This window comes from Rhipicephalus microplus, unplaced genomic scaffold (genome assembly GCF_043290135.1).
Source record: "Rhipicephalus microplus isolate Deutch F79 unplaced genomic scaffold, USDA_Rmic scaffold_37, whole genome shotgun sequence".
Classification (NCBI taxonomy): domain Eukaryota; kingdom Metazoa; phylum Arthropoda; class Arachnida; order Ixodida; family Ixodidae; genus Rhipicephalus; species Rhipicephalus microplus.
Window position 1 is genome coordinate 1,145,506 of NW_027464610.1, and position 72,089 is coordinate 1,217,594.

At 39.9% G+C, this 72,089-nt stretch overlaps 1 protein-coding gene across 1 annotated transcript; it reads left to right on the top strand.

The window, feature by feature from the left end:
- Positions 1–17,816: 17,816 nt before the first annotated feature.
- On the top strand, positions 17,817–22,315 carry LOC142786888 (uncharacterized). Its single transcript, XM_075884583.1, has one exon. It carries the CDS (start codon positions 18,100–18,102, stop codon positions 19,267–19,269), a length of 1,170 nt encoding a protein of 389 aa, XP_075740698.1. The 5' UTR covers positions 17,817–18,099; the 3' UTR covers positions 19,270–22,315.
- The last annotated feature ends 49,774 nt before the right edge of the window (positions 22,316–72,089 follow it).

Sequence of the window (72,089 nt, forward strand, 5' to 3'; positions counted from 1 at the left end):
AACACTATCTCGTTAGATGACGTCGTTTTTGGTGGTTTCACGACGCTACCTAGCTTAAACTAACATAACTCAACCTAACATAACCTTCGCACTTCTATCGTTAGAAAACGTTTTACTCGCTACTTTACATTGCTTTCTACAACATTACGACGGTTTCAAGCGCTTTCACATTAGATATCGCAGTTCCCAACTTGTAAAGGTGAAAAACACTGCATCTCACTAAGTGACATTGTTTATTGCGGTTTTACGACGGTTCATACCTTAACCTAACGTAACCTAACCTAACCTAACCCAACCTAACCTAACATAACCTAACCTAACCTAACCAAACCTAACCTAACGTAACCTTACCTAACCTAACCTAACCTAACGACGTTTGCAAGTGCTTTCACATTAGATATCGCAGTTCCCAACTTGTAATGGTGAAAAACACTGCATCTCACTAAGCTACATTGTTTAATGCGGTTTTACGACGGTTCATATCTTAACCTAACCTAACATTCGTACTTGTATTGAAAAACGCTCTATTACACTGTTTCGTTCACAATTACAATATTTGCATAACCTCACAGTTTTTCACCAACTTATTGCAGTACAGAACGCTGTATCTCGCTAAATGACATCGTTCTTTAAGGTTTCACGATGCTTGCATGCGCTTTAACGAGAATATCACAACATAGCAGTTTCGCACTTGTAACGGTACAACACGCAGTATTTGGCTTGTTCATGCCGTTTCGTGTGCTTTCACAACATTTCACCTATCGCAGTTTCGTACTCGCAATAAAACAACACTATCTCGTTAGATGACGTTGTTTTTGGTAGTTTCACGACGCTACCTAGCTTAAACTAACATAACTCAACCTAACATGACCTTCGCACTTCTATCGTTAGAAAACGTTTTACTCGCTACTTTACATTGCTTTCTACAACATTACGACGGTTTCAAGCGCTTTCACATTAGATATCACAGTTCCCAACTTGTAAAGGTGAAAAACACTGCATCTCACTAAGTGACATTGTTTAATGCGGTTTTACGACGGTTCATACCTTAACCTAACCTAACCTAACCTAACCTAACCTTACCTAACCTAACCTGACCTAACCCAACCCAACTTAACCTAACCTAACCTAACCTAAACTAACCTAACCCAACCTAACCTAACCTAACCCAACCTAACCCAACCCAACCCAACCTAACCTAAGCTAACCTAACCTAACCTAACCAAACCTAACCTAACTTAACCTAACCTAACGTAACCTAACCTAACCTATTCTAACGTAACCTAACCTTACCTGACCTAACCTAACCTAACGTAACCTAACCTAACCTAACATAACCTAACGTAACCTAACCTAACCTAACCTAACGTAACCTAACCTAACCTAACCCAACCTAACCCAACCCAACCCAACCCAACAACACCCAACCCAACCTAACCTAACCTAACCTAACCTTACCTATTCTAACCAAATTATCCTTACCTAACCTAACCTAACCTAACGTAACGTAACCTAACCTAACCTACCCTAACCTAACGTAACCTAACCTAACATAACCTAACCTAACCTAACCTAACCTAACCCAACCTAACCTAACCTAACCTAACCTAACCCAACTCAAACCAACCTAACCTAATCTAACCTAACCTAACCTAACCTAACCTAACCAAACCTAACCTAACCTAACCTAACCTAACCTAACCTAACGACGGTTGCAAGCGCTTTCACACTAAATATCGCAGTTCCCCACTTTTAATGGTGAAAAACACTGCATCTCAGTAATTGACATTGTTTAATGTGGTTTTACGACGGTTCATATCTTAACCTAAGCTAACATTCGCACTTGTATCTAAAAACGCTCTATTACACTGTTTTGTTCACAATTATGATATTTGCATAACCTCACAGTTTTTCACCAACTTATTGCAGTACAGAACGCTGTATCTCGCTAAATGACATTGTTCTTTAAGGTTTCACGATGCTTGCATGCGATTTAACGAGAATATCACAATATAGCAGTTTCGCACTTGTAACGGTAGAATACGCAGTATTTGTGTTGTTCATGCCGTTTTGTGTGCTTTCACAACATTTCACCTATCGCAGTTTAATACTCGCTATAAAACAACACTATCTCGTTAGATGACGTCGTTTTTGGTAGTTTCACGACGCTACCTAGCTTAAACTAACCTAACCTAACCTAACCTTAGCACTTCTATCGTTAGAAAACGTTTTACTCGCCACTTTACAATGTTTTCTACAAGATTACGACGGTTTCATGCGCTTTCACATTAGATATCGTAGTTCCCGACTTGTAATGTTGAAAACACTACATCTCACTAAGTGACATTGTTTAATGCGGTTTTACGACGGTTGATATGTCAACCTAACCTAACATTCGCACTTGTATCTAAAGACGCTCAATTACACTGTTTCGTTCACAATTACGATATTTGCTTGACCTCACAGTTTCTCACCAACTTATTACAGTACAGAACGCTGTATCTCGCTAAATGACATCGTTCTTTAAGGTTTCACGATACTTGCATGCGCTTTACCGAGAATGTCACAACATAGCACTTTCGCACTTGTAACGGTACAACACGCAGTATTTGGCTTGTTCATGCCGTTTTGTGTGCTTTCACAACATTTTACCTATCGCAGTTTCGTACTCGCAATAAAACAACACTATCTCGTTAGATGACGTCGTTTTTGGTGGTTTCACGACGCTACCTAGCTTAAACTAACATAACTCAACCTAACATAACCTTCGCACTTCTATCGTTAGAAAACGTTTTACTCGCTACTTTACATTGCTTTCTACAACACTACGACGGTTTCAAGCGCTTTCACATTAGATATCGCAGTTACCGACTTGTAATGGTGAAAAACACTGCATCTCACTAAGTGACATTGTTTATTGCGGTTTTACGACGGTTCATACCTTAACCTAACGTAACCTAACCTAACCTAACCCAACCTAACCTAACATAACCAAACCTAACCTAACCTAACCAAACCTAACCTAACGTACCCTAACCTAACCTAACCTAACCTAACGACGTTTGCAAGTGCTTTCACATTAGATATCGCAGTTCCCAACTTGTAATGGTGAAAAACACTGCATCTGACTAAGTGACATTGTTTAATGCGGTTTTACGACGGTTCATATCTTAACCTAACCTAACATTCGCACTTGTATTAAAAAACGCTCTATTACACTGTTTCGTTCACAATTAGGATATTTGCATAACCTCACAGTTTTTCACCAACTTATTGCAGTACAGAACGCTGTATCTCGCTAAATGACATCGTTCTTTAAGGTTTCACGATGCTCTCATGCGCTTTAACGAGAATATCACAACATAGCAGTTTCGCACTTGTAACGGTACAACACGCAGTATTTGGCTTGTTCATGCCGTTTTGTGTGCTTTCACAACATTTCACCTATCGCAGTTTCGTACTCGCAATAAAACAACACTATCTCGTTAGATGACGTTGTTTTTGGTAGTTTCACGACGCTACCTAGCTTAAACTAACATAACTCAACCTAACATGACCTTCGCACTTCTATCGTTAGAAAACGTTTTACTCGCTACTTTACATTGCTTTCTACAACATTACGACGGTTTCAAGCGCTTTCACATTAGATATCACAGTTCCCAACTTGTAAAGGTGAAAAACACTGCATCTCACTAAGTGACATTGTTTAATGCGGTTTTACGACGGTTCATACCTTAACCTAACCTAACCTAACCTAACCTAACCTTACCTAACCTAACCTAACCCAACCCAACTTAACCTAACCTAACCTAACCTAACCTAAACTAACCTAACCCAACCTAACCTAACCTAACCCAACCTAACCCAACCCAACCCAACCTAACCTAACCTAAGCTAACCTAACCTAACCTAACCAAACCTAACCTAACCTAACTTAACCTAACCTAACGTAACCTAACCTAACCTATTCTAACGTAACCTAACCTTACCTGACCTAACCTAACCTAACGTAACCTAACCTAACCTAACATAACCTAACGTAACCTAACCTAACCTAACGTAACCTAACCTAACCTAACCCAACCTAACCCAACCCAACCCAACAACACCCAACACAACCCAACCTAACCTAACCTAACCTAACCTAACCCAACTCAACCCAACCTAACCTAATCTAACCTAACCTAATCTAACCTAACCTAACCAAACCTAACCTAACCTAACCTAACCTAACCTAACCTAACGACAGTTGCAAGCGCTTTCACAATAAATATCGCAGTTCCCCACTTTTAATGGTGAAAAACACTGCATCTCAGTAATTGACATTGTTTAATGCGGTTTTACGACGGTTCATATCTTAACCTAACCTAACATTCGCACTTGTATCTAAAAACGCTCTATTACACTGTTTTGTTCACAATTACGATATTTGCATAACCTCACAGTTTTTCACCAACTTATTGCAGTACAGAACGCTGTATCTCGCTAAATGACATTGTTCTTTAGGGTTTCACGATGCTTGCATGCGATTTAACGAGAATATCACAATATAGCAGTTTCGCACTTGTAACGGTAGAACACGCAGTATTTGGCTTGTTCATGCAGTTTTGTGTGCTTTCACAACATTTCACCTATCGCAGTTTAATACTCGCTATAAAACAACACTATCTCGTTAGATGACGTCGTTTTTGGTAGTTTCACGACGCTACCTAGCTTAAACTAACCTAACCTAACCTAACCTTCGCACTTCTATCGTTAGAAAACGTTTTACTCGCCACTTTACAATGTTTTCTACAAGATTACGACGGTTTCATGCGCTTTCACATTAGATATCGTAGTTCCCGACTTGTAATGTTGAAAAACACTACATCTCACTAAGTGACATTGTTTAATGCGGTTTTACGACGGTTGATATGTCAACCTAACCTAACATTCGCACTTGTATCTAAAGACGCTCAATTACACTGTTTCGTTCACAATTACGATATTTGCTTGACCTCACAGTTTCTCACCAACTTATTACAGTACAGAACGCTGTATCTCGCTAAATGACATCGTTCTTTAAGGTTTCACGATACTTGCATGCGCTTTACCGAGAATGTCACAACAAAGCACTTTCGCTCTTGTAACGGTACAACACGCAGTATTTGGCTTGTTCATGCCGTTTTGTGTGCTTTCACATTTTACCTATCGCAGTTTCGTACTCGCAATAAAACAACACTATCTCGTTAGATGACGTCGTTTTTGGTGGTTTCACGACGCTACCTAGCTTAAACTAACATAACTCAACCTAACATAACCTTCGCACTTCTATCGTTAGAAAACGTTTTACTCGCTACTTTACATTGCTTTCTACAACATTACGACGGTTTCAAGCGCTTTCACATTAGATATCGCAGTTCCCAACTTGTAAAGGTGAAAAACACTGCATCTCACTAAGTGACATTGTTTATTGCGGTTTTACGACGGTTCATACCTTAACCTAACGTAACCTAACCTAACCTAACCCAACCTAACCTAACATAACCTAACCTAACCTTACCTAACCAAACCTAACCTAACGTAACCTAACCTAACCTACCGTAACCTAACCTAACGTAACGACGTTTGCAGGTGCTTTCACATTAGATATCGCAGTTCCGAACTTGTAATGGTGAAAAACACTGCATCTCACTAAGTGACATTGTTTAATGCGGTTTTACGACGGTTCATATCTTAACCTAACCTAACATTCGTACTTGTATTGAAAAACGCTCTATGACACTGTTTCGTTCACAATTACGATATTTGCATAACCTCACAGTTTTTCACCAACTTATTGCAGTACAGAACGCTGTATCTCACTAAATGACATCGTTCTTTAAGGTTTCACGATGCTTGCATGCGCTTTAACGAGAATATCACAATATAGCAGTTTCGCACTTGTAACGGTAGAACACGCAGTATTTGGCTTGTTCATGCCGTTTTGTTTGCATTCACAACATTTTACCTATCGCAGTTTAATACTCGCAATAAAACAACACTATCTCGTTAGATGACGTCGTTTTTGGTAGTTTCACGACGCTACCTAGCTTAAACTAACCTAACCTAACCTAACCTTCGCACTTCTATCGTTAGAAAACGTTTACTCGCAACTTTACAATGTTTTCTACAAGATTGCGACTGTTTCATGCGCTTTCACATTAGATATCGTAGTTCCCGACTTGTAATGTTGAAAAACACTACATCTCACTAAGTGACATTGTTTAATGCGGTTTTACGACGGTTGATATGTCAACCTAACCTAACATTCGCACTTGTATCTAAAGACGCTCAATTACACTGTTTCGTTCACAATTACGATATTTGCTTGACCTCACAGTTACTCACCAACTTATTACAGTACAGAACGCTGTATCTCGCTAAATGACATCGTTCTTTAAGGTTTCACGATACTTGCATGCGCTTTACCGAGAATGTCACAACATAGCAGTTTCGCACTTGTAACGGTACAACACGCAGTATTTGGCTTGTTCATGCCGTTTTGAGTGCTTTCACAACATTTTACCTGTCGCAGTTTCGTACTCGCATTAAAACAACACTATCTCGTTAGATGACGTCGTTTTTGGTGGTTTCACGACGCTACCTAGCTTAAACTAACATAACTCAAACTAACCGAACCTTCGCACTTCTATCGTTAGAAAACGTTTTATTCGCTACTTTACAATGTTTTCTACAAGATTACGACGGTTTCATGCGCTTTCACATTAGATATCGCAGTTCCCGACTTGTAATGGTGAAAAACACAGCATCTCAATAAGTGACATTGTTTAACGCGGTTTTAGCGCGGTTCATATCTTAACCTAACCTAACCTTACCTAAACCAACCTAACCTAACCTAACCTAACCAAACCTTACCTAACATACCCTAACCTAACCTAACCTAACCTAACCTAACCAAACCTAACCTAACCTAACCTAACGTAACCTAACCTAACCTAACCTAACCTAACCTAACCTAACCTAACCTAACGACGTTTGCAAGCGCTTTCACATTAGATATCGCAGTTCCCGACTTGTAATGGTGAAAAACACTGCATCTCACTAAGTGACATTGATTAATGCGGTTTTACGACGGTTCATATCTTAACCTAACCTAACATTCGCACTTGTAATAAAAAACGTTCTATTACACTGTTTCGTTCACAATTAGGATATTTGCATAACCTCACAGTTTTTCACCAACTTATTGCAGTACAGAACGCTGTATCTCGCTAAATGACATTGTTCTTTAAGGTTTCACGATGCTTGCATGCGCTTTAACGAGAATATCACAATATAGCAGTTTCGCACTTGTAACGGTAGAACACGCAGTATTTGGCTTGTTCATGCCGTTTTGTGTGCTTTCACAACATTTCACCTATCGCAGTTTAATACTCGCTATAAAACAACACTATCTCGTTAGATGACGTCGTTTTTGGTAGTTTCACGACGCTACCTAGCTTAAACTAACCTAACCTAACCTAACCTTCGCACTTCTATCGTTAGAAAACGTTTTACTCGCCACTTTACAATGTTTTCTACAAGATTACGACGGTTTCCTGCGCTTTCACATTAGATATCGTAGTTCCCGACTTGTAATGTTGAAAAACACTACATCTCACTAAGTGACATTGTTTAATGCGGTTTTACGACGGTTGATATGTCAACCTAACCTAACATTCGCACTTGTATCTAAAGACGCTCAATTACACTGTTTCGTTCACAATTACGATATTTGCTTGACCTCACAGTTTCTCACCAACTTATTACAGTACAGAACGCTGTATCTCGCTAAATGACATCGTTCTTTAAGGTTTCACGATACTTGCATGCGCTTTACCGAGAATGTCACAACATAGCAGTTTCGCACTTGTAACGGTACAACACGCAGTATTTGGCTTGTTCATGCCGTTTTGTGTGCTTTCACAACATTTTACCTATCGCAGTTTCGTACTCGCAATAAAACAACACTATCTCGTTAGATGACGTCGTTTTTGGTGGTTTCACGACGCTACCTAGCTTAAACTAACATAACTCAACCTAACATAACCTTCGCACTTCTATCGTTAGAAAACGTTTTACTCGCTACTTTACATTGCTTTCTACAACATTACGACGGTTTCAAGCGCTTTCACATTAGATATCGCAGTTCCCAACTTGTAAAGGTGAAAAACACTGCATCTCACTAAGTGACATTGTTTATTGCGGTTTTACGACGGTTCATACCTTAACCTAACGTAACCTAACCTAACCTAACCCAACCTAACCTAACATAACCTAACCTAACCTAACCTAACCAAACCTAACCTAACGTAACCTAACCTAACCTAACCTAACCTAACCTAACCTAACCTAACGACTTTTGCAAGCGCTTTCACATTAGATATCGCAGTTCCCAACTTGTAATGGTGAAAAACACTGCATCTCACTAAGTGACATTGTTTAATGCGGTTTTACGACGGTTCATATCTTAACCTAACCTAACATTCGTACTTGTATTGAAAAACGCTCTATTACACTGTTTCGTTCACAATTACGATATTTGCATAACCTCACAGTTTTTCACCAACTTATTGCAGTACAGAACGCTGTATCTCGCTAAATGACATTGTTCTTTAAGGTTTCACGATGCTTGCATGCGCTTTAACGAGAATATCACAATATAGCAGTTTCGCACTTGTAACGGTAGAACACGCAGTATTTGGCTTGTTCATGCCGTTTTGTGTGCATTCACAACATTTCACCTATCGCAGTTTAATACTCGCAATAAAACAACACTATCTCGTTAGATGACGTCGTTTTTGGTAGTTTCACCACGCTACCTAGCCTAAACTAACCTAACCTAACCTAACCTTCGCACTTCTATCGTTAGAAAACGTTTTACTCGCAATTTTACAATGTTTTCTACAAGATTACGACGGTTTCATGCGCTTTCGCATTAGATATCGTAGTTCCCGACTTGTAATGTTGAAAAACACTACATCTCACTAAGTGACATTGTTTAATGCGGTTTTACGACGGTTGATATCTCAACCTAACCTAACATTCGCACTTGTATCTAAATACGCTCAATTACACTGTTTCGTTCACAATTACGATATTTGCTTGACCTCACAGTTTCTCACCAACTTATTACAGTACAGAACGCTGTATCTCGCTAGATGACATCGTTTTTTAAGGTTTCACGATACTTGCATGCGCTTTAACGAGAATATCACAATAAAGCAGTTTCGCACTTGTAACGGCACAAGACGCAGTATCTCGCTAGTTCATGCCATTTTGTGTGCTTTCCCAATATTTCACCTATCGCAGTTTCGTACTCGCAATAAAACAACACTATCTCGTTAGATGACATCGTTTTTGGTGGTTTCACGACGCTACCTAGCTCAAACTAACCAAACCTTCGCACTTCTATCGTTAGAAAACGTTTTATTCGCTAGTTTACAATGTTTTCTACAAGATTACGACTGTTTCATGCGCTTTCACATTAGATATCGTAGTTCCCGACTTGTAATGTTGAAAAACACTACATCTCACTAAGTGACATTGTTTAATGCGGTTTTACGACGGTTGATATGTCAACCTAACCTAACATTCGCACTTGTATCTAAAGACGCTCAATTACACTGTTTCGTTCACAATTACGATATTTGCTTGACCTCACAGTTCCTCACCAACTTATTACAGTACAGAACGCTGTATCTCGCTAAATGACATCGTTCTTTAAGGTTTCACGATACTTGCATGCGCTTTACCGAGAATGTCACAACATAGCAGTTTCGCACTTGTAACGGTACAACACGCAGTATTTGGCTTGTTCATGCCGTTTTGAGTGCTTTCACAACATTTTACCTGTCGCAGTTTCGTACTCGCATTAAAACAACACTATCTCGTTAGATGACGTCGTTTTTGGTGGTTTCACGACGCTACCTAGCTTAAACTAACATAACTCAAACTAACCGAACCTTCGCACTTCTATCGTTAGAAAACGTTTTATTCGCTACTTTACAATGTTTTCTACAAGATTACGACGGTTTCATGCGCTTTCTTATTAGATATCGCAGTTCCCGACTTGTAATGGTGAAAAACACAGCATCTCAATAAGTGACATTGTTTAACGCGGTTTTAGCGCGGTTCATATCTTAACCTAACCTAACCTTACCTAAACCAACCTAACCTAACCTAACCTAACCAAACCTTACCTAACGTACCCTAACCTAACCTAACCTAACCTAACCTAACCAAACCTAACCTAACCTAACCTAACGTAACCTAACCTAACCTAACCTAACCTAACCTAACGACGTTTGCAAGCGCTTTCACATTAGATATCGCAGTTCCCGACTTGTCATGGTGAAAAACACTGCATCTCACTAAGTGACATTGATTAATGCGGTTTTACGACGGTTCATATCTTAACCTAACCTAACATTCGCACTTGTATTAAAAAACGCTCTATTACACTGTTTCGTTCACAATTAGGATATTTGCATAACCTCACAGTTTTTCACCAACTTATTGCAGTACAGAACGCTGTATCTCGCTAAATGACATTGTTCTTTAAGGTTTCACGATGCTTGCATGCGCTTTAACGAGAATATCACAATATAGCAGTTTCGCACTTGTAACGGTAGAACACGCAGTATTTGGCTTGTTCATGCCGTTTTGTGTGCTTTCACAACATTTCACCTATCGCAGTTTAATACTCGCTATAAAACAACACTATCTCGTTAGATGACGTCGTTTTTGGTAGTTTCACGACGCTACCTAGCTTAAACTAACCTAACCTAACCTAACCTAACCTAACCTTCGCACTTCTATCGTTAGAAAACGTTTTACTCGCCACTTTACAATGTTTTCTACAAGATTACGACGGTTTCATGCGCTTTCACATTAGATATCGTAGTTCCCGACTTGTAATGTTGAAAAACACTACATCTCACTAAGTGACATTGTTTAATGCGGTTTTACGACGGTTGATATGTCAACCTAACCTAACATTCGCACTTGTATCTAAAGACGCTCAATTACACTGTTTCGTTCACAATTACGATATTTGCTTGACCTCACAGTTTCTCACCAACTTATTACAGTACAGAACGCTGTATCTCGCCAAATGACATCGTTCTTTAAGGTTTCACGATACTTGCATGCGCTTTACCGAGAATGTCACAACATAGCAGTTTCGCACTTGTAACGGTACAACACGCAGTATTTGGCTTGTTCATGCCGTTTTGTGTGCTTTCGCAACATTTTACCTATCGCAGTTTCGTACTCGCAATAAAACAACACTATCTCGTTAGATGACGTCGTTTTTGGTGGTTTCACGACGCTACCTAGCTTAAACTAACATAACTCAACCTAACATAACCTTCGCACTTCTATCGTTAGAAAACGTTTTACTCGCTACATTACATTGCTTTCTACAACATTACGACGGTTTCAAGCGCTTTCACATTAGATATCGCAGTTCCCAACTTGTAAAGGTGAAAAACACTGCATCTCACTAAGTGACATTGTTTATTGCGGTTTTACGACGGTTCATACCTTAACCTAACGTAACCTAACCTAACCCAACCTAACCTAACATAACCTAACCTCACCTAACCTAACCAAACCTAACCTAACGTAACCTAACCTAACCTAACCTAACCTAACCTAACGACGTTTGCAAGCGCTTTCACATTAGATATCGCAGTTCCCAACTTGTAATGGTGAAAAACACTGCATCTCACTAAGTGACATTGTTTAATGCGGTTTTACGACGGTTCATATGTTAACCTAACCTAACATTCGTACTTGTATTGAAAAACGCTCTATTACACTGTTTCGTTCACAATTACGATATTTGCATAACCTCACAGTTTTTCACCAACTTATTGCAGTACAGAACGCTGTATCTCGCTAAATGACATTGTTCTTTAAGGTTTCACGATGCTTGCATGCGCTTTAACGAGAATATCACAATATAGCAGTTTCGCACTTGTAACGGTAGAACACGCAGTATTTGGCTTGTTCATGCCGTTTTGTGTGCATTCACAACATTTCACCTATCGCAGTTTAATACTCGCAATAAAACAACACTATCTCGTTAGATGACGTCGTTTTTGGTAGTTTCACGACGCTACCTAGCCTAAACTAACCTAACCTAACCTAACCTTCGCACTTCTATGGTTAGAAAACGTTTTACTCGCAATTTTACAATGTTTTCTACAAGATTACGACGGTTTCATGCGCTTTCGCATTAGATATCGTAGTTCCCGACTTGTAATGTTGAAAAACACTACATCTCACTAAGTGACATTGTTTAATGCGGTTTTACGACGGTTGATATCTCAACCTAACCTAACATTCGCACTTGTATCTAAATACGCTCAATTACACTGTTTCGTTCACAATTACGATATTTGCTCGACCTCACAGTTTCTCACCAACTTATTACAGTACAGAACGCTGTATCTCGCTAGATGACATCGTTCTTTAAGGTTTCACGATACTTGCATGCGCTTTAACGAGAATATCACAATAAAGCAGTTTCGCACTTGTAACGGCACAAGACGCAGTATCTCGCTAGTTCATGCCCTTTTGTGTGCTTTCCCAATATTTCACCTATCGCAGTTTCGTACTCGCAATAAAACAACACTATCTCGTTAGATGACATCGTTTTTGGTGGTTTCACGACGCTACCTAGCTCAAACTAACCAAACCTTCGCACTTCTATCGTTAGAAAACGTTTTATTCGCTACTTTACAATGTTTTCTACAAGATTACGACGGTTTCATGCGCTTTCACATTAGTTTTCGCAGTTCCCGACTTGTAATGGTGGAAAACACAGCATCTCACTAAGTGACATTGTTTAATGCGGTTTTAGCGCGGTTCATATCTTAACCTAACCTAACCTTACCTAACCCAACCTAACCTAACCTAACCTAACCAAACCTTACCTAACATACCCTAACCTAACCTAACCTAACCAAACCTAACCTAACCTAACCTAACCTAACCTAACCTAACCTAACGACGTTTGCAAGCGCTTTCACATTAGATATCGCAGTTCCCGACTTGTAATGGTGAAAACACTGCATCTCACTAAGTGACATTGTTTAATGCGGTTTTACGGCGGTTCATACCTTAACCTAACCTAACCTAACCTAACCTAACCTTACCTAACCTAACCTAACCTAACCCAACCCAACTTAATCTAACCTAACCTAACCTAAACTAACCTAACCCAACCTAACCTAACCTAACCTAACCTAACCCAACCTAACCCAACCCATCCCAACCTAACCTAACCTAAGCTAACCTAACCAAACCTAACCTAACCTAACTTAACCTAACCTAACGTAACCTAACCTAACCTATTCTAACGTAACCTAACCTTACCTGACCTAACCTAACCTAACGTAACCTAACCTAACCTAACATAACCTAACGTAACCTAACCTAACCTAACCTAACCTAACCTAACCTAACCCAACCTAACCCAACCCAACCCAACAACACCCAACCCAACCTAACCTAACCTAACCTAACCTTACCTAACCTAACCAAATTATCCTTACCTAACCTAACCTAACCTAACCTAACCTAACCTAACGTAACCTAACCTAACGTAACCTAACCTAACCTAACCTAACCTAACCCAACCTAACCTAACCTAACCTAACCTAACCCAACTCAACCCAACCTAACCTAATCTAACCTAACCTAACCTAACCTAACCTAACCTAACCTAACCAAACCTAACCTAACCTAACCTAACCTAACCTAACCTAACCTAACGACGGTTGCAAGCGCTTTCACATTAAATATCGCAGTACACCACTTTTAATGGTGAAAAACACTGCATCTCAGTAATTGACATTGTTTAATGCGGTTTTACGACGGTTCATATCTTAACCTAACCTAACATTCGCACTTGTATCTAAAAACGCTCTATTACACTGTTTTGTTCACAATTACGATATTTGCATAACCTCACAGTTTTTCACCAACTTATTGCAGTACAGAACGCTGTATCTCGCTAAATGACATTGTTCTTTAAGGTTTCACGATGCTTGCATGCGATTTAACGAGAATATCACAATATAGCAGTTTCGCACTTGTAACGGTAGAACACGCAGTATTTGGCTTGTTCATGCCGTTTTGTGTGCTTTCACAACATTTCACCTATCGCAGTTTAATACTCGCTATAAAACAACACTATGTCGTTAGATGACGTCGTTTTTGGTAGTTTCACGACGCTACCTAGCTTAAACTAACCTAACCTAACCTAACCTTCGCACTTCTATCGTTAGAAAACGTTTTACTCGCCACTTTACAATGTTTTCTACAAGATTACGACGGTTTCATGCGCTTTCACATTAGATATCGTAGTTCCCGACTTGTAATGTTGAAAAACACTACATCTCACTAAGTGACATTGTTTAATGCGGTTTTACGACGGTTGATATGTCAACCTAACCTAACATTCGCACTTGTATCTAAAGACGCTCAATTACACTGTTTCGTTCACAATTACGATATTTGCTTGACCTCACAGTTTCTCACCAACTTATTACAGTACAGAACGCTGTATCTCGCTAAATGACATCGTTCTTTAAGGTTTCACGATACTTGCCTGCGCTTTACCGAGAATGTCACAACATAGCACTTTCGCACTTGTAACGGTACAACACGCAGTATTTGGCTTGTTCATGCCGTTTTGTGTGCTTTCACAACATTTTACCTATCGCAGTTTCGTACTCGCAATAAAACAACACTATCTCGTTAGACGACGTCGTTTTTGGTGGTTTCACGACGCTACCTAGCTTAAACTAACATAACTCAACCTAACATAACCTTCGCACTTCTATCGTTAGAAAACGTTTTACTCGATACTTTACATTGCTTTCTACAACAATACGACGGTTTCAAGCGCTTTCACATTAGATATCGCAGTTCCCAACTTGTAAAGGTGAAAAACACTGCATCTCACTAAGTGACATTTTTATTGCGGTTTTACGACGGTTCATACCTTAACCTAACGTAACCTAACCTAACCTAACCCAACCTAACCTAACATAACCTAACATAACCTAACCTAACCAAACCTAACCTAACGTAACCTAACCTAACCTAACCTAACGACGTTTGCAAGTGCTTTCACATTAGATATCGCAGTTCCCAACTTGTAATGGTGAAAAACACTGCATCTCACTAAGTGACATTGTTTAATGCGGTTTTACGACGGTTCATATCTTAAGCTAACCTAACATTCGCACTTGTATTAAAAAACGCTCTATTACACTGTTTCGTTCACAATTAGGATATTTGCATAACCTCACAGTTTTTCACCAACCTATTGCAGTACAGAACGCTGTATCTCGCTAAATGACATCGTTCTTTAAGGTTTCACGATGCTTGCATGCGCTTTAACGAGAATATCACAACATAGCAGTTTCGCACTTGTAACGGTACAACACGCAGTATTTGGCTTGTTCATGCCGTTTTGTGTGCTTTCACAACATTTCACCTATCGCAGTTTCGTACTCGCAATAAAACAACACTATCTCGTTAGATGACGTTGTTTTTGGTAGTTTCACGACGCTACCTAGCTTAAACTAACATAACTCAACCTAACATGACCTTCGCACTTCTATCGTTAGAAAACGTTTTACTCGCTACTTTACATTGCTTTCTACAACATTACGACGGTTTCAAGCGCTTTCACATTAGATATCCCAGTTCCCAACTTGTAAAGGGGAAAAACACTGCATCTCACTAAGTGACATTGTTTAATGCGGTTTTACGACGGTTCATACCTTAACCTAACCTTACCTAACCTAACCTTACCTAACCTAACCTAACCTAACCCAACCCAACTTAACCTAACCTAACCTAACCTAAACTAACCTAACCCAACCTAACCTAACCTAACCTAACCCAACCTAACCCAACCCAACCCAACCTAACCTAACCTAAGCTAACCTAACCTAACCTAACCAAACCTAACCTAACCTTACTTAACCTAACCTAACGTAACCTAACCTAACCTATTCTAACGTAACCTAACCTTACCTGACCTAACCTAACCTAACGTAACCTAACCTAACCTAACATAACCTAACGTAACCTAACCTAACCTAACCTAACGTAACCTAACCTAACCTAACCCAACCTAACCCAACCCAACCCAACCCAACAACACCCAACCCAACCTAACCTAACCTAACCTAACCTTACCTAACCTAACCAAATTATCCTTACCTAACCTAACCTAACCTAACGTAACCTAACCTAACCTAACCTAACGTAACCTAACCTAACCTAACCCAACTCAACCCAACCTAACCTAATCTAACCTAACCTAACCTAACCTAACCAAACCTAACCTAACCTAACCTAACCTAACCTAACGACGATTGCAAGCGCTTTCACAATAAATATTGCAGTTCCCCACTTTTAATGGTGAAAAACACTGCATCTCAGTAATTGACATTGTTTAATGCGGTTTTACGACGGTTCATAACTTAACCTAACCTAACATTCGCACTTGTATCTAAAAACGCTCTATTACACTGTTTTGTTCACAATTACGATATTTGCATAACCTCACAGTTTTTCACCAACTTATTGCAGTACAGAACGCTGTATCTCGCTAAATGACATTGTTCTTTAAGGTTTCACGATGCTTGCATGCGATTTAACGAGAATATCACAATATAGCAGTTTCGCACTTGTAACGGTAGAACACGCAGTATTTGGCTTGTTCATGCCGTTTTGTGTGCTTTCACAACATTTCACCTATCGCAGTTTAATACTCGCTATAAAACAACACTATCTCGTTAGATGACGTCGTTTTTGGTAGTTTCACGACGCTACCTAGCTTAAACTAACCTAACCTAACCTAACCTTCGCACTTCTATCGTTAGAAAACGTTTTACTCGCCACTTTACAATGTTTTCTACAAGATTACGACGGTTTCATGCGCTTTCACATTAGATATCGTAGTTCCCGACTTGTAATGTTGAAAAACACTACATCTCACTAAGTGACATTGTTTAATGCGGTTTTACGACGGTTGATATGTCAACCTAACCTAACATTCGCACTTGTATCTAAAGACGCTCAATTACACTGTTTCGTTCACAATTACGATATTTGCTTGACCTCACAGTTTCTCACCAACTTATTACAGTACAGAACGCTGTATCTCGCTAAATGACATCGTTCTTTAAGGTTTCACGATACTTGCATGCGCTTTACCGAGAATGTCACAACATAGCACTTTCGCACTTGTAACGGTACAACACGCAGTATTTGGCTTGTTCATGCCGTTTTGTGTGCTTTCACAACATTTTACTTATCGCAGTTTCGTACTCGCAATAAAACAACACAATCTCGTTAGATGACGTCGTTTTTGGTGGTTTCACGACGCTACCTAGCTTAAACTAACATAACTCAACCTAACATAACCTTCGCACTTCTATCGTTAGAAAACGTTTTACTCGCTACTTTACATTGCTTTCTACAACATTACGACGGTTTCAAGCGCTTTCCCATTAGATATTGCAGTTCCCAACTTGTAAAGGTGAAAAACACTGCATCTCACTAAGTGACATTGTTTATTGCGGTTTTACGACGGTTCATACCTTAACCTAACGTAACCTAACCTAACCTAACCCAACCTAACCTAACATAACCTAACCTAACCTAACCTAACCTAACCTAGGTGGGCTTGGTGTCTGTGCCACTGCACGGATCACTAATCAATTCGCTCCCGCTATGCAGATGGTCCGTTACGTCATCGCTCATCTGCTGCTACCTGCGCTTGCGCATGCGGTAGCGCCGGCGGAACATGGCTTCAGCTGTCCTGGAAGCGACGAAGGCAGCGCATGCCCTCTGCCTATCGTCAAATGCCTGGCTCGACCAGAAGAGGGACTCTGGGCAGCTGAGCTCAACCAAGCCTGGACGGTTGCATCATCATCGACATCCACGAGCCCGACACCTATAAAAGAACAAGGACCTTCAACGGAGCGCTGTGGGCTTGGTGTCTGTGCCACTGCACGGATCACTAATCAATTCGCTCCCGCTATGCAGATGGTCCGTTACGTCATCGCTCATCTGCTGCTACCTGCGCTTGCGCATGCGGTAGCGCCGGCGGAACATGGCTTCAGCTGTCCTGGAAGCGACGAAGGCAGCGCATGCCCTCTGCCTATCGTCAAATGCCTGGCTCGACCAGAAGAGGGACTCTGGGCAGCTGAGCTCAACCAAGCCTGGACGGTTGCATCATCATCGACATCCACGAGCCCGACACCTATAAAAGAACAAGGACCTTCAACGGAGCGCTGTGGGCTTGGTGTCTGTGCCACTGCACGGATCACTAATCAATTCGCTCCCGCTATGCAGGTTGGTGAGCCCTACGTTGTCTTTTCGAAAAGATCTGGTAATTACTTTCTGGTACAGCTGCCAAGCCCGCATTGCTGTATGGTTATTATTGCCGAGTGTGTCCATGTAATTCGTGCACTACTAATTCTAGCTGGAGATGTTGAAACTAACCCTGGCCCTTCAAATATCTCTGAGAACCTTCTTGCTGAATTGCGTAAGCTGTCTACAGGTCAAACACAACTAATTGCAGAAGTACAGGGCTTGAAGTCTCAGCTCGGTAACACCGATAAAACAATTGGCGAACTGAACAAAAGATTATCAGACCTTGAAAGTCATTATCAGTCTCTGGTACCACTTCGAAAAGAAATAGAAGTCCTGCGCGTTAACACGGAGCAGACCTCCTGCAGAATCTTTGCACTAGAAGCCCGTATTGATGACGCTGAAAATCGCTCAAGGCGAAACAACCTAATATTTTACGGTATCCCGGACCCTTCCGCATCTGAAACATTTTCTGAATCGGAGCGGCTGGTAATGAATCTTTGCCGGGACAACCTACAGGTTCACTTAGAACCAAGAGATATCGAACGCGCGCATCGTCTCGGTCGACATTCACCTGAACGCTCCCGGCCCATAATCGTGAAGATTGCTCTGCACAAGACAAAAACTGCAATATTATCGAATGGTCGCAAGCTTAAGGGGACAAGTTACGGCATAGGTGAAGACTTCTCACGCTCAGTCCAAAATGCTAGAAAACAACTAATTGCTTTTGCGAGAAGTAACAACAAGCCATTTTCAATGCACTTCAAAACACTGCACATGAATCAGAAGCGCTACATTTTCGACGCCGAATCAAACACCGTCAAAGAACTATCGTAGCAATCAAGCCACCGGGAAAAAAAAACGACCGCTGTTGCGGTTACTAGCAAAACTCTTTCACTTTCTGTTATTTACACTAACATTCGCAGTTTCCTACCCAAACGGGAACTTATATCTAGCACTGTATCATCCTCTGAAAGCAATGTGCTATTACTTACCGAAACGTGGTTAACTGATGACATCCGTGATGACGAAGTTCTGTCAGAATTACCAAACTTCCAGTTGTACAGGAATAACCGCGCATCTACTCGTGGTGGCGGTGTACTCATTGCTGTTCACGAGCAATTATCTTGCTCAGTCGTACATATTAAAACAGAGCTAGAAATGCTCTGGGTACTTATTAAGGCACATCCTCAGTCCGTTGTACTGGGCGTTTGCTACCGACCACCCCGTGCTAGTTCCAATTTTAGCAACCAACTTAATCAGGCCATGTGCCAGCTCACGTCTGCTCATCCAAACGCGCACGTACTTTTATTCGGTGATTTTAATTTCCCACAAATAGAATGGCGCACCAGCAATGTGCATTCATCTACGGGTGTAGGTGAAGCTAATGCGTTTCTTGATATTTGCCTAAACTTCAACATGACCCAACTAGTCACAGAGCCAACACGTGTATCGCAAGATACAGCCAGTGTCCTGGATCTGATACTAACCAACAATCCTGAAAGCCTGTCACGCATTCACTATCTACCCGAAATCAGTGACCATAAGACAATTCACGCCACTTTTTCTTTTCAACCGCTTAAACGAGAAACCTACAAAAAAACGATCCATCTATATGACAGAGGGGATTACGAAACAATAAACGAAGCTCTTAGCGCATTCTTCCACACTTTCCAAGCAACTTTACATCAACACACAGTAGATACGAATTGGACCCGCTTCATCGGTAAACTGACGGAGCTAACCGATAAATTCATACCTAAAGTCAGCTTCACAAGCACCTGCAACAAACCCTGGTTTACTAAAAATCTAAAACGCCTTGAAAATAAAAAGAAACGTTTATTCCGATCTGCCAAACGTGCAGGTCAACCGAGTGTATGGGATAGGTACTATGAGGCTGACCGCAATTATCTTTTAGCCCTGCGCAAAGCAAAAAACTTCTTCTATAACACAGACCTACCCAAGCTACTGCAGACTAATCCCAGACAGTTCTGGAAAACACTTAAGGCTGACAAACCGCGTGACACTGTACTAACCCCTGAATCTGGTGAAGCTATTACTGACGGGGAATGTGCGAATCTATTCAACGCTTCTTTTGCTACAGTTTTTACTGATGAACCAAGCATACACTCCCGCATACCTTCACTTGGCTTTAATTGTAATCATGACATGCCAGCAATCAATTTCTGCGCAAATGGAATATTGTCTATAATAGAAAAAATGAAATTGTCATCCTCTGCGGGCATGGATGGTATCAATTCCAAAATTCTAAAAAATGTTAAAGAGAGTGCTTCGCTCTTTCTTGCTCTAATATTTTCCCAGTCCCTTTCCTCAGGAATCATCCCATGTGACTGGAAGATAGGGAAGGTCGTTCCGGTCTTCAAATCAGGCGATAGAAACTCTCCACTTAACTATCGCCCCATCTCCCTAACAAGCGTCCCCTGCAAGATCATGGAGCATGTCATCTACTCCCACATAATGAATTTTCTCGACAGCAATAATTTTTTTCACCCTTCACAACACGGCTTCCGCAAGGGGTTGTCGTGTGAAACACAGCTGGCAGCCTTCTTGCATGACATTCATACTAACCTCGACGTTAACGTACAAACTGATGCCGTTTTTCTTGATTATGCTAAAGCATTCGATAAGGTGCCTCATCAACGATTGTTCGCTAAACTTTCCCAACTAAATTTACATCCCACCGTCATAAAATGGATAATAGAGTTCCTTACTAATCGATCACAACGCGTCGCTGTAAATAACCACCTGTCTACTGCCATCCCAGTAACATCAGGTGTCCCTCAAGGCTCCGTCCTTGGCCCGCTACTATTTTTAATCTATATTAACGACTTACCTTTGCATGTAACCAGTAATATACGTATGTTCGCAGATGACTGCGTTGTCTACCGCACAATACTAAACACCTCTGACCAGTTAACCTTAGAGAACGATCTTACTAACGTTTCGAAATGGTGTACCACTTGGTTAATGACACTAAACGTAAATAAATGCAAAACTATGTCATTTACGCGTAGCAATAATCCGCTCATGTTTCCGTACACAATCAACAGCTTACCCCTAGAACTGACTAACTCTTATAAATACCTAGGTGTCACCGTGACTAGCGATCTGATCTGGCGTACGCATGTCCAAAACATCATTTCATCGTCTAACAAAACCTTAGGCTTTTTAAAACGTCACCTCAAAAGTGCTCCAATGCAAGTAAGATTACTTGCCTACACATCACTAGTGCGACCGAAATTGGAATACGCATCCGCCATCTGGGACCCGCACCAAGCATACCTCATCTGCGCTCTAGAATCAGTTCAAAACCGTGCAGCTCGCTTCATTCATTCTTCGTATTCATACGACATCAGCGTCACATCACTAAAATTACTATCCAATCTTCCATCGCTCGCTCTTCGTCGGCGCATTTCTTCTCTCTGTCTTTACCATAAATTTTTTCACAGTTCAATCCTGCATCAACCATCTTACATCAAACCCGCAACACGCATATCAGCCAGGACAAGCCACACGCAGCAGGTTTCATTAATGCGCGCTCGAACATCAACATTTCTCGCGTCATTTTTTTCCCGCACAGCAAAAGACTGGAACGACCTCCCTTTTTCCATTGTCGACATAATATGTCCATCTTCTTTTGCACAACATGTCACTGACCATCTTCTAACAAATAACCTTTAAGTGCTTTTTTGAATTACATGTTGGTTACGTGTGTTATTTATTGTACATGCATATTTCCTTGTAATATGAAGAAATGTATATAGTTGAAACCCATGTATTGATTACGTTTGTTAAATATTATTCCCACCCCTTATGTAATACCCCCATTGGGGGTCTTTAAGGAAAATAAACTGACTGACTGACTGACTAACCTAACGACGTTTGCAAGTGCTTTCACATTAGATATCGCAGTTCCCAACTTGTAATGGTGAAAAACACTGCATCTCACTAAGTGACATTGTTTAATGCGGTTTTACGACGGTTCATATCTTAACCTAACCTAACATTCGTACTTGTATTGAAAAACGCTCTATTACACTGTTTCGTTCACAATTACGATATTTGCATAACCTCACAGTTTTTCACCAACTTATTGCAGTACAGAACGCTGTATCTCGCTAAATGACATCGTTCTTTAAGGTTTCACGATGCTTGCATGCGCTTCAACGAGAATATCACAATTTAGCAGTTTCGCACTTGTAACGGTAGAACACGCAGTATTTGGCTTGTTCATGCCGTTTTGTGTGCATTCACAACATTTTACCTATCGCAGTTTAATACTCGCAATAAAACAACACTATCTCGTTAGATGACGTCGTTTTTGGTAGTTTCACGACGCTACCTAGCTTAAACTAACCTAACCTAACCTAACCTTCGCACTTCTATCGTTAGAAAACGTTTTACTCGCAACTTTACAATGTTTTCTACAAGATTACGACGGTTTCATGCGCTTTCACATTAGATATCGTAGTTCCCGACTTGCAATGTTGAAAAACACTACATCTCACTAAGTGACATTGTTTAATGCGGTTTTACGACGATTGATATGTCAACCTAACCTAACATTCGCACTTGTATCTAAAGACGCTCAATTACACTGTTTCGTTCACAATTACGATATTTGCTTGACCTCACAGTTTCTCACCAACTTATTACAGTACAGAACGCTGTATCTCGCTAAATGACATCGTTCTTTAAGGTGTCACGATACTTGCATGCGCTTTACCGAGAATGTCACAACATAGCAGTTTCGCACTTGTAACGGTACAACATGCAGTATTTGGCTTGTTCATGCCGTTTTGAGTGCTTTCACAACATTTTACCTGTCGCAGTTTCGTACTCGCATTAAAACAACACTATCTCGTTAGATGACGTCGTTTTTGGTGGTTTCACGACGCTACCTAGCTTAAACTAACATAACTCAAACTAACCGAACCTTCGCACTTCTATCGTTAGAAAACGTTTTATTCGCTACTTTACAATGTTTTCTACAAGATTACGACGATTTCATGCGCTTTCACATTAGATATCGCAGTTCCCGACTTGTAATGGTGAAAAACACAGCATCTCACTAAGTGACATTGTTTAACGCGGTTTTAGCGCGGTTCATATCTTAAGCTAACCTAACCTTACCTAAACCAACCTAACCTAACCTAACCTAACCAAACCTTACCTAACATACCCTAACCTAACCTAACCTAACCTAACCTAACCAAACCTAACCTAACCTAACCTAATGTAACCTAACCTAAACTAACCTAACCTAACCTAACCTAACCTAACGACGTTTGCAAGCGCTTTCACATTAGATATCGCAGTTCCCGACTTGTAATGGTGAAAAACACTGCATCTCACTAAGTGACATTGATTAATGCGGTTTTACGACGGTTCATATCTTAACCTAACCTAACATTCGCACTTGTATCTAAAGACGCTCAATTACACTGTTTCGTTCACAATTACGATATTTGCTTGACCTCACAGTTTCTCACCAACTTATTACAGTACAGAACGCTGTATCTCGCTAAATGACATCGTTCTTTAAGGTTTCACGATACTTGCATGCGCTTTACCGAGAATGTCACAACATAGCAGTTTCGCACTTGTAACGGTACAACACGCAGTATTTGGCTTGTTCATGCCGTTTTGTGTGCTTTCACGTTTTACCTATCGCAGTTTCGTACTCGCAATAAAACAACACTATCTCGTTAGATGACGTCGTTTTTGGTGGTTTCACGACGCTACCTAGCTTAAACTAACATAACTCAACCTAACATAACCTTCGCACTTCTATCGTTACAAAACGTTTTACTCGCTACTTTACATTGCTTTCTACAACATTACGACGGTTTCAAGCGCTTTCACATTAGATATCGCAGTTCCCAACTTGTAAAGGTGAAAAACACTGCATCTCACTAAGTGACATTGTTTATTGCGGTTTTACGACGGTTCATACCTTAACCTAACGTAACCTAACCTAACCTAACCCAACCTAACCCAACCTAACCTAACATAACCTAACCTAACCTAACCTAACCTAACCAAACCTAACCTAACGTAACCTAACCTAACCTAACCTAACGACGTTTGCAAGTGCTTTCACATTAGATATCGCAGTTCCCAACTTGTAATGGTGAAAAACACTGCATCTCACTAAGTGACATTGTTTAATGCGGTTTTACGACGGTTCATATCTTAACCTAACCTAACATTCGCACTTGTATTAAAAAACGCTCTATTACACTGTTTCGTTCACAATTAGGATATTTGCATAACCTCACAGTTTTTCACCAACCTATTGCAGTACAGAACGCTGTATCTCGCTAAATGACATCGTTCTTTAAGGTTTCACGATGCTTGCATGCGCTTTAACGAGAATATCACAACATAGCAGTTTCGCACTTGTAACGGTACAACACGCAGTATTTGGCTTGTTCATGCCGTTTTGTGTGCTTTCACAACATTTCACCTATCGCAGTTTCGTACTCGCAATAAAACAACACTATCTCGTTAGATGACGTTGTTTTTGGTAGTTTCACGACGCTACCTAGCTTAAACTAACATAACTCAACCTAACATGACCTTCGCACTTCTATCGTTAGAAAACGTTTTACTCGCTACTTTACATTGCTTTCTACAACATTACGACGGTTTCAAGCGCTTTCACATTAGATATCCCAGTTCCCAACTTGTAAAGGGGAAAAACACTGCATCTCACTAAGTGACATTGTTTAATGCGGTTTTACGACGGTTCATACCTTAACCTAACCTAACCTAACCTAACCTTACCTAACCTAACCTAACCTAACCCAACCCAACTTAACCTAACCTAACCTAACCTAAACTAACCTAACCCAACCTAACCTAACCTAACCTAACCTAACCCAACCTAACCCAACCCAACCCAACCTAACCTAACCTAAGCTAACCTAACCTAACCTAACCAAACCTAACCTAACCTTACTTAACCTAACCTAACGTAACCTAACCTAACCTATTCTAACGTAACCTAACCTTACCTGACCTAACCTAACCTAACGTAACCTAACCTAACCTAACATAACCTAACGTAACCTAACCTAACCTAACCTAACGTAACCTAACCTAACCTAACCCAACCTAACCCAACCCAACCCAACCCAACAACACCCAACCCAACCTAACCTAACCTAACCTAACCTTACCTAACCTAACCAAATTATCCTTACCTAACCTAACCTAACCTAACGTAACCTAACCTAACCTAACCTAACGTAACCTAACCTAACGTAACCTAACCTAACCTAACCTAACCTAACCCAACCTAACCTAACCTAACCTAACCTAACCCAACTCAACCCAACCTAACCTAATCTAACCTAACCTAACCTAACCTAACCTAACCAAACCTAACCTAACCTAACCTAACCTAACCTAACGACGATTGCAAGCGCTTTCACAATAAATATTGCAGTTCCCCACTTTTAATGGTGAAAAACACTGCATCTCAGTAATTGACATTGTTTAATGCGGTTTTACGACGGTTCATAACTTAACCTAACCTAACATTCGCACTTGTATCTAAAAACGCTCTATTACACTGTTTTGTTCACAATTACGATATTTGCATAACCTCACAGTTTTTCACCAACTTATTGCAGTACAGAACGCTGTATCTCGCTAAATGACATTGTTCTTTAAGGTTTCACGATGCTTGCATGCGATTTAACGAGAATATCACAATATAGCAGTTTCGCACTTGTAACGGTAGAACACGCAGTATTTGGCTTGTTCATGCCGTTTTGTGTGCTTTCACAACATTTCACCTATCGCAGTTTAATACTCGCTATAAAACAACACTATCTCGTTAGATGACGTCGTTTTTGGTAGTTTCACGACGCTACCTAGCTTAAACTAACCTAACCTAACCTAACCTTCGCACTTCTATCGTTAGAAAACGTTTTACTCGCCACTTTACAATGTTTTCTACAAGATTACGACGGTTTCATGCGCTTTCACATTAGATATCGTAGTTCCCGACTTGTAATGTTGAAAAACACTACATCTCACTAAGTGACATTGTTTAATGCGGTTTTACGACGGTTGATATGTCAACCTAACCTAACATTCGCACTTGTATCTAAAGACGCTCAATTACACTGTTTCGTTCACAATTACGATATTTGCTTGACCTCACAGTTTCTCACCAACTTATTACAGTACAGAACGCTGTATCTCGCTAAATGACATCGTTCTTTAAGGTTTCACGATACTTGCATGCGCTTTACCGAGAATGTCACAACATAGCACTTTCGCACTTGTAACGGTACAACACGCAGTATTTGGCTTGTTCATGCCGTTTTGTGTGCTTTCACAACATTTTACTTATCGCAGTTTCGTACTCGCAATAAAACAACACAATCTCGTTAGATGACGTCGTTTTTGGTGGTTTCACGACGCTACCTAGCTTAAACTAACATAACTCAACCTAACATAACCTTCGCACTTCTATCGTTAGAAAACGTTTTACTCGCTACTTTACATTGCTTTCTACAACATTACGACGGTTTCAAGCGCTTTCCCATTAGATATTGCAGTTCCCAACTTGTAAAGGTGAAAAACACTGCATCTCACTAAGTGACATTGTTTATTGCGGTTTTACGACGGTTCATACCTTAACCTAACGTAACCTAACCTAACCTAACCCAACCTAACCTAACATAACCTAACCTAACCTAACCTAACCAAACCTAACCTAACGTAACCTAACCTAACCTAACCTAACCTAACCTAACGACGTTTGCAAGTGCTTTCACATTAGATATCGCAGTTCCCAACTTGTAATGGTGAAAAACACTGCATCTCACTAAGTGACATTGTTTAATGCGGTTTTACGACGGTTCATATCTTAACCTAACCTAACATTCGTACTTGTATTGAAAAACGCTCTATTACACTGTTTCGTTCACAATTACGATATTTGCATAACCTCACAGTTTTTCACCAACTTATTGCAGTACAGAACGCTGTATCTCGCTAAATGACATCGTTCTTTAAGGTTTCACGATGCTTGCATGCGCTTCAACGAGAATATCACAATTTAGCAGTTTCGCACTTGTAACGCTAGAACACGCAGTATTTGGCTTGTTCATGCCGTTTTGTGTGCATTCACAACATTTTACCTATCGCAGTTTAATACTCGCAATAAAACAACACTATCTCGTTAGATGACGTCGTTTTTGGTAGTTTCACGACGCTACCTAGCTTAAACTAACCTAACCTAACCTAACCTTCGCACTTCTATCGTTAGAAAACGTTTTACTCGCAACTTTACAATGTTTTCTACAAGATTACGACGGTTTCATGCGCTTTCACATTAGATATCGTAGTTCCCGACTTGCAATGTTGAAAAACACTACATCTCACTAAGTGACATTGTTTAATGCGGTTTTACGACGATTGATATGTCAACCTAACCTAACATTCGCACTTGTATCTAAAGACGCTCAATTACACTGTTTCGTTCACAATTACGATATTTGCTTGACCTCACAGTTTCTCACCAACTTATTACAGTACAGAACGCTGTATCTCGCTAAATGACATCGTTCTTTAAGGTGTCACGATACTTGCGTGCGCTTTACCGAGAATGTCACAACATAGCAGTTTCGCACTTGTAACGGTACAACATGCAGTATTTGGCTTGTTCATGCCGTTTTGAGTGCTTTCACAACATTTTACCTGTCGCAGTTTCGTACTCGCATTAAAACAACACTATCTCGTTAGATGACGTCGTTTTTGGTGGTTTCACGACGCTACCTAGCTTAAACTAACATAACTCAAACTAACCGAACCTTCGCACTTCTATCGTTAGAAAACGTTTTATTCGCTACTTTACAATGTTTTCTACAAGATTGCGACGGTTTCATGCGCTTTCACATTAGATATCGCAGTTCCCGACTTGTAATGGTGAAAAACACAGCATCTCACTAAGTGACATTGTTTAACGCGGTTTTAGCGCGGTTCATATCTTAAGCTAACCTAACCTTACCTAAACCAACCTAACCTAACCTAACCTAACCAAACCTTACCTAACATACCCTAACCTAACCTAACCTAACCTAACCAAACCTAACCTAATGTAACCTAACCTAAACTAACCTAACCTAACCTAACCTAACGACGTTTGCAAGCGCTTTCACATTAGATATCGCAGTTCCCGACTTGTAATGGTGAAAAACACTGCATCTCACTAAGTGACATTGATTAATGCGGTTTTACGACGGTTCATATCTTAACCTAACCTAACATTCGCACTTGTATCTAAAGACGCTCAATTACACTGTTTCGTTCACAATTACGATATTTGCTTGACCTCACAGTTTCTCACCAACTTATTACAGTACAGAACGCTGTATCTCGCTAAATGACATCGTTCTTTAAGGTTTCACGATACTTGCATGCGCTTTACCGAGAATGTCACAACATAGCAGTTTCGCACTTGTAACGGTACAACACGCAGTATTTGGCTTGTTCATGCCGTTTTGTGTGCTTTCACATTTTACCTATCGCAGTTTCGTACTCGCAATAAAACAACACTATCTCGTTAGATGACGTCGTTTTTGGTGGTTTCACGACGCTACCTAGCTTAAACTAACATAACTCAACCTAACATAACCTTCGCACTTCTATCGTTACAAAACGTTTTACTCGCTACTTTACATTGCTTTCTACAACATTACGACGGTTTCAAGCGCTTTCACATTAGATATCGCAGTTCCCAACTTGTAAAGGTGAAAAACACTGCATCTCACTAAGTGACATTGTTTATTGCGGTTTTACGACGGTTCATACCTTAACCTAACGTAACCTAACCTAACCTAACCCAACCTAACCCAACCTAACCTAACATAACCTAACCTAACCTAACCTAACCAAACCTAACCTAACGTAACCTAACCTAACCTAACCTAACGACGTTTGCAAGTGCTTTCACATTAGATATCGCAGTTCCCAACTTGTAATGGTGAAAAACACTGCATCTCACTAAGTGACATTGTTTAATGCGGTTTTACGACGGTTCATATCTTAACCTAACCTAACATTCGTACTTGTATTGAAAAACGCTCTATTACACTGTTTCGTTCACAATTACGATATTTGCATAACCTCACAGTTTTTCACCAACTTATTGCAGTACAGAACGCTGTATCTCCCTAATTGACATCGTTCTTTAAGGTTTCACGATGCTTGCATGCGCTTTAACGAGAATATCACAATATAGCAGTTTCGCACTTGTAACGGTAGAACACGCAGTATTTGACTTGTTCATGCCGTTTTGTGTGCATTCACAACATTTTACCTATCGCAGTTTAATACTCGCAATAAAACAACACTATCACGTTAGATGACGTCGTTTTGGGTAGTTTCACGACGCTACCTAGCTTAAACTAACCTAACCTAACCTAAACTTCGCACTTCTATCGTTAGAAAACGTGTACTCGCAACTTTACAATGTTTTCTGCAAGATTACGACGGTTTCATGCGCTTTCACATTAGATATCGTAGTTCCCGACTTGTAATGTTGAAAAACACTACATCTCACTAAGTGACATTGTTTAATGCGGTTTTACGACGGTTGATATGTCAACCTAACCTAACATTCGCACTTGTATCTAAAGACGCTCAATTACACTGTTTCGTTCACAATTACGATATTTGCTTGATCTCACAGTTTCTCACCAACTTATTACAGTACAGAACGCTGTATCTCGCTAAATGACATCGTTCTTTAAGGTTTCACGATACTTGCATGCGCTTTACCGAGAATGTCACAACATAGCAGTTTCGCACTTGTAACGGTACAACACGCAGTATTTGGCTTGTTCATGCCGTTTTGAGTGCTTTCACAACATTTTACCTGTCGCAGTTTCGTACTCGCATTAAAACAACACTATCTCGTTAGATGACGTCGTTTTTGGTGGTTTCACGACGCTACCTAGCTTAAACTAACATAACTCAAACTAACCGAACCTTCGCACTTCTATCGTTAGAAAACGTTTTATTCGCTACTTTACAATGTTTTCTACAAGATTACGACGGTTTCATGCGCTTTCACATTAGATATCGCAGTTCCCGACTTGTAATGGTGAAAAACACAGCATCTCACTAAGTGACATTGTTTAACGCGGTTTTAGCGCGGTTCATATCTTAACCTAACCTAACCTTACCTAAACCAACCTAACCTAACCTAACCTAACCAAACCTTACCTAACATACCCTAACCTAACCTAACCTAACCTAACCTAACGTAACCTAACCTAACCTAACCTAACCTAACCTAACCTAACCTAACCTAACGACGTTTGCGAGCGCTTTCACATTAGATATCGCAGTTCCCGACTTGTAATGGTGAAAAACACTGCATCTCTCTAAGTGACATTGATTAATGCGGTTTTACGACGGTTCATAAATTAACCTAACCTAACATTCACACTTGTATCTAAAGACGCTCAATTACACTGTTTCGTTCACAATTACGATATTTGCTTGACCTCACAGTTTCTCACCAACTTATTACAGTACAGAACGCTGTATCTCGCTAAATGACATCGTTCTTTAAGGTTTCACGATACTTGCATGCGCTTTACCGAGAATGTCACAACATAGCAGTTTCGCACTTGTAACGGTACAACACGCAGTATTTGGCTTGTTCATGCCGTTTTGTGTGCTTTCACATTTTACCTATCGCAGTTTCGTACTCGCAATAAAACAACACTATCTCGTTAGATGACGTCGTTTTTGGTGGTTTCACGACGCTACCTAGCTTAAACTAACATAACTCAACCTAACATAACCTTCGCACTTCTATCGTTAGAAAACGTTTTACTCGCTACTTTACATTGCTTTCTACAACATTACGACAGTTTCAAGCGCTTTCACATTAGATATCGCAGTTCCCAACTTGTAAAGGTGAAAAACACTGCATCTCACTAAGTGACATTGTTTATTGCGGTTTTACGACGGTTCATACCTTAACCTAACGTAACCTAACCTAACCTAACCCAACCTACCCTAACATAACCTAACCTAACCTAACCTAACCAAGCCTAACCTAACGTAACCTAACCTAACCTAACCTAACCTAACGACGTTTGCAAGTGCTTTCACATTAGATATCGCAGTTCCCAACTTGTAATGGTGAAAAACACTGCATCTCACTAAGTGACATTGTTTAATGCGGTTTTACGACGGTTCATATCTTAACCTAACCTAACATTCGTACTTGTATTGAAAAACGCTCTATTACACTGTTTCGTTCACAATTACGATATTTGCATAACCTCACAGTTTTTCACCAACTTATTGCAGTACAGAACGCTGTATCTCGCTAAATGACATCGTTCTTTAAGGTTTCACGATGCTTGCATGCGCTTTAACGAGAATATCACAATATAGCAGTTTCGCACTTGTAACGGTAGAACACGCAGTATTTGGCTTGTTCATGCCGTTTTGTGTGCATTCACAACATTTTACCTATCGCAGTTTAATACTCGCAATAAAACAACACTATCTCGTTAGATGACGTCGTTTTTGGTAGTTTCACGACGCTACCTAGCTTAAACTAACCTAACCTAACCTAACCTTCGCACTTCTATCGTTAGAAAACGTTTACTCGCAACTTTACAATGTTTTCTACAAGATTACGACGGTTTCATGCGCTTTCACATTAGATATCGTAGTTCCCGACTTGTAATGTTGAAAAACACTACATCTCACTAAGTGACATTGTTTAATGCGGTTTTACGACGGTTGATATGTCAACCTAACCTAACATTCGCACTTGTATCTAAAGACGCTCAATTACACTGTTTCGTTCACAATTACGATATTTGCTTGACCTCACAGTTTCTCACCAACTTATTACAGTACAGAACGCTGTATCTCGCTAAATGACATCGTTCTTTAAGGTTTCACGATACTTGCATGCGCTTTACCGAGAATGTCACAACATAGCAGCTTCGCACTTGTAACGGTACAACACGCAGTATTTGGCTTGTTCATGCCGTTTTGAGTGCTTTCACAACATTTTACCTGTCGCAGTTTCGTACTCGCATTAAAACAACACTATCTCGTTAGATGACGTCGTTTTTGGTGGTTTCACGACGCTACCTAGCTTAAACTAACATAACTCAACCTAACATAACCTTCGCACTTCTATCGTTAGAAAACGTTTTACTCGCTACTTTACATTGCTTTCTACAACAATACGACGGTTTCAAGCGCTTTCACATTAGATATCGCAGTTCCCAACTTGTAAAGGTGAAAAACACTGCATCTCACTAAGTGACATTGTTTATTGCGGTTTTACGACGGTTCATACCTTAACCTAACGTAACCTAACCTAACCTAACCCAACCTAACCTAACATAACCTAACATAACCTAACCTAACCAAACCTAACCTAACGTAACCTAACCTAACCTAACCTAACCTAACGACGTTTGCGAGCGCTTTCACATTAGATATCGCAGTTCCCGACTTGTAATGGTGAAAAACACTGCATCTCTCTAAGTGACATTGATTAATGCGGTTTTACGACGGTTCATAAATTAACCTAACCTAACATTCACACTTGTATCTAAAGACGCTCAATTACACTGTTTCGTTCACAATTACGATATTTGCTTGACCTCACAGTTTCTCACCAACTTATTACAGTACAGAACGCTGTATCTCGCTAAATGACATCGTTCTTTAAGGTTTCACGATACTTGCATGCGCTTTACCGAGAATGTCACAACATAGCAGTTTCGCACTTGTAACGGTACAACACGCAGTATTTGGCTTGTTCATGCCGTTTTGTGTGCTTTCACATTTTACCTATCGCAGTTTCGTACTCGCAATAAAACAACACTATCTCGTTAGATGACGTCGTTTTTGGTGGTTTCACGACGCTACCTAGCTTAAACTAACATAACTCAACCTAACATAACCTTCGCACTTCTATCGTTAGAAAACGTTTTACTCGCTACTTTACATTGCTTTCTACAACATTACGACAGTTTCAAGCGCTTTCACATTAGATATCGCAGTTCCCAACTTGTAAAGGTGAAAAACACTGCATCTCACTAAGTGACATTGTTTATTGCGGTTTTACGACGGTTCATACCTTAACCTAACGTAACCTAACCTAACCTAACCCAACCTAACCTAACATAACCTAACCTAACCTAACCTAACCAAGCCTAACCTAACGTAACCTAACCTAACCTAACCTAACGACGTTTGCAAGTGCTTTCACATTAGATATCGCAGTTCCCAACTTGTAATGGTGAAAAACACTGCATCTCACTAAGTGACATTGTTTAATGCGGTTTTACGACGGTTCATATCTTAACCTAACCTAACATTCGTACTTGTATTGAAAAACGCTCTATTACACTGTTTCGTTCACAATTACGATATTTGCATAACCTCACAGTTTTTCACCAACTTATTGCAGTACAGAACGCTGTATCTCGCTAAATGACATCGTTCTTTAAGGTTTAGCGATGCTTGCATGCGCTTTAACGAGAATATCACAATATAGCAGTTTCGCACTTGTAACGGTAGAACACGCAGTATTTGGCTTGTTCATGCCGTTTTGTGTGCATTCACAACATTTTACCTATCGCAGTTTAATACTCGCAATAAAACAACACTATCTCGTTAGATGACGTCGTTTTTGGTAGTTTCACGACGCTACCTAGCTTAAACTAACCTAACCTAACCTAACCTTCGCACTTCTATCGTTAGAAAACGTCTACTCGCAACTTTACAATGTTTTCTACAAGATTACGACGGTTTCATGCGCTTTCACATTAGATATCGTAGTTCCCGACTTGTAATGTTGAAAAACACTACATCTCACTAAGTGACATTGTTTAATGCGGTTTTACGACGGTTGATATGTCAACCTAACCTAAGATTCGCACTTGTATCTAAAGACGCTCAATTACACTGTTTCGTTCACAATTACGATATTTGCTTGACCTCACAGTTTCTCACCAACTTATTACAGTACAGAACGCTGTATCTCGCTAAATGACATCGTTCTTTAAGGTTTCACGATACTTGCATGCGCTTTACCGAGAATGTCACAACATAGCAGCTTCGCACTTGTAACGGTACAACACGCAGTATTTGGCTTGTTCATGCCGTTTTGAGTGCTTTCACAACATTTTACCTGTCGCAGTTTCGTACTCGCATTAAAACAACACTATCTCGTTAGATGACGTCGATTTTGGTGGTTTCACGACGCTACCTAGCTTAAACTAACATAACTCAACCTAACATAACCTTCGCACTTCTATCGTTAGAAAACGTTTTACTCGCTACTTTACATTGCTTTCTACAACAATACGACGGTTTCAAGCGCTTTCACATTAGATATCGCAGTTCCCAACTTGTAAAGGTGAAAAACACTGCATCTCACTAAGTGACATTGTTTATTGCGGTTTTACGACGGTTCATACCTTAACCTAACGTAACCTAACCTAACCTAACCCAACCTAACCTAACATAACCTAACCTAACCTAACCAAACCTAACCTAACGTAACCTAACCTAACCTAACCTAACCTAGATGAAGAACGTACAGCGCGAACACAAGACGGGAATACTAAAGAAGGGACACAGACAAGCGCTGACTAGCAACTGAATTTTTATTAACACAGAAGCGGAAAATATATACGGAAAAACCAACAGAAACAAGAAAACTGAAAAAAAATTATTACAGCATGACAAAGATTCTTCCATGTTATTGTTACATGCGCTCTTCTAGAAAAGATAATTCTTTGGCCGATAACCCGATGGAAGCCATGCTGATGCATAGCGACCCTTCTTTTGCGATATGAGCGGCTTCAATGATTTCACGAGTACGCATGTCCTGATGTCTGCCGATGATTGTTGTTTCTTCAAACAGGGGTGTGCAACCACAGGAACTGCAATGAATGGCCAAAAAACCTTCTTTGGCGTTGCGCACATTATTTTTGTGCTCTCGGAGGCGGTCATTTAGACACCTTCCAGTTTGGCCTATATAGCAACACCCGCATGAAAGTGGAATGCGATAAATGACATTATGTGAACAATCTAGAAATTTCTTACGATGCTTGGTAGTGCACTGGCGTTTCCTTTTTTTGACAGGACAGGTGACACGTGAAAGATATGACAATTTGTGAGGTGCTGAAAAAACCACTCGAACGCCGCACTGTTGCCCTATTTTCCTGAGACGATGTGAAATATTATGCATGTATGGTATGACCGAAATCTTCTTGCCTCGACCGGTTTCCATGCTTGCCTGCTGAACATTTTCCTGGCAGCTTTTCTTCTTTTTTCTGTAAATTACTTCCGCTACCGATGTGAGCAGCTTATGTGGATAACCTGCTGCTTCGAGCCGACGAATCTGCGCCAAGAAACTTCTAGTGACAACGTGGTGACATGATTTATCTAATGCGTTGGAAAGACATGTTTGAACAATGCTTCGCTTGACTAACTTTGTGTGTGACGATGTGTACGGCAACAACGGTTTTTGTGCTCGTGGTTCGTACATCCAACATGAATGTTGATTGGCAAATGTTAGTCTGAGATCTAAAAAACGAATGCTGTTGTCTTCTGGCATTTCATGTGTGATACACAGAGGCGACAGGCACTCTTTAAATAATGATATGAGGTGACTTGTTGCAACTTGAAAGTTATCTGCATTGCGCTTGAGAATCACAAGATAATCATCTACAAAACGGAAGGTTTTCAGAACACTGCTACCATTGAGCCGTGCGTTAAGAGCTCTGTCTAACTTTGCTAGATAGAGGTCACTCAACAGTGGGGCAATGCATGAGCCTATAGACACACCATTCTTTTGAAGCACGAGCACAAAAACCGTTGTTGCCGTACACATCGTCACACACAAAGTTAGTCAAGCGAAGCATTGTTCAAACATGTCTTTCCAACGCATTAGATAAATCATGTCACCACGTTGTCACTAGAAGTTTCTTGGCGCAGATTCGTCGGCTCGAAGCAGCAGGTTATCCACATAAGCTGCTCACATCGGTAGCGGAAGTAATTTACAGAAAAAAGAAGAAAAGCTGCCAGGAAAATGTTCAGCAGGCAAGCATGGAAACCGGTCGAGGCAAGAAGATTTCGGTCATACCATACATGCATAATATTTCACATCGTCTCAGGAAAATAGGGCAACAGTGCGGCGTTCGAGTGGTTTTTTCAGCACCTCACAAATTGTCATATCTTTCACGTGTCACCTGTCCTGTCAAAAAAAGGAAACGCCAGTGCACTACCAAGCATCGTAAGAAATTTCTAGATTGTTCACATAATGTCATTTATCGCATTCCACTTTCATGCGGGTGTTGCTATATAGGCCAAACTGGAAGGTGTCTAAATGACCGCCTCCGAGAGCACAAAAATAATGTGCGCAACGCCAAAGAAGGTTTTTTGGCCATTCATTGCAGTTCCTGTGGTTGCACACCCCTGTTTGAAGAAACAACAATCATCGGCAGACATCAGGACATGCGTACTCGTGAAATCATTGAAGCCGCTCATATCGCAAAAGAAGGGTCGCTATGCATCAGCATGGCTTCCATCGGGTTATCGGCCAAAGAATTATCTTTTCTAGAAGAGCGCATGTAACAATAACATGGAAGAATCTTTGTCATGCTGTAATAATTTTTTTTCAGTTTTCTTGTTTCTGTTGGTTTTTCCGTATATATTTTCCGCTTCTGTGTTAATAAAAATTCAGTTGCTAGTCAGCGCTTGTCTGTGTCCCTTCTTTAGTATTCCCGTCTTGTGTTCGCGCTGTACGTTCTTCATCATGCAATACCAACTAGCCCAAAGTTTCACTCTTCTAACCTAACCTAACCTAACCTAACGACGTCTGCAAGTGCTTTCACATTAGATATCGCAGTTCCCAACTTGTAATGGTGAAAAACACTGCATCTCACTAAGTGACATTGTTTAATGCGGTTTTACGACGGTTCATATCTTAACCTAACCTAACATTCGTACTTGTATTGAAAAACGCTCTATTACACTGTTTCGTTCACAATTACGATATTTGCATAACCTCACAGTTTTTCACCAACTTATTGCAGTACAGAACGCTGTATCTCGCTAAATGACATCGTTCTTTAAGGTTTCACGATGCTTGCATGCGCTTCAACGAGAATATCACAATTTAGCAGTTTCGCACTTGTAACGGTAGAACACGCAGTATTTGGCTTGTTCATGCCGTTTTGTGTGCATTCACAACATTTTACCTATCGCAGTTTAATACTCGCAATAAAACAACACTATCTCGTTAGCTGACGTCGTTTTTGGTAGTTTCACGACGCTACCTAGCTTAAACTAACCTAACCTAACCTAACCTTCGCACTTCTATCGTTAGAAAACGTTTTACTCGCAACTTTACAATGTTTTCTACAAGATTACGACGGTTTCATGCGCTTTCACATTAGATATCGTAGTTCCCGACCTGCAATGTTGAAAAACACTACATCTCACTAAGTGACATTGTTTAATGCGGTTTTACGACGATTGATATGTCAACCTAACCTAACATTCGCACTTGTATCTAAAGACGCTCAATTACACTGTTTCGTTCACAATTACGATATTTGCTTGACCTCACAGTTTCTCACCAACTTATTACAGTACAGAACGCTGTATCTCGCTAAATGACATCGTTCTTTAAGGTGTCACGATACTTGCATGCGCTTTACCGAGAATGTCACAACATAGCAGTTTCGCACTTGTAACGGTACAACATGCAGAATTTGGCTTGTTCATGCCGTTTTGAGTGCTTTCACAACATTTTACCTGTCGCAGTTTCGTACTGGCATTAAAACAACACTATCTCGTTAGATGACGTCGTTTTTGGTGGTTTCACGACGCTACCTAGCTTAAACTAACATAACTCAAACTAACCGAACCTTCGCACTTCTATCGTTAGAAAACGTTTTATTCGCTACTTTACAATGTTTTCTACAAGATTACGACGGTTTCATGCGCTTTCACATTAGATATCGCAGTTCCCGACTTGTAATGGTGAAAAACACAGCATCTCACTAAGTGACATTGTTTAACGCGGTTTTAGCGCGGTTCATATCTTAACCTAACCTAACCTTACCTAAACCAACCTAACCTAACCTAACCTAACCAAACCTTACCTAACATACCCTAACCTAACCTAACCTAACCTAACCTAACCAAACCTAACCTAACCTAACCTAATGTAACCTAACCTAACCTAACCTAACCTAACGACGTTTGCAAGCGCTTTCACATTAGATATCGCAGTTCCCGACTTGTAATGGTGAAGAACACTGCATCTCACTAAGTGACATTGATTAATGCGGTTTTACGACGGTTCATATGTTAACCTAACCTAACATTCGCACTTGTATCTAAAGACGCTCAATTACACTGTTTCGTTCACAATTACGATATTTGCTTGACCTCACAGTTTCTCACCAACTTATTACAGTACAGAACGCTGTATCTCGCTAAATGACATCGTTCTTTAAGGTTTCACGATACTTGCATGCGCTTTACCGAGAATGTCACAACATAGCAGTTTCGCACTTGTAACGGTACAACACGCAGTATTTGGCTTGTTCATGCCGTTTTGTGTGCTTTCACAATTTACCTATCGCAGTTTCGTACTCGCAATAAAACAACACTATCTCGTTAGATGACGTCGTTTTTGGTGGTTTCACGACGCTACCTAGCTTAAACTAACATAACTCAACCTAACATAACCTTCGCACTTCTATCGTTACAAAACGTTTTACTCGCTACTTTACATTGCTTTCTACAACATTACGACGGTTTCAAGCGCTTTCACATTAGATATCGCAGTTCCCAACTTGTAAAGGTGAAAAACACTGCATCTCACTAAGTGACATTGTTTATTGCGGTTTTACGACGGTTCATACCTTAACCTAACGTAACCTAACCTAACCTAACCCAACCTAACCTAACATAACCTAACCTAACCTAACCTAACCAAACCTAACCTAACGTAACCTAACCTAACCTAACCTAACCTAACGACGTTTGCAAGTGCTTTCACATTAGATATCGCAGTTCCCAACTTGTAATGGTGAAAAACACTGCATCTCACTAAGTGACATTGTTTAATGCGGTTTTACGACGGTTCATATCTTAACCTAACCTAACATTCGTACTTGTATTGAAAAACGCTCTATTACACTGTTTCGTTCACAATTACGATATTTGCATAACCTCACAGTTTTTCACCAACTTATTGCAGTACAGAACGCTGTATCTCGCTAAATGACATCGTTCTTTAAGGTTTCACGATGCTTGCATGCGCTTCAACGAGAATATCACAATTTAGCAGTTTCGCACTTGTAACGGTAGAACACGCAGTATTTGGCTTGTTCATGCCGTTTTGTGTGCATTCACAACATTTTACCTATCGCAGTTTAATACTCGCAATAAAACAACACTATCTCGTTAGATGACGTCGTTTTTGGTAGTTTCACGACGCTACCTAGCTTAAACTAACCTAACCTAACCTAACCTTCGCACTTCTATCGTTAGAAAACGTTTTACTCGCAACTTTACAATGTTTTCTACAAGATTACGACGGTTTCATGCGCTTTCACACTAGATATCGTAGTTCCCGACCTGCAATGTTGAAAAACACTACATCTCACTAAGTGACATTGTTTAATGCGGTTTTACGACGATTGATATGTCAACCTAACCTAACATTCGCACTTGTATCTAAAGACGCTCAATTACACTGTTTCGTTCACAATTACGATATTTGCTTGACCTCACAGTTTCTCACCAACTTATTACAGTACAGAACGCTGTATCTCGCTAAATGACATCGTTCTTTAAGGTGTCACGATACTTGCATGCGCTTTACCGAGAATGTCACAACATAGCAGTTTCGCACTTGTAACGGTACAACATGCAGTATTTGGCTTGTTCATGCCGTTTTGAGTGCTTTCACAACATTTTACCTGTCGCAGTTTCGTAATCGCATTAAAACAACACTATCTCGTTAGATGACGTCGTTTTTGGTGGTTTCACGACGCTACCTAGCTTAAACTAACATAACTCAAACTAACCGAACCTTCGCACTTCTATCGTTAGAAAACGTTTTATTCGCTACTTTACAATGTTTTCTACAAGATTACGACGGTTTCATGCGCTTTCACATTAGATATCGCAGTTCCCGACTTGTAATGGTGAAAAACACAGCATCTCACTAAGTGACATTGTTTAACGCGGTTTTAGCGCGGTTCATATCTTAACCTAACCTAACCTTACCTAAACCAACCTAACCTAACCTAACCTAACCAAACCTTACCTAACATACCCTAACCTAACCTAACCTAACCTAACCTAACCAAACCTAACCTAACCTAACCTAATGTAACCTAACCTAACCTAACCTAACCTAACCTAACCTAACCTAACGACGTTTGCAAGCGCTTTCACATTAGATATCGCAGTTCCCGACTTGTAATGGTGAAAAACACTGCATCTCACTGACATTGATTAATGCGGTTTTACGACGGTTCATATCTTAACCTAACCTAACATTCGCACTTGTATCTAAAGACGCTCAATTACACTGTTTCGTTCACAATTACGATATTTGCTTGACCTCACAGTTTCTCACCAACTTATTACAGTACAGAACGCTGTATCTCGCTAAATGACATCGTTCTTTAAGGTTTCACGATACTTGCATGCGCTTTACCGAGAATGTCACAACATAGCAGTTTCGCACTTGTAACGGTACAACACGCAGTATTTGGCTTGTTCATGCCGTTTTGTGTGCTTTCACATTTTTCCTATCGCAGTTTCGTACTCGCAATAAAACAACACTATCTCGTTAGATGACGTCGTTTTTGGTGGTTTCACGACGCTACCTAGCTTAAACTAACATAACTCAACCTAACATAACCTTCGCACTTCTATCGTTACAAAACGTTTTACTCGCTACTTTACATTGCTTTTTACAACATTACGACGGTTTCAAGCGCTTTCACATTAGATATCGCAGTTCCCAACTTGTAAAGGTGAAAAACACTGCATCTCACTAAGTGACATTGTTTATTGCGGTTTTACGACGGTTCATACCTTAACCTAACGTAACCTAACCTAACCTAACCCAACCTAACCTAACATAACCTAACCTAACCTAACCTAACCAAACCTAACCTAACGTAACGTAACCTAACCTAACCTAACCTAACGACGTTTGCAAGTGCTTTCACATTAGATATCGCAGTTCCCAACTTGTAATGGTGAAAAACACTGCATCTCACTAAGTGACATTGTTTAATGCGGTTTTACGACGGTTCATATCTTAACCTAACCTAACATTCGTACTTGTATTGAAAAACGCTCTATTACACTGTTTCGTTCACAATTACGATATTTGCATAACCTCACAGTTTTTCACCAACTTATTGCAGTACAGAACGCTGTATCTCGCTAAATGACATCGTTCTTGAGGTTTCACGATGCTTGCATGCGCTTTAACGAGAATATCACAACATAGCAGTTTCGCACTTGTAACGGTACAACACGCAGTATTTGGCTTGTTCATGCCGTTTTGTGTGCTTTCACAACATTTCACCTATCGCAGTTTCGTACTCGCAATAAAACAACACTATCTCGTTAGATGACGTTGTTTTTGGTAGTTTCACGACGCTACCTAGCTTAAACTAACATAACTCAACCTAACATGACCTTCGCACTTCTATCGTTAGAAAACGTTTTACTCGCTACTTTACATTGCTTTCTACAACATTACGACGGTTTCAAGCGCTTTCACATTAGATATCACAGTTCCCAACTTGTAAAGGTGAAAAACACTGCATCTCACTAAGTGACATTGTTTAATGCGGTTTTACGACGGTTCATACCTTAACCTAACCTAACCTAACCTAACCTTACCTAACCTAACCTAACCTAACCCAACCCAACTTAACCTAACCTAACCTAACCTAAACTAACCTAACCTAACCCAACCTAACCTAACCTAACCTAACCTAACCCAACCTAACCCAACCCAACCCAACCTAACCTAACCTAAGCTAACCTAACCTAACCTAACCAAACCTAACCTAACCTTACTTAACCTAACCTAACGTAACCTAACCTAACCTATTCTAACGTAACCTAACCTTACCTGACCTAACCTAACCTAACGTAACCTAACCTAACCTAACATAACCTAACGTAACCTAACCTAACCTAACCTAACGTAACCTAACCTAACCTAACCCAACCTAACCCAACCCAACCCAACCCAACAACACCCAACCCAACCTAACCTAACCTAACCTAACCTTACCTAACCTAACCAAATTATCCTTACCTAACCTAACCTAACCTAACCTAACCTAACCTAACCTAACCTAACCTAACCTAACCTAACCTAACCCAACTCAACCCAACCTAACCTAATCTAACCTAACCTAACCTAACCTAACCTAACCAAACCTAACCTAACCTAACCTAACCTAACCTAACGACGATTGCAAGCGCTTTCACAATAAATATCGCAGTTCCCCACTTTTAATGGTGAAAAACACTGCATCTCAGTAATTGACATTGTTTAATGCGGTTTTACGATGGTTCATATCTTAACCTAACCTAACATTCGCACTTGTATCTAAAAACGCTCTATTACACTGTTTTGTTCACAATTACGATATTTGCATAACCTCACAGTTTTTCACCAACTTATTGCAGTACAGAACGCTGTATCTCGCTAAATGACATTGTTCTTTAAGGTTTCACGATGCTTGCATGCGATTTAACGAGAATATCACAATATAGCAGTTTCGCACTTGTAACGGTAGAACACGCAGTATTTGGCTTGTTCATGCCGTTTTGTGTGCTTTCACAACATTTCACCTATCGCAGTTTAATACTCGCTATAAAACAACACTATCTCGTTTGATGACGTCGTTTTTGGTAGTTTCACGACGCTACCTAGCTTAAACTAACCTAACCTAACCTAACCTTCGCACTTCTATCGTTAGAAAACGTTTTACTCGCCACTTTACAATGTTTTCTACAAGATTACGACGGTTTCATGCGCTTTCACATTAGATATCGTAGTTCCCGACTTGTAATGTTGAAAAACACTACATCTCACTAAGTGACATTGTTTAATGCGGTTTTACGACGGTTGATATGTCAACCTAACCTAACATTCGCACTTGTATCTAAAGACGCTCAATTACACTGTTTCGTTCACAATTACGATATTTGCTTGACCTCACAGTTTCTCACCAACTTATTACAGTACAGAACGCTGTATCTCGCTAAATGACATCGTTCTTTAAGGTTTCACGATACTTGCATGCGCTTTACCGAGAATGTCACAACATAGCACTTTCGCACTTGTAACGGTACAACACGCAGTATTTGGCTTGTTCATGCCGTTTTGTGTGCTTTCACAACATTTTACCTATCGCAGTTTCGTATTCGCAATAAAACAACACAATCTCGTTAGATGACGTCGTTTTTGGTGGTTTCACGACGCTACCTAGCTTAAACTAACATAACTCAACCTAACATAACCTTCGCACTTCTATCGTTAGAAAACGTTTTACTCGCTACTTTACATTGCTTTCTACAACATTACGACGGTTTCAAGCGCTTTCGCATTAGATATTGCAGTTCCCAACTTGTAAAGGTGAAAAACACTGCATCTCACTAAGTGACATTGTTTATTGCGGTTTTACGACGGTTCATACCTTAACCTAACGTAACCTAACCTAACCTAACCCAACCTAACCTAACATAACCTAACCTAACCTAACCTAACCTAACCTAACCTAACCTAACCTAACCTAACCTAACCTAACCTAACCTAACGACGTTTGCAAGTGCTTTCACATTAGATATCGCAGTTCCCAACTTGTAATGGTGAAAAACACTGCATCTCACTAAGTGACATTGTTTAATGCGGTTTTACGACGGTTCATATCTTAACCTAACCTAACATTCGTACTTGTATTGAAAAACGCTCTATTACACTGTTTCGTTCACAATTACGATATTTGCATAACCTCACAGTTTTTCACCAACTTATTGCAGTACAGAACGCTGTATCTCGCTAAATGACATCGTTCTTTAAGGTTTCACGATGCTTGCATGCGCTTCAACGAGAATATCACAATTTAGCAGTTTCGCACTTGTAACGGTAGAACACGCAGTATTTGGCTTGTTCATGCCGTTTTGTGTGCATTCAGAACATTTTACCTATCGCAGTTTAATACTCGCAATAAAACAACACTATCTCGTTAGCTGACGTCGTTTTTGGTAGTTTCACGACGCTACCTAACTTAAACTAACCTAACCTAACCTAACCTTCGCACTTCTATCGTTAGAAAACGTTTTACTCGCAACTTTACAATGTTTTCTACAAGATTACGACGGTTTCATGCGCTTTCACATTAGATATCGTAGTTCCCGACCTGCAATGTTGAAAAACACTACATCTCACTAAGTGACATTGTTTAATGCGGTTTTACGACGATTGATATGTCAACCTAACCTAACATTCGCACTTGTATCTAAAGACGCTCAATTACACTGTTTCGTTCACAATTACGATATTTGCTTGACCTCACAGTTTCTCACCAACTTATTACAGTACAGAACGCTGTATCTCGCTAAATGACATCGTTCTTTAAGGTGTCACAATACTTGCATGCGCTTTACCGAGAATGTCACAACATAGCAGTTTCGCACTTGTAACGGTACAACATGCAGAATTTGGCTTTTTCATGCCGTTTTGAGTGCTTTCACAACATTTTACCTGTCGCAGTTTCGTACTGGCATTAAAACAACACTATCTCGTTAGATGACGTCGTTTTTGGTGGTTTCACGACGCTACCTAGCTTAAACTAACATAACTCAAACTAACCGAACCTTCGCACTTCTATCGTTAGAAAACGTTTTATTCGCTACTTTACAATGTTTTCTACAAGATTACGACGGTTTCATGCGCTTTCACATTGGATATCGCAGTTCCCGACTTGTAATGGTGAAAAACACAGCATCTCACTAAGTGACATTGTTTAACGCGGTTTTAGCGCGGTTCATATCTTAACCTAACCTAACCTTACCTAAACCAACCTAACCTAACCTAACCTAACCAAACCTTACCTAACATACCCTAACCTAACCTAACCTAACCTAACCTAACCAAACCTAACCTAACCTAACCTAATGTAACCTAACCTAACCTAACCTAACCTAACGACGTTTGCAAGCGCTTTCACATTAGATATCGCAGTTCCCGACTTGTAATGGTGAAAAACACTGCATCTCACTAAGTGACATTGATTAATGCGGTTTTACGACGGTTCATATCTTAACCTAACCTAACATTCGCACTTGTATCTAAAGACGCTCAATTACACTGTTTCGTTCACAATTACGATATTTGCTTGACCTCACAGTTTCTCACCAACTTATTACAGTACAGAACGCTGTATCTCGCTAAATGACATCGTTCTTTAAGGTTTCACGATACTTGCATGCGCTTTACCGAGAATGTCACAACATAGCAGTTTCGCACTTGTAACGGTACAACACGCAGTATTTGGCTTGTTCATGCCGTTTTGTGTGCTTTCACATTTTACCTATCGCAGTTTCGTACTCGCAATAAAACAACACTATCTCGTTAGATGACGTCGTTTTTGGTGGTTTCACGACGCTACCTAGCTTAAACTAACATAACTCAACCTAACATAACCTTCGCACTTCTATCGTTACAAAACGTTTTACTCGCTACTTTACATTGCTTTCTACAACATTACGACGGTTTCAAGCGCTTTCACATTAGATATCGCAGTTCCCAACTTGTAAAGGTGAAAAACACTGCATCTCACTAAGTGACATTGTTTATTGCGGTTTTACGACGGTTCATACCTTAACCTAACGTAACCTAACCTAACCTAACCCAACCTAACCTAACATAACCTAACCTAACCTAACCTAACCAAACCTAACCTAACGTAACCTAACCTAACCTAACCTAACCTAACGACGTTTGCAAGTGCTTTCACAATAGATATCGCAGTTCCCAACTTGTAATGGTGAAAAACACTGCATCTCACTAAGTGACATTGTTTAATGCGGTTTTACGACGGTTCATATCTTAACCTAACCTAACATTCGTACTTGTATTGAAAAACGCTCTATTACACTGTTTCGTTCACAATTACGATATTTGCATAACCTCACAGTTTTTCACCAACTTATTGCAGTACAGAACGCTGTATCTCGCTAAATGACATCGTTCTTGAGGTTTCACGATGCTTGCATGCGCTTTAACGAGAATATCACAATATAGCAGTTTCGCACTTGTAACGGTAGAACACGCAGTATTTGGCTTGTTCATGCCGTTTTGTGTGCATTCACAACATTTTACATATCGCAGTTTAATACTCGCAATAAAACAACACTATCTCGTTAGATGACGTCGTTTTTGGTAGTTTCACGACGCTACCTAGCTTAAACTAACCTAACCTAACCTAACCTTCGCACTTCTATCGTTAGAAAACGTTTACTCGCAACTTTACAATGTTTTCTACAAGATTACGACGGTTTCGTGCGCTTTCACATTAGATATCGTAGTTCCCGACTTTTAATGTTGAAAAACACTACATCTCACTAAGTGACATTGTTTAATGCGGTTTTACGACGGTTGATATGTCAACCTAACCTAACATTCGCACTTGTATCTAAAGACGCTCAATTACACTGTTTCGTTCACAATTACGATATTTGCTTGACCTCACAGTTTCTCACCAACTTATTACAGTACAGAACGCTGTATCTCGCTAAATGACATCGTTCTTTAAGGTTTCACGATACTTGCATGCGCTTTACCGAGAATGTCACAACATAGCAGTTTCGCACTTGTAACGGTACAACACGCAGTATTTGGCTTGTTCATGCCGTTTTGAGTGCTTTCACAACATTTTACCTGTCGCAGTTTCGTACTCGCATTAAAACAACACTATCTCGTTAGATGACGTTGTTTTTGGTGGTTTCACGACGCTACCTAGCTTAAACTAACATAACTCAAACTAACCGAACCTTCGCACTTCTATCGTTAGAAAACGTTTTATTCGCTACTTTACAATGTTTTCTACAAGATTACGACGGTTTCATGCGCTTTCACATTAGATATCGCAGTTCCCGACTTGTAATGGTGAAAAACACAGCATCTCACTAAGTGACATTGTTTAACGCGGTTTTAGCGCGCTTCATATCTTAACCTAACCTAACCTTACCTAAACCAACCTAACCTAACCTAACCTAACCAAACCTTACCTAACATAACCTAACCTAACCTAACCTAACCTAACCTAACGTAACCTAACCTAACCTAACCTAACCTAACCTAACCTAACGACGTTTGCGAGCGCTTTCACATTAGATATCGCAGTTCCCGACTTGTAATGGTGAAAAACACTGCATCTCTCTAAGTGACATTGATTAATGCGGTTTTACGACGGTTCATATCTTAACCTAACCTAACATTCGCACTTGTATCTAAAGACGCTCAATTACACTGTTTCGTTCACAATTACGATATTTGCTTGACCTCACAGTTTCTCACCAACTTATTACAGTACAGAACGCTGTATCTCGCTAAATGACATCGTTCTTTAAGGTTTCACGATACTTGCATGCGCTTTACCGAGAATGTCACAACATAGCAGTTTCGCACTTGTAACGGTACAACACGCAGTATTTGGCTTGTTCATGCCGTTTTGTGTGCTTTCACATTTTACCTATCGCAGTTTCGTACTCGCAATAAAACAACACTATCTCGTTAGATGACGTCGTTTTTGGTGGTTTCACGACGCTACCTAGCTTAAACTAACATAACTCAACCTAACATAACCTTCGCACTTCTATCGTTAGAAAACGTTTTACTCGCTACTTTACATTGCTTTCTACAACATTACGACGGTTTCAAGCGCTTTCACATTAGATATCGCAGTTCCCAACTTGTAAAGGTGAAAAACACTGCATCTCACTAAGTGACATTGTTTATTGCGGTTTTACGACGGTTCATACCTTAACCTAACGTAACCTAACCTAACCTAACCCAACCTAACCTAACATAACCTAACCTAACCTAACCTAACCAAACCTAACCTAACGTAACCTAAGCTAACCTAACCTAACCTAACCTAACGACGTTTGCAAGTGCTTTCACATTAGATATCGCAGTTCCCAACTTGTAATGGTGAAAAACACTGCATCTCACTAAGTGACATTGTTTAATGCGGTTTTACGACGGTTCATATCTTAACCTAACCTAACATTCGTACTTGTATTGAAAAACGCTCTATTACACTGTTTCGTTCACAATTACGAAATTTGCATAACCTCACAGTTTTTCACCAACTTATTGCAGTACAGAACGCTGTATCTCGCTAAATGACATCGTTCTTTAAGGTTTCACGATGCTTGCATGCGCTTTAACGAGAATATCACAATATAGCAGTTTCGCACTTGTAACGGTAGAACACGCAGTATTTGGCTTGTTCATGCCGTTTTGTGTGCATTCACAACATTTTACCTATCGCAGTTTAATACTCGCAATAAAACAACACTATCTCGTTAGATGACGTCGTTTTTGGTAGTTTCACGAAGCTACCTAGCTTAAACTAACCTAACCTAACCTAACCTTCGCACTTCTATCGTTAGAAAACGTTTACTCGCAACTTTACAATGTTTTCTACAAGATTACGACGGTTTCATGCGCTTTCACATTAGATATCGTAGTTCCCGACTTGTAATGTTGAAAAACACTACATCTCACTAAGTGACATTGTTTAATGCGGTTTTACGACGGTTGATATGTCAACCTAACCTAACATTCGCACTTGTATCTAAAGACGCTCAATTACACTGTTTCGTTCACAATTACGATATTTGCTTGACCTCACAGTTTCTCACCAACTTATTACAGTACAGAACGCTGTATCTCGCTAAATGACATCGTTCTTTAAGGTTTCACGATACTTGCATGCGCTTTACCGAGAATGTCACAACATAGCAGTTTCGCACTTGTAACGGTACAACACGCAGTATTTGGCTTGTTCATGCCGTTTTGAGTGCTTTCACAACATTTAACCTGTCGCAGTTTCGTACTCGCATTAAAACAACACTATCTCGTTAGATGACGTCGTTTTTGGTGGTTTCACGACGCTACCTAGCTTAAACTAACATAACTCAAACTAACCGAACCTTCGCACTTCTATCGTTAGAAAACGTTTTATTCGCTACTTTACAATGTTTTCTACAAGATTACGACGGTTTCATGCGCTTTCACATTAGATATCGCAGTTCCCGACTTGTAATGGTGAAAAACACAGCATCTCACTAAGTGACATTGTTTAACGCGGTTTTAGCGCGGTTCATATCTTAACCTAACCTAACCTTACCTAAACCAACCTAACCTAACCTAACCTAACCAAACCTTACCTAACATACCCTAACCTAACCTAACCTAACCTAACCTAACGTAACCTAACCTAACCTAACCTAACCTAACCTAACCTAACCTAACGACGTTTGCGAGCGCTTTCACATTAGATATCGCAGTTCCCGACTTGTAATGGTGAAAAACACTGCATCTCTCTAAGTGACATTGATTAATGCGGTTTTACGACGGTTCATATCTTAACCTAACCTAACATTCGCACTTGTATTAAAAAACGCTCTATTACACTGTTTCGTTCACAATTAGGATATTTGCATAACCTCACAGTTTTTCACCAACTTATTGCAGTACAGAACGCTGTATCTCGCTAAATGACATTGTTCTTTAAGGTTTCACGATACTTGCATGCGCTTTACCGAGAATGTCATAACATAGCAGTTTCGCACTTGTAACGGTACAACACGCAGTATTTGGCTTGTTCATGCCGTTTTGTGTGCTTTCACATTTTACCTATCGCAGTTTCGTACTCGCAATAAAACAACACTATCTCGTTAGATGACGTCGTTTTTGGTGGTTTCACGACGCTACCTAGCTTAAACTAACATAACTCAAACTAACCGAACCTTCGCACTTCTATCGTTAGAAAACGTTTTATTCGCTACTTTACAATGTTTTCTACAAGATTACGACGGTTTCATGCGCTTTCACATTAGATATCGCAGTTCCCGACTTGTAATGGTGAAAAACACAGCATCTCACTAAGTGACATTGTTTAACGCGGTTTTAGCGCGGTTCATATCTTAACCTAACCTAACCTTACCTAAACCAACCTAATCTAACCTAACCTAACCAAACCTTACCTAACATACCCTAACCTAACCTAACCTAACCTAACCTAACCAAACCTAACCTAACCTAACCTAACGTAACCTAACCTAACCTAACCTAACCTAACCTAACGACGTTTGCGAGCGCTTTCACATTAGATATCGCAGTTCCCGACTTGTAATGGTGAAAAACACTGCATCTCTCTAAGTGACATTGATTAATGCGGTTTTACGACGGTTCATATCTTAACCTAACCTAATATTCGCACTTGTATTAAAAAACGCTCTATTACACTGTTTCGTTCACAATTAGGATATTTGCATAACCTCACAGTTTTTCACCAACTGATTGCAGTACAGAACGCTGTATCTCGCTAAATGACATTATTCTTTAAGGTTTCACGATGCTTGCATGCGCTTTAACGAGAATATCACAATATAGCAGTTTCGCACTTGTAACGGTAGAACACGCAGTATTTGGCTTGTTCATGCCGTTTTGTGTGCTTTCACAACATTTCACCTATCGCAGTTTAATACTCGCTATAAAACAACACTATCTCGTTAGATGACGTCGTTTTTGGTAGTTTCACGACGGTACCTAGCTTAAACTAACCTAACCTAACCTAACCGTCGCACTTCTATCGTTAGAAAACGTTTTACTCGCCACTTTACAATGTTTTCTACAAGATTACGACGGTTTCATGCGCTTTCACATTAGATATCGTAGTTCCCGACTTGTAATGTTGAAAAACACTACATCTCACTAAGTGACATTGTTTAATGCGGTTTTACGACGGTTGATATGTCAATCTAACCTAACATTCGCACTTGTATCTAAGGACGCTCAATTACACTGTTTCGTTCACCATTACGATATTTGCTTGACCTCACAGTTTCTCACCAACTTATTACAGTACAGAACGCTGTATCTCGCTAAATGACATCGTTCTTTAAGGTTTCACGATACTTGCATGCGCTTTACCGAGAATGTCATAACATAGCAGTTTCGCACTTGTAACGGTACAACACGCAGTATTTGGCTTGTTCATGCCGTTTTGTGTGCTTTCACATTTTACCTATCGCAGTTTCGTACTCGCAATAAAACAACACTATCTCGTTAGATGACGTCGTTTTTGGTGGTTTCACGACGCTACCTAGCTTAAACTAACATAACTCAAACTAACCGAACCTTCGCACTTCTGTCGTTAGAAAACGTTTTATTCGCTACTTTACAATGTTTTCTACAAGATTACGACGGTTTCATGCGCTTTCACATTAGATATCGCAGTTCCCGACTTGTAATGGTGAAAAACACAGCATCTCACTAAGTGACATTGTTTAACGCGGTTTTAGCGCGGTTCATATCTTAACCTAACCTAACCTTACCTAAACCAACCTAACCTAACCTAACCTAACCAAACCTTACCTAACATACCCTAACCTAACCTAACCTAACCTAACCTAACCAAACCTAACCTAACCTAACCTAACGTAACCTAACCTAACCTAACCTAACCTAACCTAACCTAACCTAACCTAACCTAACCTAACCTAACGACGTTTGCGAGCGCTTTCACATTAGATATCGCAGTTCCCGACTTGTAATGGTGAAAAACACTGCATCTCTCTAAGTGACATTGATTAATGCGGTTTTACGACGGTTCATATCTTAACCTAACCTAACATTCGCACTTGTATTAAAAACGCTCTATTACACTGTTTCGTTCACAATTAGGATATTTGCATAACCTCACAGTTTTTCACCAACTTATTGCAGTACAGAACGCTGTATCTCGCTAAATGACATTATTCTTTAAGGTTTCACGATGCTTGCATGCGCTTTAACGAGAATATCACAATATAGCAGTTTCGCACTTGTAACGGTAGAACACGCAGTATTTGGCTTGTTCATGCCGTTTTGTGTGCTTTCACAACATTTCACCTATCGCAGTTTAATACTCGCTATAAAACAACACTATCTCGTTAGATGACGTCGTTTTTGGTAGTTTCACGACGGTACCTAGCTTAAACTAACCTAACCTAACCTAACCGTCGCACTTCTATCGTTAGAAAACGTTTTATTCGCTACTTTACAATGTTTTCTACAAGATTACGACGGTTTCATGCGCTTTCACATTAGATATCGCAGTTCCCGACTTGTAATGGTGAAAAACACAGCATCTCACTAAGTGACATTGTTTAACGCGGTTTTAGCGCGGTTCATATCTTAACCTAACCTAACCTTACCTAAACCAACCTAACCTAACCTAACCTAACCAAACCTTACCTAACATACCCTAACCTAACCTAACCTAACCTAACCTAACGTAACCTAACCTAACCTAACCTAACCTAACCTAACGACGTTTGCGAGCGCTTTCACATTAGATATCGCAGTTCCCGACTTGTAATGGTGAAAAACACTGCATCTCTCTAAGTGACATTGATTAATGCGGTTTTACGACGGTTCATATCTTAACCTAACCTAATATTCGCACTTGTATTAAAAAACGCTCTATTACACTGTTTCGTTCACAATTAGGATATTTGCATAACCTCACAGTTTTTCACCAACTGATTGCAGTACAGAACGCTGTATCTCGCTAAATGACATTATTCTTTAAGGTTTCACGATGCTTGCATGCGCTTTAACGAGAATATCACAATATAGCAGTTTCGCACTTGTAACGGTAGAACACGCAGTATTTGGCTTGTTCATGCCGTTTTGTGTGCTTTCACAACATTTCACCTATCGCAGTTTAATACTCGCTATAAAACAACACTATCTCGTTAGATGACGTCGTTTTTGGTAGTTTCACGACGGTACCTAGCTTAAACTAACCTAACCTAACCTAACCGTCGCACTTCTATCGTTAGAAAACGTTTTACTCGCCACTTTACAATGTTTTCTACAAGATTACGACGGTTTCATGCGCTTTCACATTAGATATCGTAGTTCCCGACTTGTAATGTTGAAAAACACTACATCTCACTAAGTGACATTGTTTAATGCGGTTTTACGACGGTTGATATGTCAATCTAACCTAACATTCGCACTTGTATCTAAGGACGCTCAATTACACTGTTTCGTTCACAATTACGATATTTGCTTGACCTCACAGTTTCTCACCAACTTATTACAGTACAGAACGCTGTATCTCGCTAAATGACATCGTTCTTTAAGGTTTCACGATACTTGCATGCGCTTTACCGAGAATGTCATAACATAGCAGTTTCGCACTTGTAACGGTACAACACGCAGTATTTGGCTTGTTCATGCCGTTTTGTGTGCTTTCACATTTTACCTATCGCAGTTTCGTACTCGCAATAAAACAACACTATCTCGTTAGATGACGTCGTTTTTGGTGGTTTCACGACGCTACCTAGCTTAAACTAACATAACTCAAACTAACCGAACCTTCGCACTTCTGTCGTTAGAAAACGTTTTATTCGCTACTTTACAATGTTTTCTACAAGATTACGACGGTTTCATGCGCTTTCACATTAGATATCGCAGTTCCCGACTTGTAATGGTGAAAAACACAGCATCTCACTAAGTGACATTGTTTAACGCGGTTTTAGCGCGGTTCATATCTTAACCTAACCTAACCTTACCTAAACCAACCTAACCTAACCTAACCTAACCAAACCTTACCTAACATACCCTAACCTAACCTAACCTAACCTAACCAAACCTAACCTAACCTAACCTAACGTAACCTAACCTAACCTAACCTAACCTAACCTAACCTAACCTAACCTAACCTAACCTAACGACGTTTGCGAGCGCTTTCACATTAGATATCGCAGTTCCCGACTTGTAATGGTGAAAAACACTGCATCTCTCTAAGTGACATTGATTAATGCGGTTTTACGACGGTTCATATCTTAACCTAACCTAACATTCGCACTTGTATTAAAAACGCTCTATTACACTGTTTCGTTCACAATTAGGATATTTGCATAACCTCACAGTTTTTCACCAACTTATTGCAGTACAGAACGCTGTATCTCGCTAAATGACATTATTCTTTAAGGTTTCACGATGCTTGCATGCGCTTTAACGAGAATATCACAATATAGCAGTTTCGCACTTGTAACGGTAGAACACGCAGTATTTGGCTTGTTCATGCCGTTTTGTGTGCTTTCACAACATTTCACCTATCGCAGTTTAATACTCGCTATAAAACAACACTATCTCGTTAGATGACGTCGTTTTTGGTAGTTTCACGACGGTACCTAGCTTAAACTAACCTAACCTAACCTAACCGTCGCACTTCTATCGTTAGAAAACGTTTTATTCGCTACTTTACAATGTTTTCTACAAGATTACGACGGTTTCATGCGCTTTCACATTAGATATCGCAGTTCCCGACTTGTAATGGTGAAAAACACAGCATCTCACTAAGTGACATTGTTTAACGCGGTTTTAGCGCGGTTCATATCTTAACCTAACCTAACCTTACCTAAACCAACCTAACCTAACCTAACCTAACCAAACTTTACCTAACATACCCTAACCTAACCTAACCTAACCTAACCTAACGTAACCTAACCTAACCTAACCTAACCTAACCTAACGACGTTTGCGAGCGCTTTCACATTAGATATCGCAGTTCCCGACTTGTAATGGTGAAAAACACTGCATCTCTCTAAGTGACATTGATTAATGCGGTTTTACGACGGTTCATATCTTAACCTAACCTAACATTCGCACTTGTATTAAAAAACGCTCTATTACACTGTTTCGTTCACAATTAGGATATTTGCATAACCTCACAGTTTTTCACCAACTTATTGCAGTACAGAACGCTGTATCTCGCTAAATGACATTGTTCTTTAAGGTTTCACGATACTTGCATGCGCTTTACCGAGAATGTCATAACATAGCAGTTTCGCACTTGTAACGGTACAACACGCAGTATTTGGCTTGTTCATGCCGTTTTGTGTGCTTTCACATTTTACCTATCGCAGTTTCGTACTCGCAATAAAACAACACTATCTCGTTAGATGACGTCGTTTTTGGTGGTTTCACGACGCTACCTAGCTTAAACTAACATAACTCAAACTAACCGAACCTTCGCACTTCTATCGTTAGAAAACGTTTTATTCGCTACTTTACAATGTTTTCTACAAGATTACGACGGTTTCATGCGCTTTCACATTAGATATCGCAGTTCCCGACTTGTAATGGTGAAAAACACAGCATCTCACTAAGTGACATTGTTTAACGCGGTTTTAGCGCGGTTCATATCTTAACCTAACCTAACCTTACCTAAACCAACCTAACCTAACCTAACCTAACCAAACCTTACCTAACATACCCTAACCTAACCTAACCTAACCTAACCTAACCAAACCTAACCTAACCTAACCTAACGTAACCTAACCTAACCTAACCTAACCTAACGACGTTTGCGAGCGCTTTCACATTAGATATCGCAGTTCCCGACTTGTAATGGTGAAAAACACTGCATCTCTCTAAGTGACATTGATTAATGCGGTTTTACGACGGTTCATATCTTAACCTAACCTAACATTCGCACTTGTATTAAAAAACGCTCTATTACACTGTTTCGTTCACAATTAGGATATTTGCATAACCTCACAGTTTTTCACCAACTTATTGCAGTACAGAACGCTGTATCTCGCTAAATGACATTATTCTTTAAGGTTTCACGATGCTTGCATGCGCTTTAACGAGAATATCACAATATAGCAGTTTCGCACTTGTAACGGTAGAACACGCAGTATTTGGCTTGTTCATGCCGTTTTGTGTGCTTTCACAACATTTCACCTATCGCAGTTTAATACTCGCTATAAAACAACACTATCTCGTTAGATGACGTCGTTTTTGGTAGTTTCACGACGGTACCTAGCTTAAACTAACCTAACCTAACCTAACCGTCGCACTTCTATCGTTAGAAAACGTTTTACTCGCCACTTTACAATGTTTTCTACAAGATTACGACGGTTTCATGCGCTTTCACATTAGATATCGTAGTTCCCGACTTGTAATGTTGAAAAACACTACATCTCACTAAGTGACATTGTTTAATGCGGTTTTACGACGGTTGATATGTCAATCTAACCTAACATTCGCACTTGTATCTAAGGACGCTCAATTACACTGTTTCGTTCACAATTACGATATTTGCTTGACCTCACAGTTTCTCACCAACTTATTACAGTACAGAACGCTGTATCTCGCTAAATGACATCGTTCTTTAAGGTTTCACGATACTTGCATGCGCTTTACCGAGAATGTCATAACATAGCAGTTTCGCACTTGTAACGGTACAACACGCAGTATTTGGCTTGTTCATGCCGTTTTGTGTGCTTTCACATTTTACCTATCGCAGTTTCGTACTCGCAATAAAACAACACTATCTCGTTAGATGACGTCGTTTTTGGTGGTTTCACGACGCTACCTAGCTTAAACTAACATAACTCAAACTAACCGAACCTTCGCACTTCTGTCGTTAGAAAACGTTTTATTCGCTACTTTACAATGTTTTCTACAAGATTACGACGGTTTCATGCGCTTTCACATTAGATATCGCAGTTCCCGACTTGTAATGGTGAAAAACACAGCATCTCACTAAGTGACATTGTTTAACGCGGTTTTAGCGCGGTTCATATCTTAACCTAACCTAACCTTACCTAAACCAACCTAACCTAACCTAACCTAACCAAACCTTACCTAACATACCCTAACCTAACCTAACCTAACCTAACCTAACCAAACCTAACCTAACCTAACCTAACGTAACCTAACCTAACCTAACCTAACCAAACCTAACCTAACCTAACCTAACCTAACCTAACGACGTTTGCGAGCGCTTTCACATTAGATATCGCAGTTCCCGACTTGTAATGGTGAAAAACACTGCATCTCTCTAAGTGACATTGATTAATGCGGTTTTACGACGGTTCATATCTTAACCTAACCTAACATTCGCACTTGTATTAAAAAACGCTCTATTACACTGTTTCGTTCACAATTAGGATATTTGCATAACCTCACAGTTTTTCACCAACTTATTGCAGTACAGAACGCTGTATCTCGCTAAATGACATTATTCTTTAAGGTTTCACGATGCTTGCATGCGCTTTAACGAGAATATCACAATATAGCAGTTTCGCACTTGTAACGGTAGAACACGCAGTATTTGGCTTGTTCATGCCGTTTTGTGTGCTTTCACAACATTTCACCTATCGCAGTTTAATACTCGCTATAAAACAACACTATCTCGTTAGATGACGTCGTTTTTGGTAGTTTCACGACGGTACCTAGCTTAAACTAACCTAACCTAACCTAACCGTCGCACTTCTATCGTTAGAAAACGTTTTATTCGCTACTTTACAATGTTTTCTACAAGATTACGACGGTTTCATGCGCTTTCACATTAGATATCGCAGTTCCCGACTTGTAATGGTGAAAAACACAGCATCTCACTAAGTGACATTGTTTAACGCGGTTTTAGCGCGGTTCATATCTTAACCTAACCTAACCTTACCTAAACCAACCTAACCTAACCTAACCTAACCAAACCTTACCTAACATACCCTAACCTAACCTAACCTAACCTAACCAAACCTAACCTAACCTAACCTAACGTAACCTAACCTAACCTAACCTAACCTAACCTAACCTAACCTAACGACGTTTGCGAGCGCTTTCACATTAGATATCGCAGTTCCCGACTTGTAATGGTGAAAAACACTGCATCTCTCTAAGTGACATTGATTAATGCGGTTTTACGACGGTTCATATCTTAACCTAACCTAACATTCACACTTGTATTAAAAAACGCTCAATTACACTGTTTCGTTCACAATTACGATATTTGCTTGACCTCACAGTTTCTCACCAACTTATTACAGTACAGAACGCTGTATCTCGCTAAATGACATCGTTCTTTAAGGTTTCACAATACTTGCATGCGCTTTACCGAGAATGTCACAACATAGCAGTTTCGCACTTGTAACGGTACAACACGCAGTATTTGGCTTGTTCATGCCGTTTTGTGTGCTTTCACATTTTACCTATCGCAGTTTCGGACTCGCAATAAAACAACACTATCTCGTTAGATGACGTCGTTTTTGGTGGTTTCACGACGCTACCTAGCTTAAACTAACATAACTCAACCTAACATAACCTTCGCACTTCTATCGTTAGAAAACGTTTTACTCGCTACTTTACATTGCTTTCTACAACATTACGACGGTTTCAAGCGCTTTCACATTAGATATCGCAGTTCCCAACTTGTAAAGGTGAAAAACACTGCATCTCACTAAGGGACATTGTTTATTGCGGTTTTACGACGGTTCATACCTTAACCTAACGTAACCTAACCTAACCTAACCCAACCTAACCTAACATAACCTAACCCAACCTAACCTAACCAAACCTAACCTAACGTAACGTAACCTAACCTAACCTAACCTAACGACGTTTGCAAGTGCTTTCACATTAGATATCGCAGTTCCCAACTTGTAATGGTGAAAAACACTGCATCTCACTAAGTGACATTGTTTAATGCGGTTTTCGACGGTTCATATCTTAACCTAACCTAACATTCGTACTTGTATTGAAAAACGCTCTATTACACTGTTTCGTTCACAATTACGATATTTGCATAACCTCACAGTTTTTCACCAACTTATTGCAGTACAGAACGCTGTATCTCGCTAAATGACATCGTTCTTTAAGGTTTCACGATGCTTGCATGCGCTTTTACGAGAATATCACAATATAGCAGTTTCGCACTTGTAACGGTAGAACACGCAGTATTTGGCTTGTTCATGCCGTTTTGTGTGCATTCACAACATTTTACCTATCGCAGTTTAATACTCGCAATAAAACAACACTATCTCGTTAGATGACGTCGTTTTTGGTAGTTTCACGACGCTACCTAGCTTAAACTAACCTAACCTAACCTAACCTTCGCACTTCTATCGTTAGAAAACGTTTACTCGCAACTTTACAATGTTTTCTACAAGATTACGACGGTTTCATGCGCTTTCACATTAGATATCGTAGTTCCCGACTTGTAATGTTGAAAAACACTACATCTCACTAAGTGACATTGTTTAATGCGGTTTTACGACGGTTGATATGTCAACCTAACCTAACATTCGCACTTGTATCTAAAGACGCTCAATTACACTGTTTCGTTCACAATTACGATATTTGCTTGACCTCACAGTTTCTCACCAACTTATTACAGTACAGAACGCTGTATCTCCCTAAATGACATCGTTCTTTAAGGTTTCACGATGCTTGCATGCGCTTTAACGAGAATATCACAATATAGCAGTTTCGCACTTGTAACGGTAGAACACGCAGTATTTGGCTGGTTCATGCCGTTTTGTGTGCTTTCACAACATTTCACCTATCGCAGTTTAATACTCGCTATAAAACAACACTATCTCGTTAGATGACGTCGTTTTTGGTAGTTTCACGACGCTACCTAGCTTAAACTAACCTAACCTAACCTAACCTTCGCACTTCTATCGTTAGAAAACGTTTTACTCGCCACTTTACAGTGTTTTCTACAAGATTACGACGGTTTCATGCGCTTTCACATTAGATATCGTAGTTCCCGACTTGTAATGTTCAAAAACACTACATCTCACTAAGTGACATTGTTTAATGCGGTTTTACGACGGTTGATATGTCAACCTAACCTAACATTCGCACTTGTATCTAAAGACGCTCAATTACACTGTTTCGTTCACAATTACGATATTTGCTTGACCTCACAGTTTCTCACCAACTTATTACAGTACAGAACGCTGTATCTCGCTAAATGACATCGTTCTTTAAGGTTTCACGATACTTGCATGCGCTTTACCGAGAATGTCACAACATAGCAGTTTCGCACTTGTAACGGTACAACACGCAGTATCTGGCTAGTTCATGCCATTTTGTGTGCTTTCCCAATATTTCACCTATCCCAGTTTCGTACTCGCAATAAAACAACACTATCTCGTTAGATGACATCGTTTTTGGTGGTTTCACGACGCTACCTAGCTCAAACTAATCGAACCTTCGCACTTCTATCGTTAGAAAACGTTTTATTCGCTACTTTACAATGTTTTCTACAAGATTACGACGGTTTCATGCGCTTTCACATTAGATATCGCAGTTCCCGACTTGTAATGGTGGAAAACACAGCATCTCACTAAGTGACATTGTTTAATGCGGTTTTAGCGCGGTTCATATCTTAACCTAACCTAACCTTACCTAACCCAACCTAACCTAACCTAACCTAACCAAACCTTACCTAACATACCCTAACCTAACCTAACCTAACCTAACCAAACCTAACCTAACCTAACCTAACCTAACCTAACCTAACGACGTTTGCAAGCGCTTTCACATTAGATATCGCAGTTCCCGACTTGTAATGGTGAAAACACTGCATCTCACTAAGTGACATTGTTTAATGTGGTTTTACGACGGTTCATACCTTAACCTAACCTAACCTAACCTAACCTTACCTAACCTAACCTAACCTAACCCAACCCAACTTAACCTAACCTAACCTAACCTAACCTAAACTAACCTAACCCAACCTAACCTAACCTAACCTAACCTAACCCAACCTAACCCAACCCATCCCAACCTAACCTAACCTAAGCTAACCTAACCTAACCTAACCAAACCTAACCTAACCTAACTTAACCTAACCTAACGTAACCTAACCTAACCTATTCTAACGTAACCTAACCTTACCTGACCTAACCTAACCTAACGTAACCTAACCTAACCTAACATAACCTAACGTAACCTAACCTAACCTAACCTAACCTAACGTAACCTAACCTAACCTAACCCAACCTAACCCAACCCAACCCAACCCAACAACACCCAACCCAACCTAACCTAACTTAACCTAACCTAACCTAACGTAACCTAACCTAACCTAACCCAACTCAACCCAACCTAACCTAATCTAACCTAACCTAACCTAACCTAACCTAACCTAACCTAACCTAACGACGGTTGCAAGCGCTTTCACATTAAATATCGCAGTTCCCCACTTTAATGGTGAAAAACACTGCATCTCAGTAATTGACATTGTTTAATGCGGTTTTACGACGGTTCATATCTTAACCTAACCTAACATTCGCACTTGTATCTAAAAACGCTCTATTACACTGTTTTGTTCACAATTACGATATTTGCATAACCTCACAGTTTTTCACCAACTTATTGCAGTACAGAACGCTGTATCTCGCTAAATGACATTGTTCTTTAAGGTTTCACGATGCTTGCATGCGATTTAACGAGAATATTACAATATAGCAGTTTCGCACTTGTAACGGTAGAACACGCAGTATTTGGCTTGTTCATGCCGTTTTGTGTGCTTTCACAACATTTCACCTATCGCAGTTTAATACTCGCTATAAAACAACACTATCTCGTTAGATGACGTCGTTTTTGGTAGTTTCACGACGCTACCTAGCTTAACTAACCTAACCTAACCTAACCTTCGCACTTCTATCGTTAGAAAACGTTTTACTCGCCACTTTATAATGTTTTCTACAAGATTACGACGGTTTCATGCGCTTTCACATTAGATATCGTAGTTCCCGACTTGTAATGTTGAAAAACACTACATCTCACTAAGTGACATTGTTTAATGCGGTTTTACGACGGTTGATATGTCAACCTAACCTAACATTCGCACTTGTATCTAAAGACGCTCAATTACACTGTTTCGTTCACAATTACGATATTTGCTTGACCTCAACAGTTTCTCACCAACTTATTACAGTACAGAACGCTGTATCTCGCTAAATGACATCGTTCTTTAAGGTTTCACGATACTTGCATGCGCTTTACCGAGAATGTCACAACATAGCACTTTCGCACTTGTAACTGTACAACACGCAGTATTTGGCTTCTTCATGCCGTTTTGTGTGCTTTCACAACATTTTACCTATCGCAGTTTCGTACTCGCAATAAAACAACACTATCTCGTTAGATGACGTCGTTTTTGGTGGTTTCACGACGCTACCTAGCTTAAACTAACATAACTCAACCTAACATAACCTTCGCACTTATATCGTTAGAAAACGTTTTACTCGCTACTTTACATTGCTTTCTACAACATTACGACGGTTTCAAGCGCTTTCACATTAGATATCGCAGTTCCCAACTTGTAAAGGTGAAAAACACTGCATCTCACTAAGTGACATTGTTTATTGCGGTTTTACGACGGTTCATACCTTAACCTAACCTAACCTAACCTTACCTAACCTAACCTAACCTAACCTAACCCAACCCAACTTAACCTAACCTAACCTAACCTAACCTAAACTAACCTAACCCAACCTAACCTAACCTAACCTAACCCAACCTAACCCAACCCATCCCAACCTAACTAAACCTAAGCTAACCTAACCTAACCTAACCAAACCTAACCTAACCTAACTTAACCTAACCTAACGTAACCTAACCTAACCTATTCTAACGTAACCTAACCTTACCTGACCTAACCTAACCTAACGTAACCTAACCTAACCTAACATAACCTAACGTAACCTAACCTAACCTAACCTAACGTAACCTAACCTAACCTAACCCAACCTAACCCAACCCAAGCCAACCCAACAACACCCAACCCAACCTAACCTAACCTAACCTAACCTAACCAAATTATCCTTACCTAACCTAACCTAACCTAACGTAACCTAACCTAACCTAACCCAACTCAACCCAACCTAACCTAATCTAACCTAACCTAACCTAACCTAACCTAACCAAACCTAACCTAACCTAACCTAACCTAACCTAACCTAACGACGGTTGCAAGCGCTTTCACATTAAATATCGCAGTTCCCCACTTTAATGGTGAAAAACACTGCATCTCAGTAATTGACATTGTTTAATGCGGTTTTACGACGGTTCATATCTTAACCTAACCTAACATTCGTACTTGTATTGAAAAACGCTCTATTACACTGTTTCGTTCACAATTACGATATTTGCATAACCTCACAGTTTTTCACCAACTTATTGCAGTACAGAACGCTGTATCTCGCTAAATGACATCGTTCTTTAAGGTTTCACGATGCTTGCATGCGATTTAACGAGAATATCACAATATAGCACTTTCGCACTTGTAACTGTACAACACGCAGTATTTGGCTTCTTCATGCCGTTTTGTGTGCTTTCACAACATTTTACCTATCGCAGTTTCGTACTCGCAATAAAACAACACTATCTCGTTAGATGACGTCGTTTTTGGTCGTTTCACGACGCTACCTAGCTTAAACTAACATAACTCAACCTAACATAACCTTCGCACTTCTATCGTTAGAAAACGTTTACTCGCCACTTTACAATGTTTTCTACAAGATTACGACGGTTTCATGCGCTTTCACATTAGATATCGTAGTTCCCGACTTGTAATGTTGAAAAACACTACATCTCACTAAGTGACATTGTTTAATGCGGTTTTACGACGGTTGATATGTCAACCTAACCTAACATTCGCACTTGTATCTAAAGACGCTCAATTACACTGTTTCGTTCACAATTACGATATTTGCTTGACCTCACAGTTTCTCACCAACTTATTACAGTACAGAACGCTGTATCTCGCTAAATGACATCGTTCTTTAAGGTTTCACGATACTTGCATGCGCTTTACCGAGAATGTCACAACATAGCAGTTTCGCACTTGTAACGGTACAACACGCAGTATTTGGCTTGTTCATGCCGTTTTGAGTGCTTTCACAACATTTTACCTGTCGCAGTTTCGTACTCGCATTAAAACAACACTATCTCGTTAGATGACGTCGTTTTTGGTGGTTTCACGACGCTACCTAGCTTAAACTAACATAACTCAAACTAACCGAACCTTCGCACTTCTATCGTTAGAAAACGTTTTATTCGCTACTTTACAATGTTTTCTACAAGATTACGACGGTTTCATGCGCTTTCACATTAGATATCGCAGTTCCCGACTTGTAATGGTGAAAAACACAGCATCTCACTAAGTGACATTGTTTAACGCGGTTTTAGCGCGGTTCATATCTTAACCTAACCTAACCTTACCTAAACCAACCTAACCTAACCTAACCTAACCAAACCTTACCTAACATACCCTAACCTAACCTAACCTAACCTAACGTAACCTAACCTAACCTAACCTAACCTAACCTAACCTAACCTAACCTAACCTAACCTAACCTAACGACGTTTGCGAGCGCTTTCACATTAGATATCGCAGTTCCCGACTTGTAATGGTGAAAAACACTGCATCTCTCTAAGTGCCATTGATTAATGCGGTTTTACGACGGTTCATATCTTAACCTAACCTAACATTCGCACTTGTATTAAAAAACGCTCTATTACACTGTTTCGTTCACAATTAGGATATTTGCATAACCTCACAGTTTTTCACCAACTTATTGCAGTACAGAACGCTGTATCTCGCTAAATGACATTGTTCTTTAAGGTTTCACGATGCTTGCATGCGCTTTAACGAGAATATCACAATATAGCAGTTTCGCACTTGTAACGGTAGAACACGCAGTATTTGGCTTGTTCATGCCGTTTTGTGTGCTTTCACAACATTTCACCTATCGCAGTTTAATACTCGCTATAAAACAACACTATCTCGTTAGATGACGTCGTTTTTGGTAGTTTCACGACGGTACCTAGCTTAAACTAACCTAACCTAACCTAACCGTCGCACTTCTATCGTTAGAAAACGTTTTACTCGCCACTTTACAATGTTTTCTACAAGATTACGACGGTTTCATGCGCTTTCACATTAGATATCGTAGTTCCCGACTTGTAATGTTGAAAAACACTACATCTCACTAAGTGACATTGTTTAATGCGGTTTTACGACGGTTGATATGTCAACCTAACCTAACATTCGCACTTGTATCTAAGGACGCTCAATTACACTGTTTCGTTCACAATTACGATATTTGCTTGACCTCACAGTTTCTCACCAACTTATTACAGTACAGAACGCTGTATCTCGCTAAATGACATCGTTCTTTAAGGTTTCACGATACTTGCATGCGCTTTACCGAGAATGTCACAACATAGCAGTTTCGCACTTGTAACGGTACAACACGCAGTATTTGGCTTGTTCATGCCGTTTTGTGTGCTTTCACATTTTACAGATCGCAGTTTCGGACTCGCAATAAAACAACACTATCTCGTTAGATGACGTCGTTTTTGGTGGTTTCACGACGCTACCTAGCTTAAACTAACATAACTCAACCTAACATAACCTTCGCACTTCTATCGTTAGAAAACGTTTTACTCGCTACTTTACATTGCTTTCTACAACATTACGACGGTTTCAAGCGCTTTCACATTAGATATCGCAGTTCCCAACTTGTAAAGGTGAAAAACACTGCATCTCACTAAGTGACATTGTTTATTGCGGTTTTACGACGGTTCATACCTTAACCTAACGTAACCTAACCTAACCTAACCCAACCTAACCTAACATAACCTAACCCAACCTAACCTAACCAAACCTAACCTAACGTAACCTAACCTAACCTAACCTAACCTAACCTAACGACGTTTGCAAGTGCTTTCACATTAGATATCGCAGTTCCCAACTTGTAATGGTGAAAAACACTGCATCTCACTAAGTGACATTGTTTAATGCGGTTTTACGACGGTTCATATCTTAACCTAACCTAACATTCGTACTTGTATTGAAAAACGCTCTATTACACTGTTTCGTTCACAATTACGATATTTGCATAACCTCACAGTTTCTCACCAACTTATTACAGTACAGAACGCTGTATCTCGCTAAATGACATCGTTCTTTAAGGTTTCATGATACTTGCATGCGCTTTACCGAGAATGTCACAACATAGCAGTTTCGCACTTGTAACGGTACAACACGCAGTATTTGGCTTGTTTATGCCGTTTTGAGTGCTTTCACAACATTTTACCTGTCGCAGTTTCGTACTCGCATTAAAACAACACTATCTCGTTAGATGACGTCGTTTTTGGTGGTTTCACGACGCTACCTAGCTTAAACTAACATAACTCAAACTAACCGAACCTTCGCACTTCTATCGTTAGAAAACGTTTTATTCGCTACTTTACAATGTTTTCTACAAGATTACGACGGTTTCATGCGCTTTCACATTAGATATCGCAGTTCCCGACTTGTAATGGTGAAAAACACAGCATCTCACTAAGTGACATTCTTTAACGCGGTTTTAGCGCGGTTCATATCTTAACCTAACCTAACCTTACCTAAACCAACATAACCTAACCTAACCTAACCAAACCTTACCTAACATACCCTAACCTAACCTAACCTAACCTAACCAAACCTAACCTAACCTAACCTAACGTAACCTAACCTAACCTAACCTAACCTAACCTAACCTAACCTAACGACGTTTGCAAGCGCTTTCACATTAGATATCGCAGTTCCCGACTTGTAATGGTGAAAAACACTGCATCTCACTAAGTGACATTGATTAATGCGGTTTTACGACGGTTCATATCTTAACCTAACCTAATATTCGCACTTGTATTAAAAAACGCTCTATTACACTGTTTCGTTCACAATTAGGATATTTGCATAACCTCACAGTTTTTCACCAACTTATTGCAGTACAGAACGCTGTATCTCGCTAAATGACATTGTTCTTTAAGGTTTCACGATGCTTGCATGCGCTTTACCGAGAATGTCACAACATAGCAGTTTCGCACTTGTAACGGTACAACACGCAGTATCTGGCTAGTTCATGCCATTTTGTGTGCTTTCCCAATATTTCACCTATCCCAGTTTCGTACTCGCAATAAAACAACACTATCTCGTTAGATGACATCGTTTTTGGTGGTTTCACGACGCTACCTAGCTCAAACTAACCGAACCTTCGCACTTCTATCGTTAGAAAACGTTTTATTCGCCACTTTACAGTGTTTTCTACAAGATTACGACGGTTTCATGCGCTTTCACATTAGATATCGTAGTTCCCGACTTGTAATGTTGAAAAACACTACATCTCACTAAGTGACATTGTTTAATGCGGTTTTACGACGGTTGATATGTCAACCTAACCTAACATTCGCACTTGTATCTAAAGACGCTCAATTACACTGTTTCGTTCACAATTACAATATTTGCTTGACCTCACAGTTTCTCACCAACTTATTACAGTACAGAACGCTGTATCTCGCTAAATGACATCGTTCTTTAAGGTTTCACGATACTTGCATGCGCTTTACCGAGAATGTCACAACATAGCAGTTTCGCACTTGTAACGGTACAACACGCAGTATCTGGCTAGTTCATGCCATTTTGTGTGCTTTCCCAATATTTCACCTATCCCAGTTTCGTACTCGCAATAAAACAACACTATCTCGTTAGATGACATCGTTTTTGGTGGTTTCACGACGCTACCTAGCTCAAACTAACCGAACCTTCGCACTTCTATCGTTAGAAAACGTTTTATTCGCTACTTTACAATGTTTTCTACAAGATTACGACGGTTTCATGCGCTTTCACATTAGATATCGCAGTTCCCGACTTGTAATGGTGGAAAACACAGCATCTCACTAAGTGACATTGTTTAATGCGGTTTTAGCGCGGTTCATATCTTAACCTAACCTAACCTTATCTAACCCAACCTAACCTAACCTAACCTAACCAAACCTTACCTAACATACCCTAACCTAACCTAACCTAACCTAACCAAACCTAACCTAACCTAACCTAACCTAACCTAACCTAACGACGTTTGCAAGCGCTTTCACATTAGATATCGCAGTTCCCGACTTGTAATGGTGAAAACACTGCATCTCACTAAGTGACATTGTTTAATGTGGTTTTACGACGGTTCATACCTTAACCTAACCTAACCTAACCTAACCTTACCTAACCTAACCTAACCTAACCCAACCCAACTTAACCTAACCTAACCTAACCTAACCTAAACTAACCTAACCTAACCTAACCTAACCTAACGCAACCTAACCCAACCCATCCCAACCTAACCTAACCTAAGCTAACCTAACCTAACCTAACCAAACCTAACCTAACCTAACTTAACCTAACCTAACGTAACCTAACCTAACCTATTCTAACGTAACCTAACCTTACCTGACCTAACCTAACCTAACGTAACCTAACCTAACCTAACATAACCTAACGTAACCTAACCTAACCTAACCTAACGTAACCTAACCTAACCTAACCCAACCTAACCCAACCCAACCCAACCCAACACCCAACCCAACCTAACCTAACCTAACCTAACCTAACCAAATTATCCTTACCTAACCTAACCTAACCTAACGTAACCTAACCTAACCTAACCCAACTCAACCCAACCTAACCTAATCTAACCTAACCTAACCTAACCTAACCTAACCAAACCTAACCTAACCTAACCTAACCTAACCTAACCTAACCTAACGACGGTTGCAAGCGCTTTCACATTAAATATCGCAGTTCCCCACTTTAATGGTGAAAAACACTGCATCTCAGTAATTGACATTGTTTAATGCGGTTTTACGACGGTTCATATCTTAACCTAACCTAACATTCGCACTTGTATCTAAAAACGCTCTATTACACTGTTTTGTTCACAATTACGATATTTGCATAACCTCACAGTTTTTCACCAACTTATTGCAGTACAGAACGCTGTATCTCGCTAAATGACATCGTTCTTTAAGGTTTCACGATGCTTGCATGCGCTTTTACGAGAATATCACAATATAGCAGTTTCGCACTTGTAACGGTAGAACACGCAGTATTTGGCTTGTTCATGCCGTTTTGTGTGCATTCACAACATTTTACCTATCGCAGTTTAATACTCGCAATAAAACAACACTATCTCGTTAGATGATGTCGTTTTTGGTAGTTTCACGACGCTACCTAGCTTAAACTAACCTAACCTAACCTAACCTTCGCACTTCTATCGTTAGAAAACTTTACAATGTTTTCTACAAGATTACGACGGTTTCATGCGCTTTCACATTATATATCGTAGTTCCCGACTTGTAATGTTGAAAAACACTACATCTCACTAAGTGACATTGTTTAATGCGGTTTTACGACGGTTGATATGTCAACCTAACCTAACATTCGCACTTGTATCTAAAGGCGCTCAATTGCACTGTTTCGTTCACAATTACGATATTTGCTTGACCTCACAGTTTCTCCCCAACTTATTACAGTACAGAACGCTGTATCTCGCTAAATGACATCGTTCTTTAAGGTTTCACGATACTTGCATGCGCTTTACCGAGAATGTCACAACATAGCAGTTTCGCACTTGTAACGGTACAACACGCAGTATTTGGCTTGTTCATGCCGTTTTGAGTGCTTTCACAACATTTTACCTGTCGCAGTTTCGTACGCGAATTAAAACAACACTATCTCGTTAGATGACGTCGTTTTTGGTGGTTTCACGACGCTACCTAGCTTAAACTAACATAACTCAAACTAACCGAACCTTCGCACTTCTATCGTTAGAAAACGTTTTATTCGCTACTTTACAATGTTTTCTACAAGATTACGACGGTTTCATGCGCTTTCACATTAGATATCGCAGTTCCCGACTTGTAATGGTGAAAAACACAGCATCTCACTAAGTGACATTGTTTAACGCGGTTTTAGCGCGGTTCATATCTTAACCTAACCTAACCTTACCTAAACCAACCTAACCTAACCTAACCTAACCAAACCTTACCTAACATACCCTAACCTAACCTAACCTAACCTAACCAAACCTAACCTAACCTAACCTAACCTAACGTAACCTAACCTAACCTAACCTAACCTAACCTAACCTAACCTAACGACGTTTGCGAGCGCTTTCACATTAGATATCGCAGTTCCCGACTTGTAATGGTGAAAAACACTGCATCTCTCTAAGTGACATTGATTAATGCGGTTTTACGACGGTTCATATCTTAACCTAACCTAACATTCGCACTTGTATCTAAAAACGCTCTATTACACTGTTTTGTTCACAATTACGATATTTGCATAACCTCACAGTTTTTCACCAACTTATTGCAGTACAGAACGCTGTATCTCGCTAAATGACATTGTTCTTTAAGGTTTCACGATGCTTGCATGCGATTTAACGAGAATATCACAATATAGCAGTTTCGCACTTGTAACGGTAGAACACGCAGTATTTGGCTTGTTCATGCCGTTTTGTGTGCTTTCACAACATTTCACCTATCGCAGTTTAATACTCGCTATAAAACAACACTATCTCGTTAGATGACGTCGTTTTTGGTAGTTTCACGACGCTACCTAGCTTAACTAACCTAACCTAACCTAACCTTCGCACTTCTATCGTTAGAAAACGTTTTACTCGCCACTTTATAATGTTTTCTACAAGATTACGACGGTTTCATGCGCTTTCACATTAGATATCGTAGTTCCCGACTTGTAATGTTGAAAAACACTACATCTCACTAAGTGACATTGTTTAATGCGGTTTTACGACGGTTGATATGTCAACCTAACCTAACATTCGCACTTGTATCTAAAGACGCTCAATTACACTGTTTCGTTCACAATTACGATATTTGCTTGACCTCACAGTTTCTCAAAAACTTATTACAGTACAGAACGCTGTATCTCGCTAAATGACATCGTTCTTTAAGGTTTCACGATACTTGCATGCGCTTTACCGAGAATGTCACAACATAGCACTTTCGCACTTGTAACTGTACAACACGCAGTATTTGGCTTCTTCATGCCGTTTTGTGTGCTTTCACAACATTTTACCTATCGCAGTTTCGTACTCGCAATAAAACAACACTATCTCGTTAGATGACGTCGTTTTTGGTGGTTTCACGACGCTACCTAGCTTAAACTAACATAACTCAACCTAACATAACCTTCGCACTTATATCGTTAGAAAACGTTTTACTCGCTACTTTACATTGCTTTCTACAACATTACGACGGTTTCAAGCGCTTTCACATTAGATATCGCAGTTCCCAACTTGTAAAGGTGAAAAACACTGCATCTCACTAAGTGACATTGTTTATTGCGGTTTTACGACGGTTCATACCTTAACCTAGCGTAACCTAACCTAACCAAACCTAACCTAACGTAACCTAACCTAACCTAACCTAACCTAACCTAACCTAACGACGTTTGCAAGCGCTTTCACATTAGATATCGCAGTTCCCAACTTGTAATGGTGAAAAACACTGCATCTCACTAAGTGACATTGTTTAATGCGGTTTTACGACGGTTCATATCTTAACCTAACCTAACATTCGTACTTGTATTGAAAAA

Excerpts from the sequence above, each read along its gene's own strand:
- LOC142786888 (XM_075884583.1), top strand. The coding sequence starts at position 18,100 with ATGCAGATGGTCCGTTACGTCATCGCTCATCTGCTGCTACCTGCGCTT.